Raw genomic sequence first — 72089 nt, forward strand, 5'->3', positions numbered from 1 at the left:
CTTGGAGGTGGCATGCTACCTGTACCTGAAAATGATGTCCCATATAGGGTGAGCCAGCGCCCAGTAGAGATATGCTAAACACAATATGAGCGATAACTAAGACATTAGCAATCGATAAATGTTCAATTTCCATAAATCAATTCACAACCCATTTCCATTTTATAATCACTGCGACTATGTTTCATTCCACTTTCCATTTCTTAACAGTTTCACAATTTATATCTATGGCTCAGAACCTGGCCAACCAATTCTATGAGACAGTAACTCATATTAAACACTTTCCATTTCTCAATAGATAAACATATTAGTTGTATCATCATCTCAACAGATAAGCATACAAGCTGTATCCACATTTCAACAGATAAGCATACTAGCTATATCAACACTTCCAATGATAAGCATATGAGCTGTATCAACACTTCCATAGATAAGCATATGAGCAGTATCAACACATTATCTGACAAGCATATGAGCTGTATCAGTGGAGTCCATCCCCTATCTCCTCCCAAACAATATCCGGTTTAGAGGTCCATCCCCTATCTTCCCCTAAACCGTGGAGTACATCCCCTATCTCCTCCCCCACACACACAATGTATATACACAATCAATCAATACACAGCGTTAATGTATTCTACCAACCGTCATACTCTATGACATAACCAATTGATTAGTTTTAGTTTGCCTAATCATCATGCATTGTCTACAACAATCAAAACTACCCTCCATGGGTAGCCCAAGCAATTATTTCTAAACAGATAATAAAAGCTCCAACAGATAAAATATCAATGTTTTCAAAAGTGAGCGACTAACAAATCCAACTCCATTATTCTACCATATAATGAGTCAATTTCATTATTTCCAACTCAATTCCAAATACCAACACTTTTCCCAAATTAATTATACCAATTAATTTACACAACGAATTAGGGCTTTTTTCCCTATTTTTCAATATTGACCCAATGGTCCATATATCAACCACCAACATCAATACCACTATTTTGAAACCCAAAATACTCATTTTAGAATCAAAATAATAAAACCCTCTTTGACATTTTGAAACCCTAAGTCCCAAAATTTCCCAACTTCAACACTTTATCAAAATCACCCAAAAATCTATGTTAAAGATCATAAGAGTGAGTAGGAATCCCTACCTCAAATTCGGAGCCCAAGAGGAGAAGATGTAGAAAACTAAAATGCTTCAAACTCCAAGATTCACGGATCAAAACGAAGCCCTCGACGATCAACACAACTTTTACAAAGGGCAAAGGGAAGGAAAGTACTCTAACTAGATCAAACCCTAGAGAGAAGGGAGTTTCTAGAGAGAGAGGCTCTCAAAATATCTTTTTAGAAAGTAAGAGAGAGAGAGGAAGTGTAGAAAGTGATTCAAAAATGCCCAGCTGCCCTCTGTTATACGACATTCCTGCTCGAGCGGAAAACACAACGCTCGAGCATCAGAAACAAAAATCTGGACACGCTCGAGTGTAATAAGGCCCGGTCAAGCGCCAAGAAACAGGAATAAAGTACATCCGCTCGAGCGTGAAAAACAGTCCGCTCGAGCGCAAATCTCCCTCTCCCAGAACCCTAACCAAGACAGTACTACCCGCTCGAGCGCCAATAATCCCGCTCGAGCGCTACCCGCTCGAGCGTAGAAAACCCGCTCGAGCGTAGAAAACACATCTGCAGAAGTTTTGCAGGGACACGAAATACTGGGAGTGTGCAATCTCTGCTCGAGCGCTAGAACACCCGCTCGAGCGGTAAACCAGAAACCAAACTCTGCTCGAGCGCAGAATGACCCGCTCGAGCGTAACACCCAAAACCTGGGCAACAAGGATATAGACCAAGGCTTAACCCACCTGTTCAACACAAGCCCATAAACATCCTAAAACTCAAACAATGGATTTAAAGGATAGCAACAAGATAGATACAACTACCAACTCCACGGAATCGAGTCCGGAATACAACAGAACAGTAAAGGGACAACCGGGATCGCTATAGTTTTCACTTGTTTTCAAAACAAGTTTTTTGTGCAAGTAATCATAACGAAGGAGATCTTGGATACTGGTATTGTCATTGTGATACTATCTATTGTATTTTTCTTGATGAGTTGGACATTTTTTTTTCTTTTTGTTTTTAAAAAAAAAAAACTATTTTGGTGAATGTTTAACTTGGGTGAAAATGAAAATTCTTATGTTTAGTGAATCTTGTGTAATATTGTGGTTTGTATTTCAAGTAATAAAGGTTATTGTAATCTTTTGGTGTCTATTGCCTTGGAAATTTTCCAAAAGGAAAATTAAAAGGTACAACTCTCTTTTGTCTATCACAAGTTTCTAGCATAATATTTGCTTTCTTTGTGTTGCCAAATCAACCAATTTTAAGATTGGAGGCTGATCAAATTTATTTATTATCTGATGATTATTATTATATTAGTGCAATAAACTTTATCTTTCATGCTAGTCTTTGCCAGTATGTTGAACTTCTGAAGTGAACAAAAATTTCATAATTGAGATCTAGCATGATTTTTTATTTTTTATTTTTTCAATTGGTTGAGTCTGTAGGAAATATTGAAGGTTAGCGTCAACAAAAATATTTTTGACTAATGTTTTTTGCATTTTTTAGTGTTGGTATAATAAAAATAAAAAATCAACGAAAAATGTTTTCCATAGTCAACGGAAAATAATAATATTTTCTACTATCAAAGGGTGAAAAACGTTTTTCGAATTAAAGTCTTATCATTGCTATCATACTACCATTGCCACCACCACTAATACAATCATTAATATAATAGCTTCAAAGACGCAACAAAATATAGGAAAACATTTTATAGAAAAAAAAATTTGCACATAAAATATTTTCTACTAAAATAAATGGGGCATAAGAGTGTGAAAAAACATTTTAGTGATTTTTTAAAATTATGTTCATATTTTTTTTATAGGTGTATTTAAATTAGATAAATTTTAAAAGTAAAAAAATACTTAAAATAGTTTAGAAAGCCCAATAAATTACGTAATAGCGCAACAATCAATTTCCAAACAGAATAAAAGTTTACCATTAGAATTTTTATTGAAATATTTACTTAAATCAGTGTGTAAAACTTCAATCATGATTGGAGGATATAATTTATATGTATTATACAACTTTTTTTTTTAAAAAAAAGAAAACTATTTTAGCTTAATTTGTGATTTTTTTTATTTATTAAAACTCATTTGAAATTGACTTGAATGATAAACAAACTAAACTTTTAATATATTTTTTAAGCTTGTTAAGTTTTAATGTTCGGGAAATTTTAAATAAACTATATTTTACTTCAATTTTTTTTTTGGTGATTTTTTTATTTAAAATTATCTCAATTTTTTATTTTTCTAGTCTACCTTGTCTAGATGAATCTAAAGGTAAAATTATTATTTTTTTAAATCAAAATATGGAATTTTTTTTTTATCTCTCTTTTTTGGATATTTTTTTTTTAAAAATTTAGTTCATCGAGTAGAATCTGGAAATTTATTATATTTTTTTTAAAAGTTTTTTAGGTAATTAAAAAAAAAAGGTTCATTAAGACGACGACGACAACAACAACAACAACAACAACAATAACAACAACAAAAAAAAAATAAAAAATTAAACTGCAAACCCCACTAAACTGAAATGGTCAACTATAAAGCTGAGAGAGAGGGAAAGGGACATGAATGATTGACGAAATTTTGAAAAGTTTTAAGAACGACAATGAATGTAGTCTAAAGTTTTAGATATAACTGACGGCAAAAAAAAGTACATAATCTAAACTGGTAAAAGTTCTACCAACAAATGATATTGTCAAAATAAACCAATCAAATATCACAATCAACTAAAGAAAAAAACCATAATAATAGACATAAATGCAAAAATAAAAGAATAAAAATTTAGAACACTCAAGTTGCTATTGATTGTCTTTCTACCAGATAATACCTTTGAGAGCATTTCCAATTTCCTTGAGATTTCTGCTCAACCTGTTCACGTTAGCAAAGAACCCTAGCAAATCTTGCCTGTACAGCATTAACAACTGACTTCGATCTCCCTCCTGCGCCACCGTCACTCCTCCTCCGGCCACCATCGGCTTCACTTTTCCGGCGACTTTTACTTCTGTTGCTCTCTCGGAGGCCTTCTTGTTGTTCTTCTTCTTCAAATTGGCATTCGAAGAAGCGAGAAAGATAAAGGTGTCCTTGTCGTCACTGTTGCTCCGATAGAGAAGATCGCGAAACTTCCACCGCTTTGATGATCCCGTCGAGTTGCTCTTCTTACATCTCTCTAGCAACACCGCCACCGCAGACGTATCAGATTTCGATTTCCAGATGTAGTAGGTTCTTGTCGGAACTCCGTCGAGCTCGTCAGCTTCGGAGGAGGAGCATAACGGAGGATCGTCGTCCTTGGGAATCCAAATCGATGATGGAGTGGGAGGCTTAGAAGAATTCACTTCACCTTTACAATTTTCAACATTAGAAAACAACAAATCTTTGCCAAAAATAGGGAAAACAAGCCTGATCTGGCTGTTGTAGAAGATCTCATCGGTAGAGGTGGGGTCTTTACACACACAAAGGAACTCAAAATCAACATCATCATCATCATCTTCGTAGCTCTTCATTTCTTCTTCTTCTTGGACCCTTGGTTATTCCTCGATCAGGATTTCATAAACACAGTAGTCTTCCTCAATCGTGCTAAGATTCTCGATTAGCAAGCTCACTTCATCTCCTTTCATTTCCAGATCTCTTTTCAAGTCTTCGATTGTTTCTTCCAATTCATCAGCTTTCCTATCTTTGGATTCAATACTCTTTTGCAACTCCTCTTCTTCCATTTCTTCAATCTTCCTTTCAGCAACTTCAAGGTTTGCCTTGCATTCTTAAAACAAAACTTCGAGTCGTTTGTGCTCTTCTCTCAATTCATTGAAAGCATCCTCCTGTTCTTTTAGCATTGTTTGTTGATCTGCAACCTTGTTTGCTAGCTCGGAATTCTTATTCTCTACTTGAGTCGAGTTTTCTGAAGATTCTTGTTTAGCTTTCTCAATCTGCAACACCGATGCCGAGTCCAAGCTGGAGGAAGAAAAAGAAAAAGAAAAATCTTTATTCCTATCTTTTTCATCCTCATCTTCTTCTTTGATAAGGTTCAAGGTCTTCTAAACTTTGTCCTCAATCTCTGCAATGAGCAAGAAATTTCTGTTTTAATACCAGACATCTACTTTAAGATCCATTGTTTATAGAAAAAAATTGCTGAACATAAAGATGAAGCTATTTCAAAAGGAAATAAATGTCTATATTTGTTCATTCAAATTGAGGATTTTTCTTTTCTGCTTTTTGAGTATCCAAGAAACAAGTCGGAGTTACTTAACTTAAGCTACAAATCTTATTTAGCAAAACAATAAAAGACTATACAGCTATAAATATTGACAAATTCCATACATACTTCATCAATTTATTGCAGGTTCATATTAAAATGAAGGATTCATTTTATTTTTTGGGGGGTATGTGTGATGCTAAATCAGTAAATCGCAATCATTGTATGATTTTTGATTTACCAAAAATGAAATAACTAATTTAAAATGAAAATAAATAATTTAAAAAAATGAAATGGGTCTTGCAATCCTGCTTTCGCTTGTTTGGGGCCAAAAATGGATCGAAGAAGTTTTTGAAATGATTGAGAAAATTTTAAGGATTTTTTGGAGATAGATGGTGGTGGTTGTTGAGAAAAAATAACTTTTTAATCCATTGTTTGTTTGTTTCTTGGGAAAAAAGACAGAGATGTAGAGATGGTTACACAACTTTAGAGAGGGAAAGATGAAAATTTTCTTGGCTTTTATCCTGAAAGGTAGGTTCATTTTTTTTTTTATTTTCCATATTCTTGGTTTTTATCTTGAAAGATAGGTTAATTTTTTTCCACATAAAGTTGGGGTATCAATGTGGAAAGTTTTGACATTTCTATATCAACTTCATTTCCTTCACTAGTATCTCTCTCTCTCTCTCTCTCTCTCTCTCTCTCTCTCTCTCTGAGTGTGTGAAAGTGTGCGTGTATGTGGAAACTTTCCATATTCTTTGCTTTTATCCTGAAAGATAGGTTTATTTTTTTCCATATAAAGTTGGGGTATCAATGTAGAAAGTTTTGACATTTCCATTTCAACTTCATTTCCTTCACTAGCAACTCTCTCTCTCTCTCTCTCTCTCTCTCTCTCTCTCTCTCTCTCTTTGTGTATGTGAAAGTGTGTGTGTATGTGTGTGTGTGTGTCTTCAACACTTCATAAACTACAAGTTCTCAATTGCAGACTTTTGGGTGGTTTTTAATTGAGTTAATATTACACTCTGGCCCCTTGCATTTTTTGTAATTTCGCTATAGTCCTTTCACTATCAATTATGACAATTACTTTCTTTACATTTTAAGTGAAATTACAATGGTTTGGAATGTTGGTTTTTTATTTTTATTTTTATAAAAATATGTGTAAAAAAATAAAGAAAATAATGTGACAACTTATAATAATACTAGTGTATACCTGTGGCTAAAGGCACAGTGCATATAATGATGAAATCAAAATGTAATTGAATATAAAATTGCTAGGTTAAAATATAATTTATCCCATTTGTTCCTAAAAATTTGAAGTCAAAATATGAATCAAGTTCAAGTTAATTTTCAAAAGATTTTTTTGTTTTTTTAAAATTTGAAAATATGTTTAGTTGTATATTTTGAAAATAAACATTTCCTAATCAACTATTCAAAGTACAACAAGTAACTCAATCATAAACATTTTGGTCTTATTAACAAACTTTATGACTATAAAATATAAACTTCATATCAACACAAAAATTAAAAATAAAAACATCCTTGCTAAGCAAGTTAAGAAAAAAAAATTATAAACACAAAATAGCACACATAAACCGAAGGAAGTGAAAAGAGATAAGTGGCATACTTGCAACAATATCATATAAGAAACACTTCTCTTTTGAACTCCAAAACGAAAGAGGATAAACAACAGGAAAATAAGAAGAGTAATTAAAGTTGGAGTAAAAGCATAAAAAAGAGTTCAGAGGCGAAATGAAATATTTAACAGTAATAAACACTAGAAAATCCTTGAACTCCTTGAACTGGTTATAAGAGAAGAAAATCACACTAGAGCAACCAATTTTCATTTCCTGTTGAAAATCACACATATCTCAGCATAGAAGAAAAAATAAATTTTTTAAAAAAAAATAGAGGAAAAAATCTCAAATAATCTCTAAAAAATTGTCTAGTGATTATGCTACTAATAAACTTATGTATTATTTTTAGAAGCCAAGATTTTTCAGACGCCAAGTAGAACTCAAAGGCCAGAAAGTTGCTATTATCATCTTCAGAGACATTTCCTCATGTGACCTACAAAAGGTTGTATCAAAATAATAACCAAAATCAAGCATTGAAATCACCCCCTAATAATCAATTTAACAATCTATTTCACAATAAAGCATTGAAATCATCCCCTAATAAGCAATACTATGTATGAAAATATAACTGCTTTATTGAAGCTATTATACTATTTCAAAAGCAACAATGTAAGCAAAAGGTCAAAATTGCTAAGATGGTATACAATGGTGTATTTTTTTTTTTTTTTTTTTTTTCACAAACCATTACCAATAAACTTGCCTATAAAAGTGTTTACAAATCAATCATGTCCTTCTAAAAATTAAGGTGGTATCGCATTTCTACATGGTTTTGCTCTCAAAAAATTGGAAGGCCCCATGACCCCTCATTATAACCCCCTGTACACCTAGCCTATATGACAAATCAGTTGAGTGCAAGGAGGAAAAGGCAAAGGAGCTTCCCCTGTACCAAACTGGCTATAGGAGAAGTCACATCTGGATTCTTATGTAGGTAGCAAGGAGGGAAGCACAAAAAGAAGGTTTTTAAAAGGGAACAACCAGCTCCAGGCTCTATCTAGATTTGGAGTAAACATTCCCAACATCATATTCCAATCTTCCACTCGAGAAAATGATGTTTAATGAAACAATCAAATCACTCATTGCTCCATCGGTATAACAGCAACACGTCTAGTACCATGTCACAAATAAAATTCATTTAAGCATATGCTAGCACCCTGAATCAATTGGACCAACCGTGTAATGGTCTTATAGTTAATACATTCAGAACACATTCAAATGTTTTTATTTTGCACCTTTTCTGGGTAACAAAACAGAGCAGAAAGAGAAGGAAAAAGAGATTATCTTGGTAAGAATCATGTCAAGTAGTTCAGTTCCTGCTCTAGAGTTGGAAATTTCTGTTTGGTAACTAGTAAAAATAATGAAATCAACAAATAAAGAGGAGCGAGGAATTTCAAAAACTAAAGATTCAAACCCATTTCAAAACCCATCAAATCCATTCAAAAATCACAACCAAAATCATTAACTTTAAAGCAAAATAAGGGAAAACTAAAATGATACCCAAACTAAAATTATGCACAATTTATTTGAGCAAAGAAAGAGAGAGAGAGAGAGAGAGAGAGACAGAGAGAGAAAGAAAAATGTTGCAAGAACTTTTCCTTTGGCAGCCCACTACCACCCAAATATAACCAAACATAGGCATTAATTGGAGACCCATGGTTTAGGAACAATAACATAGGTTGCATTAACAATTGGGTTACTAATTCATGGCTCTCAATATACTTTCCCTATCTATTTTTCCCTTTTTTTCTGTAAATTCTCAGCAACCAAACAATGCACCGAAAGTAAATCATGCTCAGAATTGAACCAAAGGCATTAAAAGAACCATTTCATAAACCCAAATAAAGATAAACCAGAGAAAATAAACCTATAGAAAACACCCATTCATAGAAACCAAAATAAGAGAGAGATGATACCATTAATTGGATTTGTGAAGGATCTGAGGAGTAGCTTGTAAACTTTATTATGGAAGCACCCATTCTAGAATGATATCTATTTTATTCCATTGCATCATATACAAACCCAGACAAAAATATAAACTTTATTATGGAAAAATCACTATAACACAACAAATATAAAGAGGCAAAGAAACACAAAAAGCCACACCTGAGAGATGATGATAGGGACCACCATGAGACTCAAACAACTTCTTATCCTTCATCATTTGGACAATTTTTTGGGTGAACCTTTGCATCTCTGTCTGCAACACCAATCTAATTATCTATTAAGGTAATGGCTTAATTTACAAAATCTTGAGATATATATATATATATATATAAAGAGAGAGAGAGAGAGAGAGAGAGAGAGAGAGAGACCTTGAAAGGTTCATTATCTGTTCTAAAGCTGATGCCTAGAACATACTTCAACCAAACAAGGGAACCCCTAAAAACACAAAAGCAAACCAAAATCAAACATTAAAAAAAAAACAAAAAAAAAAAACTTGAATCTCAAAAACTCATCAAATATATATAAATTAAAACTTTAAAATACATAACCAAAAATGTGACTACTCAAAATTCCACTCTGCACAAACATAAGTCCCAATGCGAAGAACATATAGCCCTGCTTTCTGAACCACCTTTATGAATCGAACCAAGCCACATCTTCCTTCAAAATTATACTAAAACCCACAACAAATAAGAGAGAGAGAGAGAGAGAAATACATTAACCTGTTGTTATTTGTTTATATGTGTGATTGCAGCAGAATTACCATTACAGTAAGTGTACAAAATTTTAGATATGAAAAAAATTATAATAACAAATAAGCTGTAGAAGAATGTTCATGTTCAAATTTTGATTAGCATAGCAAACTTTTCACACAATGACAGGTTAGCAAAGCAGTGAAATACATTAACCTGTTGTTATTATCGCAGCCACAAACCTGGGGTGATCCTTTTGAATGATTCCATTAACCGCCTGTTAAAATTAAAAATAAAAATTATAGCAGCCATTAACCGCCTGTTAAAATATAAAATTAAAAAAAAAAATCAGAGATGGGGTATAGATGATTTACTGTCTTTGGGACCATGAAAATCCACATAGAACTCTTGCATACCATCATTGATCATCTCCACCTTATAGTCACTCATCAATTAAAAAACCCAACAATTAAAATAATAATAATAATAATAATAGAACGGAGACTCATAGAACCCATTCAAAGATTTGGAAATGATAAAATCCTAAGATAAATAAAGGTTGAGTTGGAAGCATGTGAAATTACCTTCAAACCAATACTAGCTTCCTTGCCATATTCAGACACAAATGAAGATTCTGAAGATTTCACAAATAGAAAATATTAGAGTCAAAAAAAATATATATATAATAATAATAATAACAAATCAAATGGAAGAAGAAAAAAATGGAGATTTACTATTTCACAACAATCAAAACCCAACAATTAAAAAAACAAAAAAATAATAAATGAAATGGAAGAAAAAAAAAATGGAGATTTACAGTTTCATCAAATCCATCTCTCTGCGTTTGCTTTGGGAAGACATGGTGGCTAACTCATCAAACTCTCAATGGTAGAGGACGGAGACTCACAGAACCCATTCAAAGATTTAGAAATGATAAAATCCTAAGAGAAAGAAAGGTTCAGTTGGAAGCATGTGAAATTACCTTCAAACCAGCAGTAGCTTCCTTGCCATATTCAGACACAAATGGAGATTCTGATGATTTCACAGATAGAAAATATTAGAGTCAGTCCATATATTTATAGTGTGATTGGATTCTGGGAACCCTTAACCCAGACAAATACAAACTCAAAAGAAGTTGAAGCAAGCAAGCAATTGAATCTGACTCTGTTAAAATTGAGTTTTTTTTTTTTTTTTTTTGCTCAATACTCCCAAAATATTTCCGAAGAGAGTATCTAAAAAATTGAACTGTTCTTGGGAACCCTTAACCCCGACAAAGAAGTTGAAGCAAGCAAGTAAGAAATTGAATCTGACTCTATTAGAATTGAGAGTTTTTTTTTTTTTTTTTTGGCTCAATACTCCCAAAATATTTCCGACGAGAGTAATTAAAAAATTGAACTGTTCTTGGGAACCCTTAACCCAGACAAAGCAGTTGAAGTAAGCAAGCAATCAATTGAATCTGACTTTATTAGAATTGAGAGTTTTTTTTTTTGTTCAATACTCCCAAAATATTTCCGAAGAGAGTATTTAAAAAATTGAACTGTTCTTAGGAACCCTTAACCCAGACAAAGTAGCCGAAGAGAGTATTTCAAAAATTGAACTGTTCTTGGGAAAACACAGCCTCACCTTGCGAGTAGGAGTTTGAAGGGAGCCGATGGTAGCCAAAGACAAACCCAGCAAAAAATAACCAAACCCAGCCAAAAACAACTGAAATCAAAACAAACAAAAATCGTACCTTGCCAAGCTTCGGTAGCAAAGAGGCAAAGAGGCAAAGAGGGTTTTAGCGAGATCTGTTGTGAGGAGGAGAGGACTGAAGTGATGAAGGGAGATGAGAGAGAGGCTTTCGCGATGGCGGTGATGAGAGGAGATGAGGGAGAGGCTGTCATGATGGCGGTGGTCGAGAGGGTTCTGATAAAGAAAGAGAAATAGAGAGGGTCTGGCGAGAGAGAGGAGAGGTGGTCGTGATGGCAGTGGTCGAGAGGGTTCTGATGAAGAAGGAGAAACAGAGAGGGTCTGGCGAGGGAGAGGAGAGGTGGTCGTGATGGCAGTGGTCGAGAGGGTTCTGATGAAGAAGAAACAGAGAGGGAGAGCCTTGCTGCGCTTTCTTCAACTCGCCTCACCTTGAGTGGCTTAAGGCACTACACATGTGCCTCGCTGTGCCTTGCGCTAAGGCGCGCCTTTCACAACACTGTTCACACCACCATTACCCCCCCAGTCTTTGCCACCTCCAGTCATCCCCAATCGCCACCTCCGGCTGTTATCCCCCTCTACCATTGCAGCCTAATCTCTACCGCCAACAATCGATAACAATCCCTACCGCTATTACTAATAGAAAGGGAGATGTAAAAAATCCAGATCTAGGGCTTAACGAGAAGAAGAAGAAGAAGAGAGAAGAGAGGAGGCTGGCAATGGCAGTTGCGGTAGCTACGGAAGTTGAGATGGTGTGGGGAAGATGACGGAAGGGGTGCCGGTGTGAGGGCGGCACGATCCCAATGATGATGAGCATCAGGAGTTGGGAAAGAGGACTGGAGAAGGTCACCAGAGAAGAAGGAAGACTGAAAAGGAGGGCGGTTTGATGGCGGCGACAACAGTAGTGTGTGGTGATGTTAGGGTTAGGACGATGACGTCTGGGTTCGTGTTGGTGGTGGATGTGGTGGTTGATGGAGGTGACAAGAAGAATAGGAAGCTGTGGAGGGGCAGCGACGACAATGGCCATGACTTAGGTTTTCCGTTGGAAAGATGAGGGTATTCTGGAATTTTTATTTTACAACTAAAGTGTAATATAAAAAAGATTCATTAAGTGTGTGGACTGAGGTAATTTGGTGTGCGGAAATAGAATTTCCCTCATTTGGCTCCTTTCTTGGTTTCTCCTTGTTTCTCCATCTATTCACATTAGATTCAATATGTACAAAATTGATAGCCTTACATTTGACAAATTTTAAAACAATTTCCTCACTTATTTTGAGAGACTTTGTGTCAACTATTAAAGTGTTTCTCATATGCTCATGGACTCTCTTATCCATAACTCGAATTTAAAATCTTAATCCAATTCAAATCAATCCGACTTCATGGTCCTACAAATAAGAGGTTGCTCATAATTTTGCAATTCTTGTCCCAAAGTTAGGATGACATCGAGCAACTATCAAATACTCTTTTCCTTTTTTTCTTTTTTCTTTTTTTTACCTCAAATCATGGTTGAAATTTTGAAAATAATAATATAAATCACAAAATATTCCTCATGAGATGACTTGAAAAAGTGAAGAACGGTGTTCAAAACAAGAATCCTTTGCACGGTAAGTATCCTTTGGAGCTTGATCATCATCCCGTATAATTTTTTAATATTTTTTTCTATCAGCCCAATTGCTCACCAAATATCCGTAAAAAGTCTTATATTGTTAAAAACATTATTTAAATATTGAAACAAAATAGAACTTGAATTTGAACCCATAAGTTACTAATTTTCTCAAAAGCCTAAGCTATTAGGAAATGAGCCCAACAATATATATCAAGTTGTTTAACACCCTCCCTCATGTGTAATGCCATCTTGCACGTGGAAAGACAAACAGAGAACCAAACAGAAGGCGAAGCAGATAACCAAACAGAGAAGAATAAATCAAACGGGGACTAAATACCAAATCTCAATAGAAAGACTTGAACCCAAAACCTCTTTCAAAGAGAGCTTAACCTGTTAGGAAATGGGCCCAACAATGTATATCAAGCTATGTAACAAAATCTAACAAACAAAACTTCACTTAGCAAAGGCTAATCATCCAACACAAGACTTTTGTGCGAATTTAGTGACACTCATGCTCATGTAAACTAATAGGACATCAACTTGGTTTATCAGGTTCAAGATCCAACTATTTAATTGGTAACTAGAATGTTTCACAAGGTTCCCTTTTACCTATGAAATTAGAATCCAATAAATAAAAAAAAAATACTAGTAATATCCATTTTAATATCGTGCCTAGAGGACTTCATTGAAACATTTGATAAAGATTCAACCAAGATTTGTGTCAGCGCACAACAAACGGAATTCAGTGATAAGGACAGTCCATATGGATGCATGATGAAATTATTAAGGTAAAGACAAACATGCTATCACTATAGAATCATATACCCTCATTCTATTTGCCAGAATACCAAGCATTCCATCAATATAATTGCAAGAAAATCAATTGTTACAGGAGAAATCTCTGTCATGGTGATCATGTGATGTAGAATGTCTTAAGAAAGAGAAGAGAGGAGAAAAGGAGGGGAGGAAGAAGAGGGCCACAGCCCCAACACAATGGTCACAGCCTAAAACAATCAAATTCTCATTATTCAAAGCTAAATAATACAATGTAAACCCTAACATTTATAAAAGTCGAGAAACCTAAACAAACTAGGAAACTAAATCCTAATATATTAGGAAAACAAATATTATTAAAATCATAACCATACTAAAACTCCTAGTTATGCTATAATCAAAATAAAATACTAAGATAAATTAGACAACAAATCTTAAAGACAAATCTTAAATATCCACGGTGCACATATGTTGCGCATCACCATTTGAGGAAAAAGTGAAATATAACCAATTCCTTGTATTAGCTTTTGATTTCAAATATTATCTAGGACTCCAATTTGTGATGATTTGAAACAGAAGTGAGCAAGAGATTGCATTGCTAAATCAGCAAAAAATAAATAAATAAATAAAGTGTAGAACAAGATGAGAAACAAACCTTCACTTGCTTTACATAAGGAATAGGGACAATGAACTCGCCAACATCCAAATCTCCAATAGAACGTGAAAGACACAAGCCACCAGGCCAACATCTTAAAGGACCAATCTACAATGTAATTAGTGTACTAGTAAGATAACCTAATTAAGTCCACTAGATATTTCATATAAAATTTTCTTTAAACAAGGACAAAGAATGAAGAAAGAGAAGTCCATTGGAAAAACAGTAATTAGTATATATCAAAAATAATTTATGACTATGCGCATGGAAAAACAGTGTTCCTCATTAATTGAAGTCAAACAGACAATTAAAGGAAATGTTTTGTCTCTACACTAAGGATCATTACTACATGAGAAGATACCACCATTTGTCATCGAACAACGAATTTCGCACAAAATTAGCACCAATGATTTTTGGATAAATTGCACTGATACCCCCTCTATTTAGTTGAAATAGCACTTTCACACCACATATTATCTAAAATACTATTACCTACCCCACACTCTATATCAGAATGGTTAATTTAATAAAATACCCATGTTATTTTAACGATATTAAAAGAAAGAAGTAACTAGAATGGAAAATGACAATTACACCCTCATTTGTATCTACCTATATAAATCAACCAAAGCTCTCCACCACACTTCTCATCTCCCTCCATTAGAGGCGTCTCACAAAGATGTTTCTCTCCCACTATTCATCGTTCTCCACTTTTCTTCTCCCTTTAACTTCGCTATCTCTCTTCTTATACTATTGCAAAATTCTCTGTCTATTCATCATTGTGATAAACCAGAAAGTTAGGATCCAAGACCGTTGAAATTGGCAGCGGGGTTTCTGCAGAGAAATTTTCATTTTCTTTTGGTTTTGAAAGCGTGTTAACAAATGGGTTTGCTCACAAAAAGAACTTACATTCATGGGTTAACGAAAAAATTCAAAATTGGGTTTGATTTGTTTTTGTAAAATTGATTAGTTTTTTGTATTTGCGATGTAGGAGCCTTGAATCTGCTCATCAAGTGTTTTATAGAATGCCAAATTGACACTCTATTATGCTTAACACAATGATTGATGGTTAGGAAGCACAGTAATTATAGCGGTCCCGGGTTTACCCTTGTTGCACAATGATCCGGACATGTGTCCGTGGATGATAGTAGTTGATTATTACCTGGTGTACATCCTTTCTTACTTTGTATTTGAGTTATAGGATGTGTTCGGCAGATTTGTTACAGGTCGGTTGAGATTAGAAACCAAAACTAGTTGCCCAGATTTTTGACCTGTCCGCTCGAGCGGGGGTTTTGGCGCTCGAGCGGGAGTTTCACCCATCCAGTATTTCCTATGCTGTGTTCGACGCTCGAGCGTGGGATTGGCCGCTCGAGCGAGATTGTGTGAGTGCCGCTCGAGCGGGGAGTTGGAAGCTCGAGCAGGAGACCTGTCTGCAAAAGTTCTGGGAGTGTGTATCCGCCGCTCGAGCGGGATTGTTGACGCTCGAGCGGGAGTCTGTGAGTGACGCTCGAGCGGGGAGTTTGACGCTCGAGCGGGGCGACATTTATATAAACCCGAGATCCGACTTTTGGATCACTTTTTCAAGATCTTTTCTCTCTCTTACTTTTCCAAAAAGCCATTTTCAGAGCTTCTCACTCTAAAACCGGCCCTTCTCTCTTAGATTTGATCTAGTAGGAGTTGTTTGCTCACTTTTGGTCTTTACGAAAGTTGTGTTGATCGTCGAGGGCTACATTTTAATCTGAAAATTTCAGAATTTGAAGCATTTTGGTTTTTGTCTTCATCTCCATTCGAGCTCAAACTTTGAGGTAGGGATATCCTACTCCTCTTTATGAACTTTGTCTTTAAATTTTAGTATTTTGAGATGTTGGGGTTGGTTTAGTAATATGTGAAAGTTTGGAGGCTTTTGTGTAAATTTACAAGAGTTGGGGTTTTAACTATATCAAACCTAGATGCATGTTTGGCATGGAAAATGTGAAATTAATGTTAAGACATTAATAGAAATGGAACCTAAGGGTTGTAATGTAAATTATGGAAAATGCCTTAATTACATTGGTTAATTAATTTGCATAATTAATTATGAGAAATGAGGAATTGATTTGGGAAGTCATGGGATAAAAAGGGTGTAGTTGGATTATTTATCACTCACCTAGTTGGAATGTTGATTTAATATACATTTGTGCATTTATTTTCTGCTTAGAAATAACTACTTTGGGCTATCGGTGGAGGATAGTCGTGATTGTTGTAGACAATGCATGATGATTAGGCAAACTAAAACTAATCGATTGAATGTGTCATAGAGTATGACGGTGGATTGAATACATTAATTTTATGTATTGATTGATTGTGTATAGAACCTTTGTGTTTATATGCATTGTGTATACAGGAGGAGACGGGGGATGTACTCCGCGGTTTAGGGGAAGATGAAGGATGTACCTCTAAACTGGATAGGATTGGAGGAGATGGGGGATGAACTCCATAGACACAGCTCATATGCTTGTCTAGAGAAGTGAAGATACAGCTCATAGGCTTATCTTTGAGAAGTGTAGATACAACTCATATGCTTGTCCAGTGAAGTGTAGATACAGCTCATATGCTTGTCTAGTGAAGTGTGGATACAGCTTATATGCTTATCTGTTGATGCGCAAGATGTTTATCTGTTGATGTGTTGATATAGCTAGCATGCTTATCTATTAAATAAGGATGGAAAATGGAAAGTGACATAGACTCGTATGTTATGAAATTGTGACGTGATATATGCGGATGTATCGGTGTTGGCCATCTATCAATTGCTAATCTTTTAGTCATTGCTCATAGTTGGTTTAGTATATCTCTGCTGGGCTGTGGCTCACCCTATATGGGAACATCATTTTCAGGTACAGGTAGCATGCCACCTCCAAGGACATAGCTTGGGAGGCTTGAGGCGGGCAGACTTTTGTTATCTTTTCCCTTTTGATGTATTACATGTATATTCAAGCCAAGGGTTTAATGTGTAAATGAGTTAGTACTCTTTTGTTGTAACCAAGTGTTAGCTTGGAAAGCTGTAAGCCTTTAGGGCATTTGCTTTTGTTGTTAACATGCAATACTTTTGTAATGAAACTCTGTTGAATAGAAGAATGTGGAGCTTTTATATATATCAATGTATGTCTATATTGATGGGTTTAATGTTATTTTTTTTTAGGGCGTTACAGTAATGGACAAGGGACATAGTGAGGATATGGTAAAAGAAATATTTTTATATATTTTTATTTTCCATGTATCTAAATATTATAATCATAAACAACCAACTTAATAAAAATAAAAAACTAAAACTAAAACCAAATTTAAATCAGCCAGTGTCTAGAGGTCCATGTTGCATTAGGATCTAAGGATAGTTAGAAATCGGTCTCTTAACTTCAAAACTGTGTCTAAATTTGTGTAGTGTGGTGTTGTCGATAGTTTGACGAGTTCTATATTTTTTTAGAATTCAACCCTTATGTTACCAAATATTATAATATGACCCTCAAAGTGTATCCCTACATGTCCCTGTTGTGTCCTCTAAAGAAAAATAAATAAATTAATTAATTAAATGGCCACGCCAATAATTAAATGGACACGCCACGTGGCATGTCTCTTACTTGTCCGACACAGTTACGACACCTATTTTGTAGTATCGGTGCTTCATAGATTGAAGGGTATTTAAAGTGTGAGGTGATTTATTTGGCGTGCAAGTTGTTTTAATTTTATGCCCATGGAGATGAAGAATTTGAACTCTTATAATTCTATGAGTATGGGGCATGCACAATCAGAATATGGATTTAAGATTGCTTGGAAGTTTGTTTGCAAATATGTGAAAAAGACTTAATTTCTTGGAATTTGATAATCCTTGGTTGTATGAAAACAAGGGAGGGTGGTAATTACTCATGCTTCATTTAATGAGATGCCTAAAAGAGATTTCTTTAGTTGGGCCAATATGATCCATGGTTATGCTGAATTAGGCAGGATTGACATTGCTAGGGCTTTGTTTGATAAAATGATTGAAAAGGAAGTAATATCTTGCATTGCTTTGATGGGTGGGAATATTCAAAATAGATATTGCAAGGAAGGAAGCATTGAAACTTTTTTTGTGATTTGCAAAGTGGGGATAATTTGTCTCCAGACAACACCACTTCATCAATTGCTTTTTATGCAATTGGGAAATTATAATGCATTGATGAAGGGGTATCAATGCATTGCCACATTAAGGAAAATGAGTTTATTTTGGGTAGAAAACTGGGTGTTGCCCCTCAGAGAAATGTATTCAAATTGCAGCAACATAGAGCATGTGGATATTGAAGAAGCATAAGAAAAACGTATTGACCATTGCAATGCTATGATTTGTGGGTTTGCTATTCGTGGGTGGGGTGAACTGGGTTTTAAATTGTTTATAATGATGACGAACCAAATGATATCACATTGATTGGAGACTTAAATGCATTGATTGGAGACTTAAATGCTGGTGGCAATGCTGGTTTGGTGAAGGAAGGTATGCTATATTTTGACCTCATGAGAAGAGTTCACAAGTTATCGTTTGTGTTTTGTCGTAGATTTGGACTGCAGATTTTGAATTCCCCTCTTCCTCGTCTAGTTGCAAGTATACGCATCTATAACATATCCCACCACTGGTTATATATATTCAAATGAAATTTAATGCAAACTCATTTGGATTTCATTTTCATTTAAGGTTATAAAAGGACATTTTGTACCAAATACCAACTATATAACGGCAATGTTGCCATTTGAAGCCATCTTTTAGTTGATGTCAGGCTTTTTTATTCAGTCAACTAATGGTTGAATGACGGAAGAGCTATTTTGTTACATAATTTTTTAAAGCAAGGGGTGGCAGTGGTATTTCGACTATTAAGGGAGTGACACGGCATTATTTCAACTAAACAGAGGGGGTGTCTGTAATGTACCCTTCTTTTTTTCTGGATCAGTAAAAAGAATTATTAGTATAAATAATTGAAGAGCATAATCCATTTTTAACTTTGTAACATTAAGATATCTTCACTCAAGGAACAACACTTCCACTTGTTTAGATCACAAAACTTTGGTCCACTGTGTAGATATGCACAAATAATTCATTTTAATATTCTGTGGTTATACTGATCGATATTCAATATTTAGAAGTACATCAATATGGGTGTTTAATTTTTGGAGTGATAAAATATAAAATGCATAGCTAAAATGAACCAAAAGTTATACCTCTGTACCACCACCAGTATTAAGCCTACCAACCTCTCCTCCACTTGCAGTAATACGCTCTCTCCTGATGAAACATTAAAAAGTAAAGCCTTCGTAGAAGGAGTCTCTAACATGAGGCACAAAAATAAAAAATATAAAACTTACTCTTCCACACTGCATTCAAGCCTATGATCTGCTGACAGATAATATATTTCACCTTCAGCTGATTCAAGTATGCAACGGGAATCACCAACAGATGCTACAGTTAATACCCATCCTTCAATAATCATAAAGGTGACAGTTGTCCCTGAAGTGTGTGCTGATATGTAATCAAGACAGTGTGTAAGTACCATGTCTACATTTGAGAGAGAGAGAGAGAGAGCTCCTATCGATTTTCAATATGCGGTTATAATTACAAAGAAAACTAAAGCAAAAAACATGCAGCACTTTAAAGAACTATTTATTTATTTCGTTGTGGGGAACAAGTTAAATAAATGCCTATTGTTTGACAAATGAAATGAGAATTCTCATCAATTGTTATTACCAACTTGCAACTAGGGGTGGAGCTACATAGTGAGTAGTGGGTTCAATTGAACCCACTCAACTTTGAATTTTTTTTAGAATTATATAAAATTTTAATTAAAATTTTTTAGAGGTTTTTGTAAATTAATACTACTAAAATTGTTAAAAAATAAAAATGATGGTGTCAAAATAATTTACAAACATAAAGTTTAAACAAAAATCCATTCAAAATGATATGCCAATGATATTTTAAAATTATGAGGTAATGGTGACTGTTTTATAAAAGAATGACAAAAAAAAAAAAAAAAAAAAGGAAACACAATTATATCATTCTATATAAATATTAGATTTGGCTTCTCTCAAGTTAGCCATCTCAACTTGAGAGACTGTTTGGATTTGTTAGGCCAATTTTGGGGCACCTTTAATGAGTAGAATATTCATGCAAAATATCAAGATGATTAGACATCAGTAACTATATGTTTGAATTACATAGGTATTACAAAAAAAATGGATGGCTATTCTTAAAATTATATTTATCGTCCATTTTTTAAAACAAATATAATTCAAATATATAGCTTCCGATGTCCAATCATTTTGATTTTTTGCATGAATATTTTACTCAATGAGTGCTAAAAAGTAACGGTTTAGATCACCGAAATCGGTCCAAAATGGGCCTACCAAGCCCACACACTCTCTCAAGTTGTCAACTTGAGAGAAGCCAAACCCATAAATATTTTGTTTATTAATTTTGTCAAGGATACATTAAATACTCTTAACTATCTCCACTATCATAGAAAATATGAAAGTCTAAAGATATTTGTTAGAGACTAAACTATCCTTTTCTCCAATTCCTTCTATTTTGACATTATATACTTTTCATAATAGAGTATGTTTGTTTTTTTAACATTTTTTTTATCATAAAAGTAAACTCCTTCTAAAATTTAAAAAATAAAAATTATAAGGTGCAAGGAAAATAAAGGACATAATTTTCATGATTTTTTTTTATAATTTTTATATGTCCTTTATTTTTATAACAAATATCAAAAAATTATATACCCTTTATTTTATTTTTTTTCAATTTTTAGATTCATTTTTCTTACACCATATAATTTAATTATGATTGAAAATAGAGGAGTAAATGCCTTCAAAAAAATTTTAAAAAAGTGAATGCTGTAAGGAAAGGGGTATTCTCTGTGTCTGTGCATAAAGGGGAATCACTGGCAGTGGTTAAGAGTAGGAGCACTGATAATGAGGATTGGGGGTTGGTTTTCAAAAGTGTTCTGTTCCAATGGGAATTGGATGATCTGAGGAGGTTGAAGGAGCTGTTGCGCACTGCTCCAGAGCTTAGGAATGGCGTGGCTGATGGGTTATTTTGGACTGCAGATAAGTCTGGAATTTTCACTGTTGACTCTGTCTATAAGTGGTGTGAATTATCCCCTACTCTACATACAAATTTGGGGGATATCATATGGAGGAATGCGGCCCCTCCGAAAGTGCAATTTCTGGGGTGGTTAGTCTGGAAAGGGAGGATTAAGACCACTAGTTATTTGCAAAGGATTGGAGCAATCAGTGCTAATTCTGATGTTAGTTGTAAATTTTGCAGGAATGAACTAGAGACTGCCACTCATGTGCTACTGTGCTGTCCGTTTAGTTGGCGAGTTTGGTCCAATAACTTTGCAGGAATGAACTAGAGACTGCCACTCATGTGCTACTGTGCTGTCCGTTTAGTTCGCGAGTTTGGTCCAATATCATTGACTGGTGGGGTGTATCTTGGGTGCAGCCGGGATCACTGACTGGTCTGTTTCAGTGGTGGTCTGGATTTAGATGTAAAAACAGACTGAAGGCACTCTGGAAGTTAATACCTCTGGCTGTGTTTTGGTCTTTATGGAAGCAAAGGAATGAAATCACTTTTGGTGACTCACATGCGGACTTTGAAAAGCTATGTGAACTTATTAAAACACGGATCGCATTGTGGTTCAGAGCGTATAGGCCTTCTTTCTGTTATTCTGTGAATGATTTAGTGTTAAATTTGCAAAGTGTCGTGTTCTGCAGTATGCATTGAGGGTGAATGCTGACTGCTGATTTGCTGGAACTCCCCGTTTCTGAATTCTGAATTCTGTGCTGCTTCTGAATTTTCTGCAGTTTGATTCTTGCTGGAATTTTGCAGTTTCATTCTGCTTCTGCATTCTGTCTTGAGCTGGTATTGTTGGTAGGCAGTGGAGTGGACGGTGTTGATTGCATTCAGCTGGCTGGTTTGTGCAGAGGAGGAGGATTCAGAATTATGGTGTTAGTTGTTTCAGATGGCAGCTGGGGGTTGTAGTTCTACTTGAGCAATTAGGTGTATGCTGGCTCTAATTTTGATGGTCAAAATGGGTTTGCTGCTGGTATACTCCAAGGAGAATCTCTTGCATAATGTTTTGGCTGCTATTCTATCAGATCTCAACAGAGATGTGTGGGTTGCAGCATTGGTGTCAAATTTTGGTGTGTGGTTTGGTTGTAGGGCTGCAGCTGAGATGTGTAATTCATGGCAATGTAGTGTGCTGGTTGCCTGTTCTGGTTTTGGTGTTTTAGTGTCTAAGCTATCTGGTTTTTCTGGTTTTTTTCTCTGTTTTGTATGCTCGTTGGTTCCTCACCAACTAGGAGGTTGGAGCTTGTTTTTAGCTCCAAGCTCCTCTTTATTGATGTAAATTTTCCTCTTCCATCAATAAAGTTTTTTTGCCGATCAAAAAAAAAAAAAAAAAAAAAAAAAGGAAAGTAAAGGACATATTTTCATGATTTTTTTTTTAATTTTCATATGTCCTTTATTTTATAACAAATACAAATAATTATATGCCCTTTATTTTTTTTCAATTTTTAGATTCATTTTTCTTGCACCATATAATTTAATTATGATTGAAAATAGAGGGAATTTAATTTTTTTTTAAAAAAAAAACCACAAAATGCTTTTTAAAAATAAAGGCATTTAATTTGATGATAAAAAAAATTTAAAAAAAGAAAAAAAAAAAAAGCTCCATTATGAAAAGTATATAATGTTAAAATAGGAGTTGGTAAGAAGGGTAGTTTAGTCTCTATCAAAATATATTTATAATCTTTCCTCTTTTCTATGATAGTGGAGGTGATTTATAGTATTTAATTAATGCATGTCTTAGGTCACTTGTTGCAAAACACTTTGTTTATATGTCATTATCTTTTTATAAAAAGTAAAACTTAGCTAAGAGTTTATCCTAATCACAACCTTTGGCTTAATGGTTATGTAGCACCACTTTATGGAGTAAAGTTACGGATTCCAACTCTTATGGAGAGAAATTTGATATCGTTTATGGTGTTATACCCCTAGGAATTGTATGTAAATTATTTCTTATCAACTTTGGGCTTTGTTTTATTGTTAGACAGGGTTATGGTTATTGAGCTTCGTATATTGTTGGACTTTAATTTTCTAGTTTGATGTAATAATTATCATCTATCTATCTATCTATCTTCTATATCTCTACTATTATTAAGTGAAGGCCTCAGTTGGTGTAGTGAAACCTTTGCTCTCCTCATGCCACGTGGCATTATTTTTTATTTAAAAAAGAAAAAGAAAAAAAACATACACAAAGAGATGGGTAAGGCTTGAACCCATGACCATAGGTTTAATGTAGGACTCATACCACTTAAGCTAAGTACATATTATAATATTTTTTTCTTTTATTTTTACTTATTTGAATTGCATATGTATCGCATGTGCCATCCGTTAGTCATATTTGTAAGTAATCTCCTACTGATTGATAAAAAAATAAAATAAAAAAAGTTAAAATTATCCTTCATTTGAGCAATGAATTCTTAAATGTTTACATTTTTTTTTTCCTCACTCCCTTTGTTCAATCGGTTAAAAATCACAATCTTTACTCAATCAATATGAAATAATGATATCAACAACTAAATGACACCACCAAATTAACTTTCTGACTATGCCACTGCTTGCAACTAGAACATATATTTGTGCCACAAGTAAAACTTAGATATACTAGTTCTACTGTTCTAACACTCCAATGTATGACACAAGTGTATGGCCAAATCAAAGATTTATATGACACCTACACATTATGTTACATGGACTATCCAAAATAAATCAAATATCTGTGTCGGACTCTTGACCCTCGGACAAGAGTGTGGGATATGTGTCGGATACTTTCCATGGGACACTTCGCATATACTTGTATTTAAAACTTCTTATATGTATCATTTGTTGTGTATGGCTATAAAACACCTTTTTGACGCTATATGCTACATATAATACCATTTTATCTCACATAATAAATTGAAAATATAAAAATATGAATCTGCACCCGTAAATTTCATATTTGATGAGTTCGATCTCTAAATACGCACCACACCCAACACTCATACCCGAATCCATGTAATTATAAGTTGTGAAAGTGCACAATTTACACATTTCCATAGGACTGGGGTTATTGTTTCCCCATCAAACACATTAGAATTTAGAACAGATTGATCAACATTCCTGGCCATATAGGTTATTTTTACCAATTATATAATAAAGCTTTACATTTAAAAAGCAAATAATAAGCATTAGAATGAAGGTACTCCAAGCAATTCACTTATCAAAAATATGTTGTATGCAATATTATTACAAACACAAAAGACTATACGGCACGACCAATATAAAAGTTCATTTATGTAGATAACCATCTAAAAATCCAATGACGAAACTGTTTTCCAGAGAACATGACTCCATAATTCTATTTCCAAAAAATTAATGAATCTCGTCTTCAAAAAGTTCTCCTGCAGTATTGTTTACTGAAATAGATATGTCTCCACACAGTTATATAAGATTTTCTACATTATTTCTTTCTGCCCTTTTTCTTTTCTTCTTTTTAAAGTGCTAGAGAGATAAACGGAACACGAATGCAGTATAGTTCTTAGCTATTTGATTTTCTTTTCTTTTATTTTTTCACAAACTTTTTAACCTCTCTTTCTTGTAGATATTTCAACCTTTTTTTTTATATGAAACTTTAACCTACCATTTGGCCTACAATAAAATAGTTATAAGTTGATTTTCATAGATGTTAAAACCGAAGCATCTTTCTTGCAGAACCTTCGCCTCTATTCTCTCTTTCAAACCCTTTATCTCTTCAACATTATCAGTCTTCCAGTAGTGGTATAATATGGGTAAGGATGTTAAAAGTTCGCAACCATATATATAGTTTTATTGATCTGAAAGTTCACCAGTGAAATGAAGTATAAAAAATGTAAACGGAGAATATCAATGCCTAAATCAACAATGCTCAGTTAAGCAATGACTTATGGTGTGACAACCCCGCCACGTATAATATTTTATATTTGGTTAATTAAGGAGATTTGGGATTTTAATTAGTCGTTATCCTAATTTAGTTTGGGATTTATGATAATTGTGGAATCTGATTCGTATATGATTCTTTTAAAGATTTATTTTGCAATTAGAAATTAAGGGTCCAAATGGCTTAAGGACGTGAAATTAAGAAGTTGAATCAATTTAATTTTTAATTACGGACCCATTTGGGAGTTTAATTAAATATTCAATTCAGTTTAGTAGAATTGAGATTCGATTAATTAGGTCTGAATTGGAGTTAATTAGGTTAATTAAATTATGAGGATTGAGAATTGTGATTATTACGAATTAAATTTATTTATGGGGTGTCCAGTTTGAATATGTAATTTATTGACGAAAATTTGGAATCTGATTAGAAATTGAAGGCCTAAATGGTTTGAGAAATCAAAATTGATGATGACAATAATTTTAATTTAATATTTGGAGCCTTTTGGGAGTTTGATTAAAAAATAAAAAAATAAATAAAAAATTCTGATTCAGATTAATAAATTTAAATATTATTAATTGGGCTCTAAAGGAAGTCAGATTAGACTAATTAAATTAAGTGGGATTTGGGATTAGTCATGATTGATTTAATTATGTGTTAATCAAGATTTATTAAGACTAAGTGTTGCTTAGTTAAATTAATTTTGATCATACAGTAAATTGTAGAATAATCTAGAATTGGGTGTGTTTGTGGGTGTGTGTGTGTGTTGAGAAAATCTGGATGTGAAAAGAAGGCTGTGTGTGTGTTTATTCATTGTTTATACGTTGTATTAGATAGAGCCCATTGAATTCATTCTTTGACATTCAGGAAGAGAGCTTGAGCCGTAAAGAGAGAAAGGCCCAGAGAGAGAGAGAGAGAGAGAGAGAGAGAGAGAGAGAGAGAGAGAGAGAGAGAGAGAGAGAAGGAAGGAACTCAAGGCTTGAGAATTGAAGGAAGAACAAAGGAGAAGAGGGTTTTGTGGGATACCAAGAGTCAAGCAAAAAAAAAATTGTGGAAAAATCATCATAAGGTAAGAAATTTCATCTTTTTTTTAGTATAGTTAAAATAATCTAGACATAAATTGATTCAAGATGGATTTTTAGAGGATTAAAAATGAAGATTTTAAGATTAATTATTTAAATTGGGTTTTACATATTTTGAGTTAAAGATGATGAAATTTTTCTATTTTAGATCTATTATGATTCAGGTTTGATTGTTGAGTTTTATACTCTCAATCAGTTTCTATGAGTATTTTACATGTAGAAAAATGATCAATTTGATGGTTGTTTTGGAGATAAAGATTTGGGTTAATCTAGGGTTTGAATGTGATGTAAAAAAAATTGGGGATTTTGGTGTTAGGAAATTTATATGTTGAAATTGACTTGATAAATGGTAGATTGGGTATCTCTATGTTCTATGGAGGAATTTTATAAATGATTGAAGTGGTTTTACTTAAGTTGTTGAGTTTATGAAAATGTTGATTTTTGACTTTTGTAGTTTATTGATGGTGGTATTGTGCATATAAATTGATTGGATATTTAAAAAGTTTATTAACTCAAAAAATGTACAAAGGATGGGTGTTGTGGAGATTGGATAAGAAATTTGTTTGGGTGACTTGAAGTTGGAGGAGTTCTTTAGCTTGTCATTCCATAGCATGTCTTATTTAGGATAAATTTTGTAGATGTTGTAATTTTCATTGAAAGCTTTTCCTTAATTTTAGATCCTATTTACCAATTGTTAGGATTGGAGGGAGGCGTCTCTACACCTCTTGGGAATTAATTCGTAGAGTTTCAATCTATGCTTTTGCTAATTGGGAGGTGAGTATACTTACCATGGAAATTACCTTACCTCTATCTTTATTACAAAGTTTGAAAATAATTTTTGAATTAAAGGAAATGAATGATACATTTCATCATGATATATGTATAAAAAGAAAATCTATAAATTTATTGAGGCCAAGGGTTGAATTTTAATAAAGATATGATTTCATTTGTATAATGAAGCATTAATTTTTTTATGAGAATTTATTTAAGTTGAGTCTTTCAAATTTTATGATGATGATGATTGAATGACAGTGAAAGGTTATGTGAGGGTATTTATTTTATTGATCATATAACCGAATATAGCCTTTGGGGCCACAAGGGCCAAAATGCTTTGGGGTCCTGGGGACCGAAATGTTTTAAGGACCATAAGGGTCGTTGTATGTATAAGGGGTCCCGGGGACCGAAACATTGAAATGAGAATTGAAGTGCTACGATGACATGAGCTATGTTCCTATGGTTATGTTTTGGGTAACGGCACCGTCACCACCTAAGTCGCGAGGTAACGCGACCCTAAGGCTATGTAGTGGATTGTATGATGGGCAGGAAATCTTAATGTATTGAAAAGTTATATTTTTGTTTACTTTCATTATCCAAATGTATTTTTTTTCTGCCTTATGAGATTCCTTGGAAAAACCTTGATAACGTTTTATGAAAATTGTATTTCATCATTTTTATTTTTATTTTGTATAAATTTAAGTCCAATTAAGCTCTTATGTTTAGTATCTTTATTTTGAACCCTATTGGTAGGAGCAAGTTTTATAACTCCATGGTATTGGTATACTCATTGGGCTTTAGCTCATTCTTTTAAATAATTTTTTTTCAGATTCATAGACTTTTGTGTGGCTCGCCTCAACTTGGAAGACTAGAATTTTTTTTGAAGGATCACAGGTGGGCATCTTGTGGTTGAGGTTTTGCTTAGGGTCATTCTAGGATGTAAGCTTACCCTTTTTTTTTTTATGAAGGAGGTTGATTGTAAATATTGCTTATGAAGTTGGATGTATTGATGGATTCGTGATTAGTATGTATTATTTTTTTTTTTTTGGAGGAAATGCTTGGGAACTATCTTTTAGCATGATAATACTTTTTTTGTCTTTGAATAGATCATCTCATATATTTTAGGCAATTGAAAGGTCTTATACACTTTTGGTGATGTGGTGATGTGATGTAAGAATTATACAGGAATTGTGGTGTAAAGGTGCTATAGCGTTTGAGGTGCACCCTCTTGGCAGGGTTTTGCCTTGCCAAGATTGGGTCGTTACATATGGTTCACAAAGTAGATTTATAAATGCATCTGCAAATTATTCTTTGCACGATTTATATATTATGATCCGATAAATATACATGTCTAGACTTGAAGGGGTGTTCCAGCAGTGTGCATGGTGCATGCTCAAGATATTCTTCAGTGAGTATACTCTGCCATTTCACTGAAGCATCAAGCAGAAAGCATTCATGTCAAAGCTTCGTGAGAATTTATATTTCTATTTCATGACCACTTCACTGTCGTAACTACCTTGTCAAACTTATGCTAGCACTAATATTTCTTTGTTTTTTTTTTTTTTTGAACAGTTACTTAACCCACATGACTGTTTCTCTTGACCATGATATGACCAGATCAGGAATGCGTGTTGATAAGAACTAACACAGAAACAACCCATACCTTTCTCTTGAAAATCCTTATCTGTTTTTACAAACCCTGCAACCAAAGCCCTTGGCAATGCTGCAACCCACTCATCTCTGTTGAGATCTGATGGAATAGCAGCCAAAACATTATTCAAGAGATTCTCCTCGGAGTATATAGCAGCAGCAGACCCATTGTGTCCATCAAATATCTGCAAAATAAGAAAGTAGAGCAAACCATGGAAATTTTAAACAAAACTACAAAAAATAATGAAGTAAATAAGCTAACTAGAATTAGTGATGAAAGATGGCACGCCAGTCTCCAAAGATTGCAAAGTGGGTAATCTACAATGATTGGCATCCATTAAATGAAATGTGCAAGCAAAGATAAAGACTAATGATCAGGTTGATGGCAGATAGTAAATGAACTATAAAGCTGAACTATATCTTACAGTTTCAAATAAAATATACAGAAGTATAACAGATTATATACATAAATATACATGTAAGGAAGTTAATTCTATTAAAACAAATAATTATTGGTGAAAAGTACTTTACTAGAATCAGTTCCTCTCAGTTCTCAAAGAATAGAAAGGAAAGAAAAACACAAATAAAACAGTGCTGCTCCTCCGGTGCTCTTCGTTAGTAAGCAGGATACCTTAAGCAAGTGTGCTCCTAGTTCAACAAATGAGTTTGCTTGCTGGCGAGGACTAGCCTATTTTTTCTCTGGGACAAAGTTTGAAAAGAAGAAAACATACAAGACCGAAACCTAGAAACTAATGCCATGTTAGTAAGGAGAATGGAAAGAAGGAAACTAGATACCTTAAGGAAGGGATTGGGAGTCTTCTTTGTTATGTGTTTAATTGAGGAGAAGAAAGGGACAAAAGAAGATATTTTTTTCTAAAATGATTGACTATCGTTTATGAATGAAAGTTTGTTGTGTAAAATTGAGGTCAAAAAAGCAATTCCATACCTTCAAAAATCCACTCAACCTTTTTCCTCTCTTCTCCCCTCTCTTTCCCATCCTCACGTACCCACCTTGGTTGTATGAGTTTTGGTGGGTTGGAGAGGAAAGGACATCCTCCTCTCCCTTCCCTCCCCTCCTTCCTCCCAAACGGTGGAACCCTCCACTTCTGTTCCCCTTCCACTTTTTTCTTGCCTTCTTTCTGCCATACCAAGCATACCACAAGAGAGAAAAAAGTCTCGAGTGAAGAACTACAAATGTCAAAGACCAAAAATTCAAAGATGAATGTCTCAAAAAGGTCCTAAAAATAGCCTTGATTTTCAGCTTCTCTAAGACTGCAAAGGAACACAAGCTTTGCAACATAATATGATCCCAAACTGCTAGAGGAAACAAAAGAAACACAATGGATTGCTAAGTAGATTTCACATATCACCAGTTCCCAATTGGCTAGGTCTAAACTGTAACGCCTTCAAAATAACACATTAAACCCATCAATATAGACATGCATTGGTAATAAAGATAAACATTCTTCTATTCATCAGAGTAGTTTTTTACAAAAGTATTACATGTTAATCAACAAAAGCAAATGCCCTACGGGCTTACAGCTTTTCAAGTTAACACTTGGTTACAACAAAAGAGTGCTAACTCATTTACACATTAAGCCCTTGGCTTGAATATACATGTAATACATCAAGAAATAAAACAACAAAAGTTCGTCTGCCTCTAGCCTCCCAAGCTACGTCCTTGGAGGTGGCATGCTACCTGTACCTGAAAATGATATTCCCATATAGGGTGAGCCACAGCCCAGTAGAAATATACTAAACCAAATATGAACAATGACTAAAAGATTAGCAGTTGATAGATGGCCAACACTGATACTTTCCTTTATCACACTATAGATTTTCATGACATACAAGTCCATATTACCATTCATTTTTTCAATTCCTTTCAAATTCTCAATTTATAACCATGGCTCAGAACCTGGCCAAACAACTCATATGAGACAGTAACTCATATCAAACACCTCCCATTACATAACAGATAAGCATACAAGCTATATCACATACTAACAGATAAGCATACAAGCTATATCATCACTTCCACAGATATGTAAATGAGCACTATCACACTTCCAATGACAAACATATGAGCTCTGTCAACACATTACTAGATAAGCATATGGGCTCTATCTACGGAGTCCATCCCCTATCTCCTCCCAACAACATCCGGTTTAGAGGTCCATCCCCTATCTTCCCCTAAACCGCAGAGTACATCCTCTATCTCTTCCAACACAACACAATGCATATAAACAATAATTATACACATCATCAACCAATACATAACATTTAATGTATTCATTCAACCGTCATACTCAATGACACATTCCGGTGATTAGTTTTAGTTTGCCTAATCATCATACATTGTCTACAGCAATCAAGACTATCCTCCACCGATAGCCCAAAGCAGTTATTTCTATACAGAAAAATAAATGCAACAAATGGATATAAAATCGACATTTCCAGCTAGGTGAGTGACATAAAATCCAACTACATCCTTTAATCCCATGTATTCCTAATCTCAACATTTCCAATTCAATTCCTCATTTCTCACAATTAATTTTACAAATTAATTAACCAATGTAATTAGAGCATTTTCCATAATTAACATTTCAACCCTTAGGTTCTATTTTCATTAATGTTTTAACATTAATTCCACTTTTCCATGCCAAACATGCATCTAGGCTTTTATATAGTTAAAACCCCAACTTTGTAAATTTGCACAAAAGTCTCAAACTTTCACAAAATTACCAAACTAACTCCAACATCTCAAACTACTAAAATTTAAAGACAAAACCCATAGTAAGGAGTAGGTTATCCCTACCTCAAAGTTTGAACTCCAATGGAGATGAAGACCAAAATCAAAATGCTTCAAATTCTGAAATTTTCAGATTAAAATGTAGCCGTCGACGATCAACACAACTTTCGTAAAGAACAAAAGTGAGCAAACAACTCCTATTAGATCAAATCTAAGAGAGAAGGGCCGGTTTTAGAGTGAGAAGCTCTGAAAATGGCTTTTTGAAAAAGTAAGAGAGAGAAAAGATCTTGAAAAAGTGATCCAAAAGTGAGATCTCGGATTTGTATAAAAGTCTCCCCGCTCGAGCGTCAACAATCCCACTCGAACGGCGGATACACACTCCCAGAACTTTTACAGAACCAGGTCTCCGCTCGAGCGTCAAACCTCCCCGCTCGAGCGTCACACACAACATCCCGCTCGAGCGTCAAAACTCCCGCTCGAGCGCACAACACTGTAGAGGAGATACTGGAAGATGGAAAACTACGCTCGAGCTTCAGAAGCCCCACTCGAGCAGACAGATAACAACGAAGAGCCCGTTCGAGCGTCAAAATCCTCGCTCGAGCGTGAAGGCCAAAATCTGGGCAACTACACTTGGTTCCTAAGCTTAACCAACCTATTATACACCTGCCCAACACAACCCAAGACTCAAATACAAAGAGTAAAGGATGTAAACGAGATGTACACAACAGCCAATAAAAAGGGAAACCGGGATCGCTATGACCTCCCCCCCTTAAAGAATTTCGTCCCCGAAATTAAACACAGTTTCAGAGAAGGGTTTTCTCTATGTACAACAACATTACGACATAATATTAAGCAGTCCGACCCATTACCGGTCAATTCCATCTCTTTTCAAGAGGCATTTCACAACCCATATTACAAGTGCGTTATCAACATGCAATTTTCTCCCATTTCCAACCATTTTCAACATACATGGTTCACAGTTCATATCATAATCAATATACATGGTACAGCTCCAATTCTACAATATAGCCAACCTATGCAATAACATAATCAACTCCCATGTCAGGGTAAGTTCTACAACATACTTCCATTAAACCAAAACATTACCAATGTTTTACAACTTAAGACATTTATAAAGCTCTTAAGTCCAACAATATTACAAAATCTAAATACAAGATTACTCATCAACAAACAAGTCCGGATATTTCTCGCGGACTTCCAACTCACGTTCCCAAGTGGCTTCCTCCACTCCGTGATGTTTCCACAAAGCCTTTACCAAAGGGATGGTCTTGCCACACAAGACTTGATCCCGCCTATCCAAGACCCGAACCGGTCTCTCCTCATACGAGGCATCCTCATCTACCTCTAAGTCGGTCCAATCTAACACATGCGATGGATCCGGCTCATACTTCCGAAGTATACTAACATGAAAGACGTCATGCACCCCGGACAACTGCGGCGGTAAAGCCAAACGGTAAGTGACTTCCCCAATCCTCTCAAGGATCTCAAAGGGACCAATTAACCGAGGGGATAACATCCCACTCTTCCCAAATCTCATCAAACCTCGCCTAGGTGATATTTTCAAGAAGACATGATCACCTATCTCAAACGCCAAAGGCCTCTTCCTACGGTCGGCATAACTCTTTTGGCGACTCTGGGCTGTAATAAGCCTCCTACGGATAAGCTGAACTTTCTCCGTCGTCTCCCTAACCAACTCCGGACCCAACAAAGGTGCATCACCCACCTCGGCCCAACACACTGGAGACCTACACGGTCGGCCATACAAGGCCTCAAACGGTGCCATACCGATACTAGACTGAAAACTGTTGTTGTAGGCAAACTCCACCAATGGCAAGTGCCTCTCCCACGTCCCACTGAAGTCTAGGACACACCCTCGAAGCATATCCTCAAGGATCTGAATAGTACGCTCGGACTGCCCGTCAGTCTGAGGATGATAAGCCGTACTAAAGGTCAACTTAGTGCCCAAGGCACTCTGCAAACTCTGCCACAACCTAACAGTAAAACGAGGATCTCTATCTGAGACGATCGTCACTGGGACCCCGTGCAATCTCACTATGTCTCGAATATACAAGTCGGCAAGATGATCTACCGAATCTCTCACGCGCATAGGAATGAAATGCGCCGACTTAGTCAACCGGTCTACAACCACCCAAATAGCATCACTACCCCGCTGAGTCCTCGGAAGACCTACAACAAAGTCCATAGTGACATGCTCCCATTTCCACTCGGTAATAGGCAAGGGTTGCAACAAACCCGCTGGCCTCTGATGCTCGGCCTTCACTTGCTGGCAAGTAAGGCACTTCGATACGAAAACAGCCACATCTCTCTTCATACCCCGCCACCAAAACTGGCGACCCAAATCCCGATACATCTTAGTGCCTCTCAGATACACCGCAAGGCGCGAATGATGAAACTCTTGGAGTACTTCCTTTCGGCAAGGCTCCGGCACAAACAAACGGTCTCGGTATCTCACACTCTGGTCGGGATACACCGTCAAACCCTTCTCAACTTTCCCACCAAAGATCTTCTCTCGGAAGGACTCTACCTCAAGGTCACCTCTCTGCACCTCTAACACTCTAGTCACAAGTGTAGGCTGCGCGACAACAGAAAACAAGGCCGCAGCCTCAACCGATTCGCCCAGGTGCAAATCAAACTCGCCAAGTACACCCAACATTCCCCATTCCCGGATGGCTATGCAAGCTACATCACTAATGGATTTCCAACTAAGGGCATCGGCCACAACATTGGCCTTTCCCGGGTGATAGTGCAACTCAAAATCGTAGTCCTCAATGAACTCCATCCATCTCCTCTGCCTCAAATTCAAGTCTCTCTGTGTGAACAGATACTTCAAACTCTTGTGGTCCGAGAACACCTCGAATCTCTCACCATAAAGGTAATGCCTCCAAATTTCAAGGCAAAAATCACTGCTGCTAACTCTAGGTCGTGTGTAGGGTAATTCTTCTCGTGAATTTTCAACTGACGTGAGCCATAAGCTACCACTTTCCCCTCTTGCATCAACACACAACCCAAACCCTCTCGTGAGGCATCACAATAAACCGCATAACCCAACCCTCTCTCCGGAATAATCAAAACCGGAGCGGTGGTCAATCTAACCTTCAGCTCTTGGAACGACTTTTCACAAGTCTCACTCCACACAAACTTGACCCCTTTCCGCGTCAATCTAGTCAAAGGCGAAGCTAGCCTGGAGAAATCTTTCACAAACCAACGGTAATACCCAGCTAATCCCAGAAAACTACGGATCTCAAACACACTCTTAGGCTGTGCCCAATCTTGCACTGCTTCAACCTTGGATGCATCAACAGACACCCCTTCCCCAGATACTACGTGGCCTAAGAATTTGACTTCCCTCAGCCAGAACTCACACTTCCCAAACTTGGCATACAACCTATGGGCTCTAAGCAACTCAAGCACCACTCTCAAGTGTTCCTCGTGCTCCTCCTCTGAAGGCGAATAGATAAGGATGTCGTCCACGAAAACGACTACAAATCGATCCAAGAATTCCCAGAAAATCCAGTTCATCAAGTTCATAAAGACTGCCGGTGCATTGGTAAGCCCGAATGGCATCACCAGAAACTCATAATGGCCATACCGCGTACGGAATGCCATCTTCAGGATATCCTCCTCCCTAACCCTCAACTGATGGTAACCCGATCTCAAGTCTATCTTAGAGAAACAACGGGAACCCTTCAACTGGTCAAACAAATCATCTATACGGGGCATAGGGTACTTATTCTTGACCGTAGCCCGATTCAACTTTCGGTAGTCGATGCACAATCTCAAGGCACCATCTTTCTTCTTAGCAAAGAGGGCCGGTGCTCCCCACGGTGAAACACTAGGGCGAACAAAACCTTTATCTAGCAACTCCTGGAGCTGAATCTTCAACTCACTCAACTCGGCTAGGGCAAAACGATAAGGTGCCATAGAAATCGGCGCCGTTCCGGGCACTAGATCAATAGAGAACTCTATCTCTCGGTGAGGTGGCAAACTAACAAGGTTCTCGGGAAAAACATCCGAATACTCACAAACCACCCTCGGTAACACAACCTGGGTCTCATCACACTCACCACTCCTAAAGCTGGCAAGTAGACCACTAAGCTCACTCCGCCCTCGCGAATCATACCCCGGTGGCAAAACACTACCAACCCGGTCTCCCAAGAAATGGAACCACTCCCCGCTCAAGGTACATAACGTGACCCTCTGGCGGTAGCAATCGATAACAGCCCGGTATGACGATAGCCAGTCCATACCCAAAATAGCATCAAAGCCCTTCATGGGCATGATAACAAACGGAAAAGGAAGTCTATGGTCGGCGACCTCTATATCACAACCTCTAACACCTTGTTTCAAGATCAACTCACCCCCAAGAGGTGACACTACACAAATAGGAGATGCTAACTGTGCCAACTCCAATTCCAAAACAGATGCAAATGCAGCAGATACAAAAGAATGGGATGCACCCGTGTCAATCAACACACTAGCAACCAAGTTACAAAACAGAAAAGTACCTCCCACTACTGATGGAGCCGGTACTAAATCCTGCGCGGTAACAGCATACACGCGCCCTGTAGGCCCTTGATCCACCTGCTCATCCCTCAGAGCAAAAGACTGTTGCACAGACTGGGATGACGAAGCTCCCAGATTGGCCCTCGAGACCTGCACAGACTGAGCTGGCTGATAACTCTGCGTCTGCCTAGAACCAGACGCTCCCGATGTGGAGCCCAACTATGGGCAATACCTCTTCAGGTGCCCAGGCTGACCACACTGACAGCAAGACAAAGATTGGGCTCTGCCCTGACTCTGGCCCTGAGGTCTAGCTGAAGAAGAAGCAGCTCGCTGACCCCCTCCCTTCTGCGGGCAAACCGAAACTTTGTGACCCAGCTGGCCACACTTGTAATAGGTAAAATCCCCCTGACTACCTCTCCCAGAGCCCGCACTCGGCACTGGAAAGGTCGACCTAGCCAAACCACTTTGAGACTGCTGAGGATTAGGACCCCTCTATCTCCTGCCATCGCCCTGGCCATCTTGGCTCCTCTTGGAGCCTCTCTGCCCCTCATCCTCCTCCTGCATCATGAGCTCCATATGAGCTGCAGCATCCACTTAATGTCTATACTCTCGGATGTAAGACCCACCAACTCTCAGCTTAAGGCCCCGCCTCAACTTCCGCTCAAACTCATAGCAACGGCGTTCTTCGGACGCCACCAACTCTGGTGCAAACCTGGACAAACTAGTGAAAGTGGCCTCAAACTTTGCCACAGACATACCCTGCTGATTAAGACGGCTAAACTGATCCCTCAGCTTCTCCCTAGCCACTATAGATAAGAACTTTTCCTGGAAAGCATTTACAAACGCCTCCCATGTTCCACCAACACGAGCCTTCTCGTACTTCCACCATTGACCCGCATCTCCCTTCAGCTGGAAGGATGCCAAGGTCACTTTCAATGCTCCGTCCTCGATGCCAAGCATCTCGAACGTCTTACTCATCTGTTCTAACCACTCGTCAGCCTTCAGTGGTTCCTTTGGATCCCCAACAAACTCATCCGGGTTAGACCGGAAGAACTCCCTCTTCAAGAAAGAAGGCCCTACCTCAGCTGTCTGATTTCCAGCCCTGAGAATACCCAAAGCCCCTGCTATCTCTCGTGCCAAGGCACTCATAGCCTGCTGGCCCGCTGGCTCGGCCACGTTGGCCTGACCAACTCCCTCTTGCACTGCCGGAATATCATCCGGTAAAGGTACTTCCTACCTCGCAGGCCTACCACGCCTAGCACCTTTTCCTCGTCCTGACATCCTAATGGAGGTAATACAGAACGTTAGCACATTCACAAATGTGCCAAAACTAAACACTCACGTCCTAATGCATGGACAACTGTAATTCACTCCACGTAAGCACATAAACACATAAGCACTTACGAATTTCATTTCTGGATAATGATAGTCCCGAGGCGTTACTAGAGTTCCGGTTAGAAACAACATTGATCAAGTGCTTTTCCAACAAGACTCCCAGAAACCCAAGGGTCCAATCAACATCCTAGAAACTAAATCCCATACCCACATAGTCACATAAGCATGTTATCAATTAAACACATAGCATGCAACACTATTCCGAAGTCTCTATCAAGCGAGACAAACCCATTGTGATACTAATCACTTCCCACGTACCCAAAGTATTCGAATCCGGTACGCTCTGATACCAAGTTGTAATGCCCTCAAAATAACACATTAAACCCATCAATATAGACTTGCATTGGTAATAAAGATAAACATTCTTCTATTCATCAGAGTAGTTCTTTACAAAAGTATTACATGTTAATCAACAAAAGCAAATGCCCTACGGGCTTACAGCTTTCCAAGTTAACACTTGGTTACAACAAAAGAGTGCTAACTCATTTACACATCAAGAAATAAAACAACAAAAGTTCGCCTGCCTCTAGCCTCCCAAGCTACGTCCTTGGAGGTGGCATGCTACCTGTACCTGAAAATGATATTCCCATATAGGGTGAGCCAAAGCCCAGTAGAAATATACTAAACCAAATATGAACAATGACTAAAAGATTAGCAGTTGATAGATGGCCAACACTGATACTTTCCTTTATCACACTATACATTTTCATGACATACAAGTCCATATTACCATTCATTTTTTCCAATTCCTTTCAAATTCTCAATTTATAGCCATGGCTGAGAACCTGGCCAAACAACTCATATGAGACAGTAACTCATATCAAGCACCTCCCATTACATAACAGATAAGCATACAAGCTATATCACATACTAACAGATAAGCATACAAGCTATATCATCACTTCCACAGATATGCATATGAGCACTATCACACTTCCAATGACAAGCATATGAGCTCTGTCAACACATTACTAGATAAGCATATGAGCTCTATTTACGGAGTCCATCCCCTATCTCCTCCCAACAGCATCCGGTTTAGAGGTCCATCCGCTATCTTCCCCTAAACCGCGGAGTACATCCCTTTCTCCTCCAACACAACACAATGCATATAAACAATAATTATACACATCATCAACCAATACATAACATTTAATGTATTCATTCAACCGTCATACTCTATGACACATTCCGGTGATTAGTTTTAGTTTGCCTAATCATCATGCATTGTCTACAACAATCAAGACTATCCTCCACCGATAGCCCAAAGCAGTTATTTCTATACAGAAAAATAAATGCAACAAATGGATATAAAATCGACATTTCCAGCTAGGTGAGTGACATAAAATCCAACTACACCCTTTAATCCCATGTATTCCTAATCTCAACATTTCCAATTCAATTCCTCATTTCTCACAATTAATTTTACAAATTAATTAACCAATGTAATTAGGGCATTTTTCATAATTAACATTTCAACCCTTAGATTCTATTTTCATTAATGTTTTAACATTAATTCCACTTTTCCATGCCAAACATGCATCTAGGCTTTTATATAGTTAAAACCCCAACTTTGTAAATTTGCACAAAAGTCTCAAACTTTCACAAAATTACCAAACTAACTCCAACATCTCAAACTACTAAAATTTAAAGACAAAACCCATAGTAAGGAGTAGGTTATCCCTACCTCAAAGTTTGAGCTCCAATGGAGATGAAGACCAAAACCAAAATGCTTCAAATTCTGAAATTTTCAGATTAAAATGTTGCCCTCGACGATCAACACAACTTTCGTAAAGACCAAAAGTGAGCAAACAACTCCTACTAGATCAAATCTAAGAGAGAATGGCCGGTTTTAGAGTGAGAAGCTCTGAAAATGGCTTTTTGGAAAAGTAAGAGAGAGAAAAGATCTTGAAAAAGTGATCCAAAAGTCGGATCTCGGATTTATATAAAAGTCTCCCCGCTCGAGCGTCACTCACAGACTCCCGCTCGAGAGTCAACAATCCCGCTCGAGCGGCGGATACACATTCCCGGAACTTTTACAAAACCAGGTCTTCGCTCGAGCGTCAAACCTCCCCGCTCGAGCGTCACACACAACATCCCGCTCGAGCGTCAAAACTCCGGCTCGAGCGCACAACACTGCAGAGGAGATACTGGAAGATGGAAAACTACGCTCGAGCTTCGGAAACCCCGCTCGAGCGGACAGACAACAACGAAGAGCCCGCTCGAGCGTCAAAATCCTCGCTTGAGCGTGAAGGCCAAAATCTGGGCAACTACACTTGGTTCCTAAGCTCAACCAACCTGTTATACACCTGCCCAACACAACCCAAGAGTCAAATACAAAGAGTAAAGGATGTAAACGAGATATACACAATAACCAATAAAAAGGGAAACCGGGATCGCTATAAAAGAGAGCAACCATCACACTTCAAATTTAGGAATTACCAAATAAAAAACCATTGGGATAAACGAACCCAAGAAGGCTAGAAGGCATGACTCTCTACAATATGCAATAGTTCTTATGGCTTGGAGATCATAAGAAATTGAAGCCCAAATGAAAGCAATCGACTTAATCCTATTCAACATAGAAGTCAAGAGTTTGCATGTGTTTCTACTTTCTAGTTATCGTTCTATTCATTTTGCCCCAAATGTCCGAATATATTATTCTAGATTTGCAGATTGGAAAAAGAATAAATTTGGCACATTAACTGAGATGCAATTCTAAGTTCCTCAGGAGTAGTATATATAACATTGGCACACTCAACAAAAGCATAAAATGAACCATGTTTATGATATTAACAGCAATTTAGTGGTTCAATATAAACCTATGATAAATGCATAAGATGTATAGATAGCCTTGATAAATAAGCATACAATATTTACCTAACTCCATTACACTATACAAACTTTGAGCTACTTAAGCTTTCAAAACATCTCTCTAGAAATATATTCACACCCATAGTTGTCAAATCAGGATACAAATCGTGTATCCTTTTTTTTTTTTTTTTTTTTGAATCACACATTGTATCGTGTACCATAAGATAATTTAGCACCTTTAAAACCAAAACCAAACCAAACCAAATCAAATCAAACCTTAAGTCCCATCAAACGATTCAAGGTAAGATTCATTTTCATAAGGAATCCGAGCGACTTTTTTACGTATTGGCTGTCGGCTACCTAACACACAACCACCTTTAAAAATAAGTAGAAAAATAAATGTAGTTATAAAAAAAATATCTTACGAGAATAAAACAATGTATAATTTTTAAATTCTAGAAGTATAGTTCCTTAATTAAAGATATGCATGCATGAATACATACTTTACTCAAATAGCTTGTCCATAATAAGTAGGCATAAACCAATAAACATGAAATACTCTAATAACATATAATAGATATTTGTCAAAATGGTAGAAAAATAAAACAAAAGTACCATTCTCATATTCAAAAATAACTCTTTTTTTATTAAATTAATGAAAATTTTTGACAATATTAATTTAATTTACATAAAACAAGTTGAATAATTTTTTTCAAAATTACTAAAGAGTTCAAAATTCCTCCTTACTCCCTCTTCTTTGAAAATTAAATTTTCTTTCAAAGTTCAACAATCAGCTCAACTTAAATATGCATACCACAAATTAAAACCAACTTCCTATCCATCCGCTAAAAACAACCAATCCCCAAACTAATGCTTTAATAACATTAATCTCTCTCTCTCTCTCTCCACAGTTAATGTAAACAATTGCCGATGAACTTTGTCATAACATCAAAAATCCAAGCAATATATCTTGAATGACTCCTCGGTCTATATTGGCTAAACCTCTAATATTGATACCATAAGCCTTCTTCCTAGGTTTGCTACCGCACTCTTCAACAGTGTTACAGAAAATGTCGACACTCTAGCAAATTACATTTTGGAACGCACGTTCCGAAACATGATACACTTTTATTTCAAAACAGTAAATTTGGCAATCTAAAGCAATCCCAAAAGTTTGTTCCAATATATTTCCTTTAGGTTTCATTAGGAGTAAAAAAATATCAAATTTAATGAATTAAAATCTAAGGTAAGTGTAATTTTAACATGACAAAACATATTTTTTATCATAATGTTCATAAAAATGTGTTGTCATATGATTAATTTGGAAAAAACCTACATTTTATTGGATGTCTAATTGTTAAAAAATTCTCTAGACTTTAGTATCTTAAATTCTAATAAAAGCGTACAATAGTACCACAATTTAGAGCCTGTGGTGTACCATGTTCCCATTTTTGTTCTACGTACCGGAACAAATCACGTTCCAGGTAACATAGCTCTTAAATGCAACAAAGGACAATTCAGTTAGTACTGATTCATGACCATAGATACAGCATAACCGCATTGGTTTAGAAACACGAAAGATTTCCGTAAATATAAATGACATGGAAACATACCGCGAAAACAGAATATGTAGAAACATCATCTCCTGCAACGACACGTTGGCATTCCGTCTTGAGAAATGTGAAATCCTCCCCTTTCTTACTTTGACAAGCCTGACCATGAGAAATCTCTGGCCTCTCAATCTTCTCATTGGCCAATTCGCGATTGAGCAACACAGAAAGCGGGACCGTCAGATGTTGACCCTTAGAGGACATTGTTCAGTTAATCCTCCATGCGCTCTTGTTCCAATCAAATCCACACAAAAATCCTAACCCAAACAACAAAGAACACATCATTCGAAGCTTTTTAACCAAAATACATACAAAATAATAAAAATCTGATTAGAAAGACTCGAACAAAATTATCCAGATCCTCCAAAGAAATAACTGCACGAAGAATGGAAACAAGCAATTTCATGACCAAGAAGCATATATAAATAACTCAGGATACAAGAATTTACAACTTAATTTACGAAAGTGCAATGCAAGTCACATTGTTCGTTTGTAGATAATATGCTTTCGTTTAAATGCAATGAATAGGAGGCGAGAATGATTGAGAAAGAAGGAGGAAGATGGAGGAAAAGTAAAAAGAGAAAAGAAAAAACTTACAGAAATAGCGTTCGTTGGCGCAGCAGGAGGAGGAGGAGAGAGTGAGTATGTATGTATGTATGTATGTATGTATGTACGTACGTACGTATGTATGTATGTATGTATCATGTATGTATGATTGATGATTAGTTGCAGAAATCGAAATACGCGGATCCCACCCTCCGCTGCAAAAATTCCATTGTAGAGAGAGAAGAAGAAAGAAACACAAACCGAGTGAGGGGCGCAAATGGAGCTGTTGGGTTCTGGGTAAGGGAGAGTATTTTTCATCCGAACTCTACCTGACCCACAATTGTAATAATAAATAAATAATAATATTACATATATAATATATATAATATATTATTAATTTTTTGTATATAATATCTATACAATGTATTATTAAGTTTTTATTATGTTATATATATATTATATTATTTTAATATATGTCCAACATGTAATATTCTTTTTAACGGCACTCAATTCATAAATTCAATTTTAAATTTTTTTTGGCCAAAAATCTATCAGTTAAAATAGGAAAATTCTATTTACACACATTTAATTACCTCTGTACACATCTTTTCTCAGTACACATATTTATTAATTTGATTATTAATTAATTTTCTCAATCCGCACACTAAAGGTTACAATATACCCTTCACTCATAATCATTATACACACACTACTCAACCCTCCTTTCCACACACTTGTTAGTGACCTTGTTTCCAAATTTATAGACCCATTGTGAATTTGCGTGAAAACCATTCAAGACTACAGTGTGAAATGAAGTGAAGTAAAAACAAAGTATTTCATTGAAGATTCTATTGAACCTCCATTAAAAACCCTCCAAAATATTGTTGAAGATGAGACATCTTTTTATTTTGTTATTGCATTTATCATTTCTAGATCTCTGTGCACTCCATTGCAACAAAACCCTTGTTTTTTATTTTATTTTATGTTTTCAGGTTTGGGTATTTCGGCACTGGTTTTTTGAAATTATACATTTAGTTTAAAACTTAACTTCCTAATAAAAGTGATTAGTTCAACAAATTTGTTCCAAAAAAAAAAAAAAAAACTTTTAGCAATTAATATTCGAATATAATGAAATAATTCAACAATTGATGTCCGAATATAATGAAATAATTCGGCAGTTGATGTCTAAATATAATAAAATAATTCGGCACTAGTTATCCAACTGAAAATTGGAAAAAAAAAAAAAATTTGCACAAAAAAGCTAACATTTTCATCACTAATAGAATATAAAATTTGAGATTAAAATAATATAAGAGTTGTTATGAGAGTATTGCTTTGCAAGCAATAGATGAGTATAAAGTGTGTAGCAAGCAAAATGACAACAATGGAAAAGGTAATGTTTAATTTATTTATTTTTTTACTCAAAAGGTGTACATTAAAATTTTTTTTTTAATTTTTAAAAGATGTGTCTAGAGAATATTTTTATATAATATTATGGGTGCTAGTAGATATCCATTATGGTCATTTTAATATATATATATATATATATATTCTACCATGACTTTCGTTTATTTCCAACCCCCATTTCCAGATAACCCTAGCATATTTCCCTGACTATGCCATTCTCACAACTTTATTTCCACTCTAGGGTGGGTTTTTTCGTTATTCCCATTATAGGGTAAAACGGCTTTACCAATGCCGGTTTCTAGAAAAGGGCTTTACCAATGTTGTTTTTTGTGAATAAAAAAATAATATAATTGCCCTACGCAAAATCAGCTTTTCAAAAGCTATTTTTACTTAACGTGTAATTAATTTTGAGTTAATTAAAAACGATTTTGGTAAAACCATTTTTTAGTATTTTTTTTCCAATTTGTATTTTCAACATAAATATTGTTTGCCAAAAATATTTTTAATACATAAAACAGTTTTAGAAAAGCCGTTTTATAATACGGCTTTAGAAAAGTCATTTTATAATACAGCTTTACGAAAACCGTTTTCATTAACTAATTTTTTTTTTTGAGGGAGGGGGTAAAAAGTGATATGCTTCAACAGTCCGAAGCACACACACTCTGCAGTTCAACAAACAACGACGAAAAGAGAGATGCGAAGAGCATTGCAGAGGAGGCGAAGAAGACGAAGGCCACTTCGAGAGCTGTAGCAAGAACGAAGAAGACGAAAACCTGAGAACATCCTGGTACCTCGCCCTTCCATCATCCACAACGAGGTTTGTTTTGGATAGATTAGGGTTTTGATTTTTGATTGGGGGTTTTGAAGTTCAAAATTAGGTTTGTTTGGGACTCCAGACATTGACAACAAATTCTTTATGCTGTCATGTCTGAGAGTGTAGTTGTACTGTACCCTAGCCCTCATCCCTTGAACCCCAAGCAATGGTTGTTTTGGACTGAGATAGGTGTCAGGCTTGTTATGGTCGAGTAGAGAGTTTATCCTGTGTATGTGCTCTATTGGCCCCTCTATTGAACGACTGACTTTCCTTTTTATTTTAGCCTTCAAATTTTGATTTTTGTGAAGCACCCATTCCTTCCCAGAACTGCGGTGTCAACGAACCATCCACTTGCCTTTGAGATTGTTTTTCCAACCCCCAAATGTTGTTTTTTGTGAACCCCCTATTGTTTGACTTCCTATCAGTGTGGTCCTCATTTTGACTAGACTTCCAGGAATTAAAAGGTGACTCTTATTGCTGTCCTGATGGAGAGGCATAGTGAAGGGAAGTTTTTGACGGAGCTGTCCATTCTGTTTGTTGTGCCTTTATGCTGGGCACTTCGCCTATCTGAACTTTATTAGTCCCCCTAACTAGACCAACCACTTGCCTTTGAGCTTATTTCTCTAGCCCCCAAGTTTAGGTTTATATCAACCCCCCTTTCCATTCCAGAGTCCTCATCTTCATTGGACTTCCCAGAATTGAATGATGACTCTATCTTCTTGAGTTTTAGAGATTGAAATTCTTTATCTAGACCATCACTATTTGAAGAAGCCTAGTTAAGGAAAGCTCTTGACTGAGCTACCTGTTCTGTTTTCTATGCCATTAAAGAGGGCACGTCATCTGTCTGAACTGCATTACCCCTCCAATTGGACCAACCACTTGGCTTTGAGATTGTCTCATCAGCTCCCAAATTATGTTTTATGCCAACCACCCATTCCTTCCCATCAGTGTGGTCATCATTCATACTCGACTTCTTCCAAGAATCGCCTAGTGAATATTCCTGCCATCCTATCTGTTACTGTAATTAAACTTTACTCTGGCCCTTTTTAGTCGAAGGACCCCATCTCCCTCTACTGGAAACCCAACCATTTCCTTTGATGTCATGTCACATCCCAAATTCTGTTTTTTGTGAACAACCGACTCCTTGCTACTATTGGACTCACTTTTTTTTATTAGAGCTCTACATATTAGCGGGTGACTCATTCACATTCCCAGTTTGAGATTGTATTTCAACTTGACTACCCTCAGTATTAGAAGAACCCCAAGCAACATAAGCTTCTAACTGTTACCTATTCTACATATTCAGACTGGACTATCTAAGCCCCCCAATTGGACCAACAACTTGGTTTGGACACCGTAGGCCCTAACCCCCAATTATCTGTGCTATCCACATGTGAACTGGGTTACGAGCTTGTAGAATAGGTTCATCTGTCACTATGAACTGAAGTCACGGTTGTGAAGGACTAATATCTGATTGAATTTGCATGAGTTTTTACAGAGTTTATATATTAATGTATTTGTCAACATCTTTTGATTTGTTTAAGCAATTGTGCCAGTCTCAATGAAGGTGCTTTTTGAATAGTGATCAATGTTTGACAATTGTAACGGTGTATGTTTGACAACTGTAATGGTGTAGACTAGTAGAATGGATTGTGGAATTTCTTGTGGTGGGCTTGCTTTCATTCTCTATGTTATATTATTATAAGGTGTTTCTATTTCTATATTTAATTCTTGTCACCTACTATTGAGGAAATTTAATATTAACTTCACGACGTTGCTATTGGCTGAATTGTGTTCGTTTTGGTTGAAACTTGTATCACTTAAATTTTTTGCTATATTTTGGCCAACAAGTAGTTAAATGTCTGTCCATAGTTTCTAGTATTGCTCTAAAACCATGAATAATAATAATTTCTTCTTATTTGTACCTTTTATTTTATTTATTTATTTTTTTTGTTGCCAATGAGTAACAGTTAGGTTCTTCAAGGATAGGCTGATTATTGTTGGTTTGGACTAATGTGATTTTTAGGTTGTTCATGTTGGTAGGGAAGTACACAAGTGAACGAGGTGCATGTAATTCTTAATTCCTGTTAAAAGCGTAAATGACACTAAAATCCTTTTAGATTTAGAAATAATACGAGCTCAATTATCAATTATATCGTAAGTAAAGTACGTTCTTTTGATTACAACACTTACCCTCTTTTTATCAATAATTTGTTAGTCATGAATAAAGAAAATGATTACATTGAAATACATAGCTTGCGTTTGCTTTAGTGGTGGAATTATGATTTGAGTGTCAAATTGTGAGTTCAGTTTTGAGTAAGGGAAAATTTCGTTGCTTAAGAGTTTTGAAAATGCCTTGAAATGAATTTTGAAAGGGGTTTTTCAATTTGTAATTTTGAATAGAGGCTTCAGTTTTGAAAAGAGTTTTGAGTTATTCAATTTGGAATTGTAGTTTAAAGTCTTTAGATCTACTTTTTTGAAATAGTACAAGATGTTGAAATGAAAATTTCTATTTTTGCAATTTTTTAATATTTTAAAAAATACAGCAAAAAGATGGTCCTAAAATATAGTGCACATTAACATAAATAATGAAATAAAAAATTAAGAAAATTTGCAAATATTGTAAAAAAAAAAATCCAAAATATTTTAAAAGACTATTGAAAAGTCAAAATACAATTGAAAACTGTTTCGAAAACTGATAACCAAACAAATTTGGTTATTTTTAATCTTCATCTTTATTTGAAAGCTTCATCTGTAATTGAGTATTGGAAGTTTTACCTGTAATTGAGTTAAACTTATTTGTTGGATGCATTGTTTTTTATTTTGGTTCTAACATTAAAATGTAAAGGACAATGTTAGGAAAGATGGAAACTTGTCAAATGTTGTGTGTGGGGAAGTCCAAAATGTGAACTCCATGTCTTTCAGAAGAACACAAGGCATGGAAATAGCTATACATTAACTTTTCAAGTTTTTACAATATAACTCATTTTCAAACTGATGCATGAGTTTGTTGTAATTGTTGGGGTTACATTGTTATTATGCATATTTTATATGATGTATACTGAGAATGATAATGCTTAATATATGGAATTTGTCTATTGCCAAAATTATTATACATTGATTACAATGACGATAAATGTTATATATTGTCTTAGGAAATGGCAGCATACTACGCTGTGTTTGTGGAGAGGGCACCCGACATTTACACAAGCGGAGTAGAATGCAGCGAACAAGTTCATCGATTTGCTGGGGCTATATTCCAAAGGTATAACTCGTTTAATGAGGCGCATAATGAATGGATTAATTATAGAAACAAATGCGTACACGATCAGCCCAGTGAAACACAATGTGGAAGTCAACTTGATGAAGTGGATGGTAACGAAGAGGAACATTTAGTAAACTACACATGCGCCAATTCCAATGGTATTAGGCTACAAAAATCCTGTGGGTCCATTGTAGCGTGCTGTTTTTTCTTTTCACTTAGTGTTATTGTTACTTTTGTTGTAGCAGGTATTATGAAAATTTTGTGATGTATTTTGTACATACCAATGGTGGTTTTTTCCTTTTTTTGCTCCATCATGTAACTTGTATCTAAGTATGTGTATGATTACGGACAGGAACTTATGCAATGAAAATATTGGGTTAGAGTTGATGTTATTGTGATTGAATTGGTTTCGCCTATTTTATAAGAATGATGTTGTGCAATGAATGAATGAATATATAGTTTATTTGTTAAATTTATTTCTATCTAATTTTTGTAAGAATGAATAGGTTATGTTGGAACAATTCATCTTGAATTCTTCAATTAGTGGTCTTCGAGTCTTCAAAACATGGCGATGAACTTGTCTATGTAGAATAGAAATATGATGTTTCAAGTCGTGTTACTTAGTTGCTTTCCTAAAGACAATATTTGCACCCACCAAAAGGTGTGAAAGGGGTTACAACAAATTTACCTCTAGGATACAATGAAGCCTAATCTAAAGATCAAGTCTACCAGCGTCTGCACTGATGACAGTAGATCAGAATACCCTTGATATAATCAAGAAAATCAAGACACTGATAATCAAATCTGCAGAACTTGATTACCAGTAAGAAAAGCAGAAATTTGCTTAAGAAATTCTTGATTGAAAACTCAAAATCAAAAGGGAGAGAGAGAGAGGGAGATAATTGCAGGAATGTTTCTGAATTTTGTGGATGGAATGAAATGGCTGATTCACAGCCTATTTATAGGCCTTGATGCACCTGATCGAATGGTCATGTCCATTGAGTGCATCCGATCAGATCTGACTGTTGGATCGACGATTTACGTTGCAGATCATTCTCACACCGAATAGATGCCATGACTAATCACACCTGATCACGATCGGGTGCCATCTTATTTGTATGATCACGCACATCTCCAATCAACGGCTATGATCAAATCGCTCCAGATTGGACATACAACCGTTCGATCGGTTGGTTGACTCATTGCCAATGGACACCACGTCACTGCCACGTGGAGCTGACTATACTCCACATCACCCATGCCACGTTGGATCAACATCATCGTTCCAACCTGTCTGATGAAAATAGGAAAGCGCCCTCATGGTGCCTTGCACGGATGGGTCCGTGCTAAGTGCAAAGTGCGCCATCAAATGCCACACAGCCCACTGTCCATGCCATGTGAGTGCGTGTTCGTGTGCGGATAATGCGAAGCACCATCCTTGCGATGCGAGTGCATGTACACTAGCATTCATCCCATAATACCATATTCAAAGGAATATTCTATGTAACACTTTATTAAGTGCACCATGTTTTCCTCTCTTTCCGATGTGGGACAAAGCCCCAAGCTTATTTCATGCTTTCCAAAGAAAAACGTGGAAGGTTTTGAAAACACCCAAAAATAAACTTTAAATTTGAAAACCCAATTTGAAAATTCCCTAACATTCCCCCACTTTTTTCAAAATATCAGATGATGACTCTTGGTTCACTTGGTAGCCTTATGCATATGTGAAGATATCTTATGATTTGAATCATTCACTTAGTGAAGACATCTCAAAGTTAATCAAGATAGAATAATAGACTTGCCTTTGAACTAGTGATCTTATACGACTAATCGAACATGTCTTACACACAGTACAGGTCACCTCAAGTATTCAAACAAACCAACACATGGATTGGCGTTGTGTCTATATCCTGTTTCATAAGCTCTCTAGAGTCAAGCCCTTGGACTCATAGGAAGTGGCACCACCTCCTACACTCACATAAGTAAGCATACTGAGAATACCCCTGTAATTTACAGTACCCTAACAACTCAGTTGTAAGCTTGTTAAGAGTTTGCTAACTCATCCTCTTCTTTTCACATTACAAGTACCAAGCACTTCAACCTTGGGATGAAAATGAAATAAAACTAAGTGCTTACAATCACGACATATGGTGTACTTGGGCTCATTGAACTCAAGACTTGATGTTTCTTCAAGCGTTAAGTCGAGTTTCCACCAGGAGAGATTATGTCAAGTGGACTTAAGACCCATCCCCTTCGATGTTTTCCACACCAAATCCCTTGCAAGTTCATTTGTTAAGGGGTTAGCCAAGTTTTCAGTTGACTTCACATAACTAATGGTAATCACACCTTCTATGATTAACTGCCTAACAAAGCTATGTCTCAGTCTGATATGCCTAGACTTTCCATTATAGACATGGCTATAGGCCCGTGATAAAGTTGCTTCACTATCACACTGCAAAGATATTTGTGGCATAGGTTTTGGCCATATCTTAATCTCTAACAAGAGATTCCTTAGCCACTTTGCCTCTTTGCTACAAGATGCTAATGCTACAAACTCAGATGCCATGGTTAAGTTTGCTATGCACGTTTGCTTCTTGGAACCCTAGGAGATAGCTCCTCATCCAAGAGTAAAAATCCAACCACTCGTGGACGAGTGATCTTCATGGTTAGTTATCCAACTAGGATCCGTGAATCCTTCCAACGTTGTTGGATAGCCATTATAGACTATTCCATAGTCTATGGTTTTCCTCAAGTACCTAAGTATTCGATTAACAGCATGCCAATGCATACTACTGGGATTACTAGTGTATCTACTAAGTTTTCCCACTGTAAATGCAATATCAGGTCTAGTGCAAGTCATGGCATACATCAGGCTACCTATCACTGTTGAATATTCTAGCTGATCAACAGCTCTTCCAGTATTAGGATCCAATTTTAAATTTGAATCAAAAGGTGTAGACATGTGTGTACAATTATATTGATTAAATTTCTTAGAAATTTTCTTAATATAGTGTGACAGGGTAAAAATCAAATTATTGTCCTCTCGTTTGATCTTAATACCCAGAATTACATCAGCCAAGCCCATGTCTTTCATACTAAAGGTAGACGACAAGAAACTTTTAGTACTTTCAATGACATCATTGTCAGTACCAAAAATAAGCATGTCGTCTACATATAGGCATATGATTACACCTCTATTGCTAGTAAACTTACTGTACACACACTTATCAGATTCATGTATACTAAAACCATTTGACACTATTATTTTGTCAACTTTCTCATGCCACTGTTTTGGAGCTTGTTTTAGTCTATATAGTGACTTCACGAGTTTACACACTTTGTGTTCTTGACCTTGTACAACAAATCCTTTCGGTTGTTGCATGTAGATTTTCTCATCTAACTCTCCATTTACGAAAGCGGTCTTAACATCCATTTGATGGATTTCAAGCTTGTAGATTGAGGCTAAGGCAATTAACACTTGAATGGTGGCAATTCTGGCCACCGGAGCATATGTATCAAAATAATCGATACCCTCTATTTGAGTAAAACCCTTAGCAACTAATCTTGCTTTGAACTTGTCAATTGTGCCATCAATTTTCATTTTTCTTTTGAAAATCCATTTACAACCAATTGGTTTGGATCCAGGTGGCAAATCAACAAGTATCCAAGTATTGTTACCCATGATAGAATCCATCTCATCGTTGATTGCTTCTTTCCAAAAAGCAACATCTTGAGACTTCATAGCCTCCTCAAAGGTTAATGGGTCTAAATCCATATTCAAAGAAATCATTATTTTCTTACAAAAAGCTTTCCTAGTTCGTTCTACAAGGTAAATAATGAAATGAGGGCCAAGTGACTTCTTAGTCCTAGCCCTCTTACTCCTCCTTAGCTCAACAGGCTCATTAGGTTCATTAGGCTTAATGGGTTCATATCGTTCACTTTCCTTTGTAGACATTAAAGGAGTTGATTCATTTTCTTAATTAGAATCCAACCTTGGAATGGTTGTGAAACGATTCTCATAAAATACCGCATCACGTGATTCAATGATGGTATTTGTTTCCACTGAACCATTGGGCTTTACTACCAGAAACCTATATGCTTTGCTATGTATAGCATAGCCAAGGAATATGTATTCAATTCCTCTTTCACCTAATTACTTCCTTTTAGGTTTAGGCAATCTGACTATTGCTCTACAGCCCTATGTTTTCAAGTAACCAAAATTAGGTTTCTTGTCTTTCCAAAGTTCATAAGGAGTAACATTTCTTTCCTTGAGAGGAATTCTATTGAGTATATGACAAGCAATGAGCAAGGCTTCACCCCAAAAACCAGAACTTAAACTGGAGTAAGAAAGCATAGCATTAATCATTTATGCTAATGTCCTATTCTTTCTTTCAGCTACTCCATTTTGTTGTGGTGTGTAGGGTGCAGACTTTTCATGAATAATGCCAACATTTTCACAATATTCTGGAAAATGATATTCACCGCCTCTATCAGATCTAAGTCTCTTTATTTTGACATTACACTGATTTTCCACTTCTGTCTTAAAAATCTTGATTTATCAAACACCTTATCTTTTGAATGCAAAAGATAGATATGACAGTACTTAGAAAAATCGTTAATGAATGTGACAAAATATCTCTTGCCACCTCTAGTGGGGGTACTATGCACGTCACATACATCACTATACACAAGTTCAAGCAGAGATGTGGTTTTATCACCTTTAGGAAATGGAATGCGAGTAATTTTTGGTTGCACACAAAATTTGCATTTTTCAAACATATCATTATCATACTTAGGAATTAAATCTAAATTAACCATATCATGCATTTTCCTAGTATTAACATGACCTAAACGAGCATGCCATAAAGAAAGAGAATCAACAATATAAGCAGAAATAGATGTATTATTGAAAACATTAAGTTTGAACATTCCTTGATACATGTAGCCCTTCCCAACAAAAATCCCACCCTTAAACAGGACAAATTTGTCTGACTCAAATACTAACTTGAAACCATGCTTGTTAAGCAGGCTTCCAGATATAAGATTTTTCTTGACATCAGGTACATGATAAATATCATTAAAACTTAAGACTTTTCCAAATGTGAACTCTAAATCCACCGTCCCTTTGCCTTTGATAGTAGCAGTTGAAGAGTTGCCCATGTAGAGAACTATTACATCACTCACTTATTCATAAGTAGTGAAACGACTCTTGTCATTGCAGACATGCCTTGTTGCTCCTGAGTCAATCCACCAGTCACCAGCATTTTTGAGCATGTTCACCTCGGATATAACAACCACAAACTTGTTCTTGGCATTTGATGCTTTTGCCTTCTTCTTGTATAATCGACATTCATTTCTGAAGTGCCCTGGCTTACCACAATGCCAGCAAGCGCCTTTCGGCTTCTTAGCATCTTTCTCGGGTTGGGGTTCATGCTTACGCTTCTTTTTGTTAAACCTCTTGCCATCATCTACCATGTGTATCTTGGAAGTCTGAGCCAATTAGTTATCTTTACGTTCAAGAAGCCTTGACTCTTCCTCTACTCGAAGGTGTTGAGCCAATTCCTCTAAAGTAAGATCTTCCTTTTTGTGTTTCAGAGTTTTCTTAAAATCCTTCCAAGAAAATGGCAGTTTCTCTATTATAGATTAAACTACAATAGATTCATCCATGTTCATACTCTTTTGTCGATGTTCATACTCTTTTGTCGAAACTGACTCAGAATATGTTGGATCTAATGTAATTGTTCCATAATGGGCTTTGTATCAATCATAGTAAAATGCATAAAATTACTAACTATAGCGATCCCGAGTTTACCCTTGTCGTACAGTAATCCGGACATGTGTCCGTGGATGTTAGTAGTTGATCATTACCTTGTGTACATCCTTTCTTACTTTGTATTTGAGTTATAGGATGTGTAGGGCAGGTTTGTTACAGGTTGGTTGAGATTAGAAACTAAAACTAGTTGCCCAGATTTTGACCTGTCCGCTCGAGCGGGGGTTTTGGCGCTCGAGCGGGAGTTTCACCCATCCAGTATTTCCTGTGCAGTGTTCGACGCTCGAGCATGGGATTGGCCGCTCGAGCGGGTTTGTGTGAGTGACACTCGAGCGGGGAGTTGGAAGCTCGAGCGGGAGACCTGTCTGCAAAAGTTCTGGGAGTGTGTATCCGGAGCTCGAGCGGGGGATTGGCCGCTCGAGCGGGAGTCTGTGAGTGACGCTCGAGCGGGGCGTTGGACACTCGAGCGGGGCGACTGGGTTAAAGCTCCGTGTTTTGACTTTTCAAATCACTTTTTCACTTTCTCTTCTCTCTCCTACTTTTCCAAAAACACCATTGTTGAGCCTCTCACTCTAGAACTCTACCTTCTCTCTAGGTTTTGATCTAGTAGGAGTGATTTGCTCATCTTTGGCCTTTACAAAAAGGTTGTTGATCGTCGAGGGCTACATTTTAATCTGAAAATTTCAGGATCTGGAGCACGTTGGGTTTTGTCATCTTCTCCCTTGGGACTCCGGATTTGAGGTAGGGATATCCTACTCCTCTCTATGGATTTTGTCTTTAGATTTTTTTATTTTGAGATGTTGGGGTTGGTTTGGTAGTTTTGTGAATGTTTGGGGCTTTTGTGTGATTTTACAAAAGTTAGAGTTTTATTTATAATAAACCTAGATGCATGTTTGGTATAGAGAAATGGGATAAATGTTGAATCATTGATGAAAATGGGACCTTAAGGGTTGTAATGTTAATTATGGAGAATGCCCTAATTACATTGTTTGATTAATTGGGTTAATTAATCGTGAGAAATGAGGTTATGAAATAGAAATGTTGAGATTGGGAATACATGGGATTAAAGGGTGTAGTTGGATCTCATGCCACTCACCTAGTTGAAAATGTCAATTTTATATCCATTTGTTGCATTTATTTACTGTATAGAAATAACTACTTTGGGCTATCGGTGGAGGATAGTCGTGATTGTTGTAGACAATGCATGATGATTAGGCAAACGGAAACTAATCACTGGAATGAGTCATTGATTATGATTGATTGAAAGAACACGTTAAATTTATGTGTTGCGTGATGATGTGTATAATTATTGTTTATATGCATTGTGTTGTGTTGGAGGAGATATGGGATGTACTCCACGATTTAGGGGAAGATAGGGGATGGACCTCTAAACCGGATGTTGTTGGGAGGAGATAGGGGATGGACTTCATAGATAGAGCTCATATGCTTATCTAGTACTGTGTTGACAGAGCTCATATGCTTGTCATTGGAAGTGTGATAGTGCTCATATGCATATCTGTGGAAGTAATGATATAGCTTGTATGCTTATCTATTGTTGTGTGATATAGGTAGTATGCTTATCTATTATGAAATGGGAAGTGTTTGATATGAGTTACTGTCTCATATGAGTTGTTTGGCCAGGTTCTGAGCCATGGTTGTAAATTGAGAATTGAAAGGAATTGGAAAATGGACTGTAATATGGACTTGTATGTCATGAAACCGTAGAATGTGATAAGGGAAAATATCTGTATTGGCCATCTATCAACTGCTAATCTCTTAGTCATTGTTCATATTTGGTTTAGTGTATTTCTACTGGGCTGTGGCTCACCCTATATGGGAATATCATTTTCAGGTACAGGTAGCATGCCACCTCCAAGGTCATAGCTTGGGAGGCTAGAAGCGGACAGATTTTTGTTGTTTAAGTTCCTTTTTGATGTATTACATGTATATTCAAGCCGAGGGCTTAAGGTGTAGATGAGGTAGTACTTTTTTGTTGTAACCAAGTGTTAACTTGGAAAGCTGTTAGCCCGTTGGGCATTTTGCTTTTGTTGTTAACATGTAATACTTTTGTAATGAAACTCTGATGAATAGACGATTGTGGATTTTTCATATGTCAATGAATGTTTTATTTGATGGGTTTAATGTTATTTTTTTGAGGGCGTTACAACTTGGTATCAGAGCGTACCGGGTTCGAATACTTTGGGTACGTGGGAAGTGAGTAGGATCACAATGGGTTTGTCTCACTTGATAGAGACTTAGACGTAGTGTTATATGCTACATGCTTAATTGATAATATGCTTATGTGACTATGTGGGTTGGGATTTAGTTTCTAGGATGTTGATTGGATCCTTGGGTTTCTGTGAGTCTTGTTGGAAAGGCACTTGATCAATGCCGTTTCTAACTGGAACTCTAGTAACGCCTCGGGACTATCATTATCCGGAAATGAAATTCGTAAGTGCTTATGTGTTTATGTGCTTATGTGGAGTGAATTACAGGTGTCCATCCATTAGGACGTGAGTGTTTAGTTTTGGCACATTGTGAATGTGTGTATTACCTTTATTAGGATGTTAGGACGAGGAAGAGGCGCTAGGCGTGGTAGGCCTGCGAGGCAGGAAGTACCTTTACCGGATGAGATTCCGGCAGTGCAGGAGGGAGTTGGCTAGGCCAATGTGGCCGAGCCAGCGGGTCAACAGGCTATGAGTGCCTTGGCACGAGAGATAGCAGGAGCTTTGGGTATTCTCAGGGCTGGGAATCAGGCAGCTGAGGCAGGACCTTCTTTCTTGAAGAGAGAGTTTTTCCGGTCTAATCCGGATGAGTTTATCGGGGACCCGAAGGAGCCGCTGAAGGCTGATGAGTGGCTAGAGCAAATGAGTAAGACGTTCGAGATGCTTGGCATCGAGGACGGAGCACTGAAAGTGACTTTGGAATCCTTCCAGCTGAAGGGAGATGCGGGTCAATGGTGGAAGTGCGAGAAGGCTCGTGTTGGTGGTGCATGGGAGGTGTTTGTGAATGCTTTTCAGGAGAGGTTTTTGTCTGCAGCAGCTAGGGAGAAGTTGGCGGATCAGTTTAGCCGGCTTAATCAGCAGGGTATGTCTGTGGTAGAGTTTGAGGCCACTTTCACTAGTTTGTCCAGGTTTGCACCTGAGTTGGTGGCGTTTGAAGAATGCCGTTGCTATGAGTTTGAGCGGAAGTTGAGGCGGGGCCTCAAGTTGAGAGTTGGTGGGTCTTACATCCGAGAGTATAGACATTTAGTGGATGCTGCAGCTCATATGGAGCTCATGATGCAGGAGGAGGATGAGGGGCAGAGAGGCTCCAAGAGGAGCCAAGATGGTCAGGGTGATGGCAGGAGACAGAGGGGTTCTAACCCTCAGTAGTCTCAGGGAGGAGTTGCTAGATCGACCTTTCCGGTGCCCAGTGCAGGCTTGGGGAGAGGTAGTCAGGGAGGCCTGACTTGTTTTGCATGTGGCCAGCTGGGTCACAAGTCTTCAGTCTGCCCGCAGAAGGGAGGGGGTCAGCGAGCGACTTCTTCATCAGCTAGACCTTAGGGCCAGAGTCAGGGCAGAGGCCAGCCGTTGTCTTGTTATCAGTGCGGTCAGCCTGGGCACCTGAAGAGGTATTGCCCGCAGTTGAGTGCCACATCGGGAGCGTCTGGTTCTAGGCAGACGCAGAGTTTTCAGCCAGCTCAGTCTGTGCAGGCCTCGAGAGCCAATCCGGGGGCTTCGTCGTCCCAGTCAGTTCAGCAATCGTATGCTCCTAGAGGTGAGCAGGTAGATCAAGGGCCTACAGGGCGCGTGTATGCTGTTACCACGCAGGATTTAGTACCGGCTCCATCGGTGGTGAGAGGTACTTTTCTGTTTTGCAACTCGGTTGCTAGTGTGTTGATTGACACAGGTGCATCTCATTCTTTTGTATCTGCTGCATTTGCATCTGTTTTAGAATTGGAGTTGGCACAGTTAGCATCTCCTATTTGTGTGTTATCGCCTTTGGGTGGTGAGTTGATCTTGAAACAGGGTGTTAGAGGTTGTGATATAGAGGTCACCGACCACAGGCTTCCTTTTCCGTTTATTGTCATGCCCATGAAGGGCTTTGATGTTATTTTGGGTATGGACTAGCTATCGTCATACCGGGCTGTTATCGATTGCTACCGCCAGAGGGTCACGTTATGTACCTTGAGCGGGGAGTGGTTCCATTTCTTGGGAGACCGGGTTGGTAATGTTTTGCCATCGGGGTATGATTCGCGAGGGCGAAGTGAGCTTAGTGGTCTACTTGCTAGCTTTAAGAGTGGTGAGACCCAGCTTGTATTACCGAGGGTGATTTGTGAGTATTCGGATGTCTTTCCCGAAGACCTTGTTAGTTTGCCACCTCACCGGGAGATAGAGTTCTCTATTGATCTAGTGCCCGGCACGGTGCCGATTTCTATGGCACCTTACCGTTTTGCTCCAGCAGAGTTGGTTGAGTTGAAAGTTCAGCTCCAGGAATTGCTAGATAAGGGATTTGTCCGCCCTAGTGTTTCGCCGTGGGGAGCACCGGCCCTCTTTGCTAAGAAGAAAGATGGTGCCTTGAGATTGTGTATAGACTACTGGAAGTCGAATCGGGCTACGGTCAAGAATAAGTACCCTATGCCCCGTATAGATGATTTGTTTGACCAGTTGAAGGGTTCCCGTTGTTTCTCTAAGATAGACTTGAGATCGGGTTACGACCAGTTGAGGGTCAGGGAGGAAGATATTCCTAAGATGGCTTTCCGTACGCGGTATGGCCATTATGAGTTCCTGGTGATGCCATTTGGGCTCACCAACGCACCGGCAGTCTTTATGGACTTGATGAACCGGATCTTCCGGGAATTCTTAGATCGATTTGTAGTCGTTTTCGTGGATGACATCCTTATCTATTCGCCTTCAGAGGAGGAGCACGAGGAACACTTGAGAGTGGTGCTTGAGTTGCTTAGAGCCCATAGGCTGTATGCCAAGTTTGGGAAGTGTGAGTTCTGGCTAGGAGAAGTCAAGTTCTTAGGCCATGTGGTTTCCGGGGAAGGGGTGTCTGTAGATACATCTAAGATTAAGGCAGTGCAAGATTGGGCACAGCCTAAAAGTGTGTTTGAGATCCGCAGTTTTCTGGGATTAGCTGGGTATTATCGCCGGTTTGTGAAAGATTTCTCCAGGTTAGCGTCACCGTTGACTAGGCTGACTCGGAAGGGAGTCAAGTTTGTGTGGAGTGAGACTTGTGAAAAGTCATTCCAAGAACTGAAGGTTAGATTGACCACCGCCCCGGTTTTGATTATTCCGGAGAGAGGGTTGGGTTACGCAGTTTATTGTGATGCCTCACGAGAGGGTTTGGGTTGTGTGTTGATGCAAGAGGGGAAAGTGGTAGCTTATGGCTCACGTCAGTTGAAAGTACACGAGAAGAATTACCCTACACACGACCTAGAATTAGCGGCTGTGATCTTTGCCTTGAAGATTTGGAGACACTACCTTTATGGTGAGAGGTTCGAGGTGTTCTCGGACCACAAGAGTTTAAAGTATCTGTTTACACAGAGAGACTTGAATTTGAGGCAGAGGAGGTGGATGGAGTTCATCGAGGGCTATGATTTTGAGTTGCATTATCACCCGGGAAAGGCCAATGTTGTGGCCGATGCCCTTAGTAGGAAATCCATTAGTGATGTAGCTTGTATTGCCATCCGAGAATGGGAGATGTTGGGAGCACTTGGCGAGTTTGATTTGCTACTGGGCGAATCCGTTGAGGCTGCGGCCTTGTTTTCCGTTGTTGCGCAACCTACACTTGTGACTAGAGTGTTAGAGGCACAGAGAGGCGACCTTGGGGTAGAATCCCTCCGAGAGAAGATCTCCAGTGGGAAAATTGAGAGGGGTTTGACGGTGTATCCCGACCTGAGTGTGAGATACCGAGACCGTTTGTTTGTGCCGAAGTCTTGCCGAGAGGAAGTACTCCGAGAGTTTCACCATTCGCGTCTTGCGGTGCATCCGGGGGGTACTAAGATGTATCAGGATTTGGGTCGCCAGTTTTGGTGGCGAGGTATGAAGAGAGATGTGGCTATTTTCGTATCAAAGTGCCTTACTTGCCAGCAAGTGAAGGCCGAGAATCAGAGGCCAGCGGGTTTGTTGCAACCCTTGCCTATTGCCGAGTGGAAGTGGGAGCATGTCACTATAGACTTCGTTGTAGGTCTTCCGAGGACTCAGCGGGGTAGTGATGCTATTTGGGTGGTTGTAGACCGGTTGACTAAATCGGTGCATCTCATTCCCATACGCGTGAGAGATTCGGTAGATCATCTTGCCGACTTGTATATTCGGGACATAGTGAGATTGCACGGGGTCCCAGTGACGATCGTCTCAGATAGAGATCCTCGTTTTACCGCCAGGTTGTGGCAGAGTTTGCAGAGTGCCTTGGGCACTAAGTTGACCTTTAGTACGGTTTATCATCCTCAGACTGACGGGCAGTTCGAGCGTACTATTCAGATCCTCGAGGATATGCTTCGGGGTTGTGTCCTGGACTTCAGTGGGACGTGGGAGAGGCACTTACCCTTGGTAGAGTTTGCCTACAATAACAGTTTTCAGTCTAGCATCGGTATGGCACCGTTTGAGGCCTTGTATGGCCGACCGTGTAGGTCTCCAATTTGTTGGGCCGAGGTGGGTGATGCACCTTTGTTGGGTCCGGAGTTGGTTAGGGAGACGACGGAGAAGGTCGAGCTTATCCGTAGGAGACTTGTTACAGCCCAGAGTCGCCAAAGGAGTTATGCCGACCATAGGAGGAGGCCTTTGGCGTTCGAGGTAGGTGATCATGTCTTTCTGAAGATATCACCTAGGCGAGGTTTGATGAGGTTTGGGAAGAGTGGGAAGTTATCCCCTCGGTTTATTGGTCCTTTCGAGATCCTTGAGAGGATTGGCGAGGTTGCTTATCGGTTGGCTTTACCGCCGTAGTTGTCCGAAGTTCATGACGTGTTTCACGTGAGTATGCTTAGGAAGTATGAGTCAGATCCATCACATGTGTTGGATTGGACCGATTCAGAGGTAGATGAGGATGCCTCGTATGAGGAGAGACCGATTCGGGTCTTGGATAGGCGGGATCAGGTCCTGCGTGGCAAGACCATTCCTTTGGTGAAAGTCTTATGAAAACATCACGGAGTGGAGGAAGCCACTTGGGAACGTGAGTTGGAAGTTCGCGAAAAATACCCGGACTTGTTTGTTGATATGTAATCTTGTATTTAGATTTTGAACTATTGTTGAACTTAAGAGCTTTTGTATATGTCTTAAGTTGTGAAACATTGAAAATGTTTTGGTTTATTGGAAGTATGTTTTGGAACTTGCCTCATATGGAAGTTGAATGTAACATTATATATGTTGAATATATTGTTGAAATTGGAAAGGAAATGCGTAATGTTGATGCATGTTGAAAGTACATATGTTGTTTACATATTATGAAATGCCTCTTGTTAAAGGGATGGGATGACCGGTAATGGTTTGAGTTTTTGAATGTTAAAATGTAACATTGTTAAAAATGGAGGAAAACCTGTTTTTGAAACTTGTGCTTAACTTCGGGGACGGAATTCTTTAAGGGGGGGAGGTTATAGCGATCCCGAGTTTACCCTTGTCGTACAGTGATCCGGACATGTGACCGTCGGGTTTGTGTGAGTGACGCTCGAGCGGGGAGTTGGAAGCTCGAGCGGGAGACCTGTCTGCAAAAGTTCTGGGAGTGTGTATCCGGAGCTCGAACGGGGGATTGGCCGCTCTAGCGAGAGTCTGTGAGTGACGCTCGAGCGGGGCGTTGGACGCTCGAGCGGGGCGACTGGGTTAAAGCTCCGTGTTTTGACTTTTCAAATCACTTTTTTACTTTCTCTTCTCTCTCCTACTTTTCCAAAAACACCATTGTTGAGCCTCTCACTCTAGAACTCTACCTTCTCTCTAGGTTTTGATCTAGTAGGAGTGATTTGCTCATCTTTGGCCTTTACAAAAAGGTTGTTGATCGTCGAGGGCTACATTTTAATCTGAAAATTTCGGGATTTGGAGCACGTTGGGTTTTGTCATCTTCTCCCTTGGGGCTCTGGATTTGAGGTAGGGATATCCTACTCCTCTCTATGGATTTTGTCTTTAGATTTTAGTATTTTGAGATGTTGGATTTGGTTTGGTAGTTTTGTGAAAGTTTGGGGCTTTTGTGTGATTTTACAAAAGTTAGAGTTTTATTTATAATAAACCTAGATACATGTTTGGCATAGAGAAATGGGATAAATGTTGAATCATTGATGAAAATGGGACCTTAAGGGTTGTAATGTTAATTATGGAGAATGCCCTAATTACATTGTTTGATTAATTGGGTTAATTAATCGTGAGAAATGAGGTTATGAAATAGAAATGTTGAGATTGGGAATACATGGGATTAAAGGGTGTAGTTGGATCTCATGCCACTCACCTAGTTGAAAATGTCGATTTTATATCCATTTGTTGCATTTATTTACTGTATAGAAATAACTACTTTGGGCTATCGGTGGAGGATAGTCGTGATTGTTGTAGACAATGCATGATGATTAGGCAAACGGAAACTAATCATTGGAATGAGTCATTGATTATGATTGATTGAAAGAACACGTTAAATTTATGTGTTGCGTGATGATGTGTATAATTATTGTTTATATGCATTGTGTTGTGTTGGAGGAGATAGGGGATGCACTCCACGGTTTAGGGGAAGATAGGGGATGGACCTCTAAACCGGATGTTGTTGGGAGGAGATAGGAGATGGACTCCGTAGATAGAGCTCATATGCTTATCTAGTACTGTGTTGACAGAGCTCATATGCTTGTCATTGGAAGTGTGATAGTGCTCATATGCATATCTGTGGAAGTAATGATATAGCTTGTATGCTTATCTGTTGTTGTGTGATATAGGTAGTATGCTTATCTATTATGAAATGGGAAGTGTTTGATATGAGTTACTGTCTCATATGAGTTGTTTGGCCAGGTTCTGAGCCATGGTTGTAAATTGAGAATTGAAAGGAATTGGAAAATGGACTGTAATATGGACTTGTATGTCCTGAAACCGTAGAATGTGATAAGGGAAAATATCTGTGTTGGCCATCTATCAACTGCTAATCTCTTAGTCATTGTTCATATTTGGTTTAGTGTATTTCTACTGGGCTGTGGATCACCCTATGTGGGAATATCATTTTAAGGTACAGGTAGCATGCCACCTCCAAGGTCATAGCTTGGGAGGCTAGAGGCGGACAGATTTTTGTTGTTTAAGTTCCTTTTTGATGTATTACATGTATATTCAAGCCGAGGGCTTAAGGTGTAGATGAGTTAGTACTCTTTTGTTGTAACCAAGTGTTAACTTGGAAAGCTGTAAGCCCGTAGGGCATTTTGCTTTTGTTGTTAACATGTAATACTTTTGTAATGCAACTCTGATAAATAGAAGATTGTGGATATTTCATATGTCAATGAATATTTTATTTGATGGGTTTAATGTTATTTTTTTGAGGGCGTTACACTAACAAGAAATTTCTTACTGGTGGCATCCTCGGCGAGGTACTTTGACTGTAATATGTCCCAGAGTTGCTTTGTCATTTCCAGATGTTGATACACATTGAACAGAGAGTCTGATAGCGCATTCAGAATATGCCCTTGGTAAATGTAGTCATCATTCTCCCATTTGGTTCTGGTACGGGTTTGCTCCATAGTCTCGTCTTCTTGCTTCACCTGTTAGGGGGGTAGTCAACACATAGACCACTTTGAGAGTGGTTAGAAAAAAGTGCATCTTCTTTTGCTAGCATTTGAAATTTCCTCCATCAAAACGGTCAAGTTTCATAAAATCTTGAGTCATTTTCTGAATAGATATCGCCATATCCAAATATTGTCTTTAGATTGTTGGACAATTCCTCTTGAATTGTTCAATTGGTGGCCTTCGGGTCTTCAAAACTTGGCGATGAACTTGTCTATGTAGAATAGAAATATGATGCTTCCAATCGCGTTACTTAGTCGCTTTCCTAAAGACAATATTTGCACCCACTAAAAGGTGTGAAGGGGGTTACAACAAATTCACCTCCAGGATACAATGAAGCCTAATCTAAAAATCAAGTCTACCAACATTTGCACTGACGACAGTAGATCAGAATACTCTTGATATAATCAAGAAAATCAAGACACTGATAATCAAATCTGCAAAACTTGATTACCAGTAAGAAAATCAGAAATTTGCTTAAGAAACTCTTGATCGAAAACTCAAAATCAAGAGGGAGAGAAAGAGATAATTGCAGGAATGCTTCTGAATTTTGTGAATGGAATGAAATGGCTAATTTCGCAGTCTATTTATAGGCCTTGATGATCTTGATCGAATGGTCATGTCCCTTGATCGCATCCGATCAGATCTGACCGTTGGATCGATGATCTACGGTGCATATTATTCTCACACCGAATAGATGCCTTGACTAATCACACCTGATCATGATCGGGTGCCATCTCATCAGTACGATCGCATGCATCTCCAATCAACGGCTATGATCAAATCGCTCCAGATCAGACATACAACCATTCGATCGGTTGGTGAACTCGCCGCCAACGGACGCCATGTCACTGCCACGTGGAGCTAACTGTATTCCACGTCACCCATGCCACATTGGATCTACGTCATCGCTCTAACCTATCCGATGCAAATAAGAAAGCGCCCTCATGGCGCCTTGCGTGGATGCATCCGTGCTAAGTGCAAAGTGCGCCATCAAATGCCACACAGTCCACTGCCTACGCCACATGCGCACGCGTGTGCGTGTGCGATATGTGTGCATGTACACTAGCATTCATCATATAATACGATATCCAAAGGAATATTCCATGTAGCAATTTATAAAGTGCTCCATGTTTTCCTCTATTTCCAATGTGGGACAAAGCCCCAAGCTTATTTCATGCTTTCCAAAGAAAAACATGGAAGGTTTTGAAAGCACCCAAAAATAAACTATAATTTAAAAACCCATTTTGAAAATTTCCCATAAGTTATTTGCTATATTCAATGAATAATGGTTACATTTTTGGGTTATCACGGTTGAAAAGATGAACAAGTTAAGAAAGCATGTTTTTTCCCTAAATTATTTGTTGTCAACATTTTTCTGATAAAACTTAATACAGAATATACAAAGTAACTAATTTACTAATTACTCCTATGGGCATGAAAATAACATAACTAAAGTTGCAAATGTAACACTTTAGAGTTATATAGGTAGTTGACACATAAGTCTCCTACAAAAATAAATTGTGGACACCCTGAACTTAACACACACAATACATAAACATAAAGCTACGATTACAACTCTTAACAGTTACATAGATAAATATTAGACAGAAAATGTGACAAACTCATTACCGAAAGATTTAGTTTAACACACACTACATAATTATGCAGAACCTAATATAATTTAGTACATACATAAACACCTAATTCACTCTTAAATCGGCAATCTCAGAGCCCGAATAATTCGAAAGCTCAGGGTCAGAGACAAGTGTAGGATCCTCCATGATAGCCTTGCTAGCCTTTGTAGTTGGTTTTGTTCCATTCTTCCGGGCATTGTTCTTAACTACATATTAACTGCATATCGCATGCTAACCTACAGCTCATTTGAGAAATCTCATGTCGTAGTCTTTCACATAGTCGGTCAACATTATCAGGATCTTCCTTTTGGATCTCAACAGAATGTGCTTTCGGCACCTTCAATCGATTTTCTTGACTTAATCTTTCAATTTGTACTCGCTCTATAAATAGTGCGGGCCACTTGAGAAGAGCAGTGTCTGTTAAACCATATCCTGTTTTATTGTCAGATGGATGCATACATGAACCTTCTTAAACTCGATAATACTCAACCATCATAAAATGTCGCTTCCCAAACCTGTCACGATAACCACACGCATAATCTAAAAAAAGTTCTATTGTTTCGTTTTCAGCATCGCCACGTCCCCTTTCCCTTCCCTTTCCTCATCGTGAGCTCTCACCTCTTTGCAAGTTTCTACCACCTCTGCGATTCCTACTCCCTGCCGTGAATCATGTAGCCAAGTGATTTTTTTTTAAAGAAATCAACGATAGTTTCGTAGGGTGAATTGAGTTGTAAGGGTGTGTCCTGACCTTCACTCCTTTATATAGTTGTTTATGAACGTCATTGCCATGTACTCGTATTCATGTCAATTAGAAAGGATGACATGACACATATGCCATATTCCAACACGACGATGAGAAAGACACTGTAAGGAAAAAATAAAGAAAATAAATGACTCTGCACAAAGTCACATAAAATGACAATCCCACATATACCAACAAAAGATGAGTTGTCACTGCAACAAAAAAACAAAGAAAATAAAAGCCTCCGCCCAAAGTCACATGACATGACAATCCATTTGCATATACCGACAACAAACGAGTTGTCACTGTAAGGAAAAAAACAAAGAAAATTAACGCCTTTGCCCAAAGTCACTATTGCCATGTGACTTTGTGAATTTAATAAAATGGGAGAGGGGTATTAGAAATGTAATTTTAATTTAATAAAAAGGGAGAAGAGTGTTCTATGTGACTACTCACTGTAACAAAGAAACATAACTACGTCCGAAGTTACAATAGCCATGTCAATTAAGCTTGTCATTGTGGGATAAGGGGTGTTTGAAATGCCACTACAACTATTTCGATTATTTTTCAAGTCTAGTCAAGTCACTGCATTACTGAGTCATGCAGACAGATAACTGCATGACTTGACAAGCCATTACATGTTGACAAGTCACGAACCAGTATGGCATTTTTTCTTCTACCCTCCTCTGTTTGATTTTATGATTCAATTTATAATTTCTTAGAAACACCATTTTTTGACCGCGATATCGTCACTTCGAAGTGACTACTCACTGTATGAAAAAAGCCAACATGCGTACGAAGTTTATTGTGCCCATGTGAACTTGACCAATTCGTAGCATGATGAATTTATTAAGTCTGTTAAAAGTCACTGCGTCACTGAATAATTTTGGACGGATCACTACACAACTTGACAAGTCATTGCATGTTGACAAGTCACAAACCAATATAGCATTTTATCTTCTACCCTCCTCCGTTTGATTTTATTATTGAATTAATAATTTCTTGAAAACACCATTTTTTGACCGCGATATCATCACTTCGAAAGTCACTGTATGAAAAAAGCACGCATGCGTACGAAGTTTACTATGCCTAGGTGAACTTGACCAATTCGTAGCAGGATGAATTTATTAAGTCCATTAAAAGTCACAGTATCCCTGAGTCATTTTGGACGGATCTCTACACAACTTGACAAGTCAACGCATGTTGATAAGTCAGGAACCATTATAGCATTTTATCTTCTACCCTCCTCCGTTTGATTTTATGATTGAATTTATAATTTCTTGGAAACATCATTTTTTGACCACGATATCGTCACTTCGAAGTGATTACTCACTGTATGAAAAAAGCAAGCTTCTATATCAAAAGGACACTATTTTGGTTAAGTCATTAATGCATCATTCGGTAATACGACAACTAATTGTATTTTACTCTAAAGGCACGACTATTTGAATTTTTCTTTTCATTTGCAATTTCTTGAAAATCAACTTTCGCATCTTCAATTTGTAATATTTTGGAAAACATTTACAAGATCAACTGAACATTGGTCCTAACATACCCATCCCAAGATCAATTGTAATAAATTTGTAAATCCCATGCACACCCACTTAACCCAATAGATATGGAAGATTAATTGTTATTTTTATTTTGTCTTCAAATCAATCGTAATAAATTTGTAAATCCCACGCTCGCCCACTTAACTCAATAGATATGAAAGATTAATTGTTATTTTTATTTTGTCTTCAAGGGCTATTAAATGTTTTACATATATTTTGGCAGACTATTTTAGTTTGGAACATTAACAAAATTCAATTGTAAAATAAATATGACCTTTTAACAAATATATTTTTGTTTTCATTTATTATTTTTATAGTTTATTTTGTAACAAAATAATATAAAATTAATTTTAATAGTTATGCCTTACAATTCTTGTACTTTGAAAATGAGAACACACTATGAGTAGAAGAGTAAATAACACCTTTATCTTAAACCTGAGGAACTGAATTTGTGCTAAAAATTTGTATATTAACAAAGGGAGAGCTAATGTATACACCAGTAGTTACAAAAAGGATGGACGAAAATTAGCCCAAATTTACAAACAGAAACAAAATATAGAAAAAGATTAACTTTTCATTCTGCGTGATGCTGACAACAAGCAGTTCCAAAATATATGCCATTGTTTCCAACTCTCACTTTGCCTTTAACCGTTGGCCACATTTGCAATTTTCTTGACAGGGAGAAGTCTATTTCTGAGTACTATCTGCATAAGGAATAAGATTAAATATAATTCCTATCTAAACATGTAACGCCCTAAAATAAATGCCATAAATCAGCCTGTAACAACATATACACAATGACATAAACGAAGTAGTTAGCTTTCATTAATCAAAGTTAATTTAAAAAAAAGGGCACATGCGAAATACATTCATAAGCTCTACCCTGAATCTATAGCATGTGATTTCAATTTAATGATCAACAAAACAAACGCCTGTAGACGTCCCCGAACGTCCCGGGAGGATGAATCCCGTTTCGTTCGTTTGTGGGCTCGCTACAGTTCGGACTCAAATAGTCACGGTTCTTAATCTGAACCAAAGAGTCCAAATCCGGCAAATCATTTTGAAAAACAGATTTTTAGAAAGAAGTGCCAAACATGGACTGCTTTGCCAGATACAGAGTCGCCACCTAAATATTTTTTATGAGGGAATTTAGGAAACCCTGAATCGTTTGCCTAAGGCCACGCGTCCGTCATCACCAAAGTTGCCTCGGATCGGGAACTTGGGTACGATTGGGGAAGGTCAGCTATGAGCACCCCCTCTCCCCCGATCCGAAGATCAGCCTCTACTAACCATGATATCTTGTTTTGAAAACATTATGCGTTCTTATGTTGGTTATTAGCCTAGAATTACTATGTGATGCGCACAATACACAAGTATAGACTGGATCACCTGAATTGGAACGAAACATGTCATGTTTGTTTATTTGAAAATGGTTTGATGGTGCTACCCGCAAGTGGGCTTAAGACATGAATTTTGCCACCCTAAAGTGGGCTTAAAACTTGCATTCAATGCATTGTTCCAATTTAAGTAACCCAACCTTCACCCACAGACATTTAGGCAGTTATAACACGTAAGCATATAGCCTCATGATAAGCATGCTATCATGGCAACACTCACACTCATGCAAGGATGCTAAAACATAAATGCTTACCGAGTACTCCAAGCTAAAACAGAAACTAGTTAGTAATCATATGCATGATCCTAGTTCATGTTTAAAATGGCTAATGCAACACATGCAAAGATACAATCTAGACATGCTCAGCTATCCTAAACATGGCATGTGAAATGTAATAGATAACACATATTCAATTTGGAATTGAAATACAATACAGTTAGCATGATGCGCCGAGCCCGGTGCATGCAAGACAAATGTATGAATGCACACATGCATAACATGAGATGTGGTAATTTAAATATGCCCTAATACTAACCATCGAAAGCTAGTAAATAAAAGGGAAGAAAGAAGCGGGGGTTGGAAAACATACACACACTCACACACACTTATTACACAATTGCCCTCGCTCGGAGAGTCCGAATAAATATTACAAAACAAATAAATAATTAACTCTTCTAACTAATTAAATATTACATATCTTCTATTTAATTAACAATTTAAATGCAGAAAGAGGATGGCCGCAGCGCCGCCTCGGAATGCTAGGATGATGCATGCTCGACTCGCCCCGCCCGGAAACCTGTGCCATGCCACTGTTGCCTCTGTTTACAATGCCTTGCTCCTCTGAAAATTCTGAAGTCCCCAGACCCATTTTGAATCACCCTCTAAGTGCTTTGGGTTGTCACCGGCCACAATTCAAGTTCACCGGCCATGGGGATGGACTTATCGGCCAAAAATTACACCACCGGCTGGACATTGATGGTCGGTCGGCACTGTATGTGGCCGGCCGGCCATTTCTTCCTACAGAAACTTGTTTTTGACAGCAGCAGAGGGCAGACAGTGCATGGCAAGGAAATTCAAAGCAATGTATGCATGGCCACTCTCCCAATCATGCCATGGACTCATAGGAGTGTGACCCTCGGTACTCGGGCCACCAATCACAGATTTCGATGCATGATGGCCTAAGGCACCAAGTTTGCAACTTAATGTAAATGCATGCATAAAAGAGATGATTGCCTTATGCCCTATCATGTTGGGGTCAAGGGCATTGGCGACCGAGGGTTGAAGCGTGTTTCGTCACTTTGAGTACGAACACACCTCACCCCTCATGCTTGGTTTAACACCCCAAACCAAACCATGCAATGCATGTATACAAACATGGCTAAAAAATGCAACGTGGCTCAAATATGCAACATGGGGCTAAGTTACAAGGCATGCCAAATGCAAGGTAACCTATCATGCAAGAATGTAAAGTGCCAAGTATGCAATGCTACAATGCGATGCAACCTAACATATGATGCAAGCATGGTATAATGTAAGCACGTAATTAGAGGCAATATGTCAAACATGCAACTATACACAAGGAGGGACTTAAACTGAAATGGGAGGCCTCAACCACACCCCAAAACAGTGGCCAAAAGATGATGCAAAATGGGACAAATTATGCATGCAAGTGTGCACACACCAAGGCCCATCACCCAAGCATGGAGGGCTACTCTCAAGAACACTCAAAGGTGATATATATGGACATTAAACACTCATGCTAAACTCTGAAAAGCACACCAAGAATGATGCTAAAACATGCTAGGGAATGGATGCAAAAATGGAAGGGATTCAAGGCCACAAAAGAGAGCATTGCTCAACACCTACCCCAAGCACTCATGGCGTGAACTAAGCAACCAAAAAAAAAAAAAAAAAACAGTTTCTATGCATCAAAATACACCCCAAAAACCCACTGATATGGTAGCCTCAAATGCCTAAACATGGTATCATACACAATGACTCATTTCTAGGCATAAAAGAACAATCCTTCAAGACATGAAAGGGATGATGAATGCAAGCATACAAGCATGGATTAGGGACTGAAATAGCATGAGAAGTGATTCCAAATCGCTGAAATAACTCGACTAAAGCATGCTCATGACTCACACCCTCAAGGCTCACAAGCCAAAATACAAAGGGGCTACCCTAAACACGGCAAATATGACCAAAACAGTTCCCAACAGACCTCAAGCATGGTAAGACATGGCTAAGAACTTCACAAAGTTAGGCCAAAACATGAGAGCATGGTAGACTAAATACATGATGCACTTCTAGGCAAAAGAGAGGAATACAAAGCAAGTATATTAAGCATGAAAGGGGTCACTAATCCGACCAAAAACAGAGGCATAATATGACCCAATAACACCAAAAAACCTTTGAAATGGAGCCAAGAACAACAAATCATACATGCTACCCTTATGGGCCAAAAATGCAAACAAAAGAGAGACCAAGGGAGAGGGGTGTCCCTCCCCTATGCAAGACTTCAAAACCCCTTCTTCACCACTGAAATGATTTTCAGTGGTGAGAAGGCCAATACACAAAAGTCCCCAAAGCTTATCAAAGAGAGCACAAAAAAGGCCAAACAAGGCCTAAGAGGGGGAGGTCGACCCCCAACATTGAAATAACCTTAATGAAAGATCTTAAGCATGCAAATACAAGACTTTTTTCAGTTATACACAAAGCTTAAATCAGTATGCAAGATAGGTTAAAGACTAGTGCAAGATTGGGGAATATAAAGTAAATAGTGTTACCCTTGAAGAACACTTCAAGAACAGCAAGCTCAGCCCTCTTCTTCTGATCAAAACCGACCCAAAGCTCCAAGAACAAACCCTCAAGACCTCCAAAGTCGAAGTATGGTGTAATAGTAGGTGACTTAGTAAAAAACTAAGAACTAAATACACTTTTAGGCCCTCAAACACACACAAAAGAAGAGAGAGAGGGAGATATAGAGAGAGAATATATATATCAGAATATATATGTTTTAGGTCTGATTTTGCTGAATCTCTCAAATGGAGAAGAGAGGTCTCCTTATATAGACAAGGCAAAGGCTTGAACCTTCTTAGAGAAGCTAAATGAAAGGGTCAAAGGGACCAAGCTTCTAAGAGAAGCTATCCTAAAGGTCCAAGCTTCTTGAGGAAGCTAAGGCAAAGGGCCAAGTTTCCTCAAGAAGCTTGAGCAAAGGGTGCAATCTTCTAGAAGAAGTTTGGATCAAAAAAAGGGGCAAAGGGGCCAAAACAGCCACACACGAGTGTGGGGGGAGGGTCTGTGCATCCCAGTTAGCACAG

General features: G+C 37.5%; 1 protein-coding gene and 1 long non-coding RNA gene across 2 annotated transcripts; one reads left to right on the forward strand and one right to left on the reverse strand.

Moving 5' to 3' along the window:
* Positions 1 to 13325: 13325 nt before the first annotated feature.
* LOC114305153 (putative protein phosphatase 2C 12) lies at positions 13326 to 42791 on the reverse strand. Its single transcript, XM_082918554.1, has 8 exons — positions 42603 to 42791; positions 42518 to 42566; positions 41924 to 42177; positions 28821 to 28992; positions 19648 to 19801; positions 19504 to 19567; positions 14284 to 14391; positions 13326 to 13463 (listed from the first exon to the last, which is right to left on the reverse strand). The coding sequence occupies exons 3-8, from the start codon at positions 42122 to 42124 to the stop codon at positions 13326 to 13328; spliced, it is 837 nt and encodes a 278-aa protein (XP_082774680.1). The 5' UTR covers positions 42125 to 42177; positions 42518 to 42566; positions 42603 to 42791.
* LOC145822868 (uncharacterized) lies at positions 26163 to 28286 on the forward strand. Its single transcript, XR_014364709.1, has 3 exons — positions 26163 to 26370; positions 27082 to 27157; positions 27987 to 28286. It is a non-coding gene; the product is annotated as an uncharacterized LOC145822868 (long non-coding RNA).
* Positions 42792 to 72089: the final 29298 nt, after the last annotated feature.

This window comes from Camellia sinensis, chromosome 3 (genome assembly GCF_055761805.1).
Source record: "Camellia sinensis isolate YWXY chromosome 3, ASM5576180v1, whole genome shotgun sequence".
NCBI lineage: Eukaryota > Viridiplantae > Streptophyta > Magnoliopsida > Ericales > Theaceae > Camellia > Camellia sinensis.

Bases quoted from the DNA above. Each gene is read 5' to 3' on its own strand.
- LOC114305153 (XM_082918554.1), bottom strand. From the start codon at position 42,124: ATGTCCTCTAAGGGTCAACATCTGACGGTCCCGCTTTCTGTGTTGCTC. The intron at 19,802-28,820 runs GTATGGGTTGTT...ATTACATATCAG, and splicing joins TAAGGATTTTCAAGAGAAAG to CACACACTTCAGGGACAACT. The intron at 19,568-19,647 runs GTAAGTTTTATA...ATGTTTCATCAG, and splicing joins CTTGAATGCAGTGTGGAAGA to GAGAGAGCGTATTACTGCAA.